Source organism: Nicotiana tabacum, chromosome 15 (assembly GCF_000715075.1).
Source record: "Nicotiana tabacum cultivar K326 chromosome 15, ASM71507v2, whole genome shotgun sequence".
Classification (NCBI taxonomy): Eukaryota; Viridiplantae; Streptophyta; class Magnoliopsida; order Solanales; family Solanaceae; genus Nicotiana; species Nicotiana tabacum.
Window position 1 is genome coordinate 1752089 of NC_134094.1, and position 72089 is coordinate 1824177.

Below are 72089 nucleotides of genomic sequence, written 5' to 3' on the forward strand. Positions count from 1 at the left end.
AAAAATCCAAAATAATAACTACTCTCTTTAAAAGGAAAATTTTGAACGTTATTTTGTCTACTACTATGAGATTCACTTTTATTCTCTCAATCCAATTTCTCCTCTACGTCTTTTTTTATTAATTTAAATTTTTTTTAATTTGGTTCCAATATTTTAGCTACATGAAAGTGTTAAAGTTGTCTCTTCATTCATATCGGAGTAAATGAGTTTATTCGATCAAGTATTTTCAATAGTTAAAATAGTGTTTTTGAGCATGTTTTCGATTTGTTATTTGTATTTTTGAAATAACAAATCGGTACAAGTACGAGCATTTATGTGACTGTTCCGCCATTTATTTATGAGCACTACTAAAATTAAGACGTAACCAGTACTTCAATTAAATTAAATATTTTCAAAGTTCAAAGAACCTTCACTTATTTGTTTAGTAAGTAAAAAAAAAAAAAATTATATCAACATGTATCGTGAATCTCGAGTTTTTTTCGAAGTCAAAAGAATCTTTCAATTATTTGCTTAATACCAAAAATGTATTATCAATATGTATCGTGAATCTCGAGTTTTGCTCTCCAAGTTGTTTTAAGTTATTTGCCCTTTTTCTTTTCTCTACAATTCAGAAGAAACAAGTTATAATTAGTAGTACTAGCTTCTACTATTATATTAATATTAATATAATTATCTTTTCCACCAAAAAACGTTAAATTTAGTTAATTTTAAAAAAAAATTACACAATCAAGTTACTTTTATCTGTTGTTTTCAAAATTATAAACCTCTTAAATCTTTTTTTCATATTATCGATGTGTATAAACTGGAATAGGCAGACCGGATCATTTCTCAAGAACAATAACTAAAGAGTTTGATACTGCCATTTGAATTTGGAACCCACATGTTGATACTCACAATTTCGATACCCATACCAGTTATTTAGAGGGGATATCTCAAAAAGTTTTAGTGCACATTTCGATCAACTCTCTATTATCTTTCTTTGGTTGAGCGCATGTATTTTTACGGTGCTTGTTTTTTTAGTTAGGAAGTATGGCTAAGTGATCCAACTCACATTGGTATATCTCTTTTACACTGTTAGTGATCTTTCACGCCTATACATATTCACGTTGTCAGTGTGTAACTTATTCAGAGGCGGACCCAAGAATTTTACGCGATATCTGCACAATATTCTACTCCCTTAAAAGACTTTTAGTGTTTAGGATATCAAGTGCTTTAAATTAATCATTTTCAAAATATATACATAATCATATACAAGATATTTGTCGAAACTTACGGGATCCGATGATCCTTCTAAAATAAGAGTTATATTTTTACGGTGCTTGTTTTTTTAGTTAGGAAGTATGGCTAAGTGATCCAACTCACATTGGTATATCTCTTTTACACTGTTAGTGATCTTTCACGCCTATACATATTCACGTTGTCAGTGTGTAACTTATTCAGAGGCGGACCCAAGAATTTTACGCGATATCTGCACAATATTCTACTCCCTTAAAAGACTTTTAGTGTTTAGGATATCAAGTGCTTTAAATTAATCATTTTCAAAATATATACATAATCATATACAAGATATTTGTCGAAACTTACGGGATCCGATGATCCTTCTAAAATAACACATGGTTACGCCTTTGCTTACACTGAAAATATATATAACTTGTTATAATATTTTAAGTTATACTTTAGTCTGTCAACCAACATTTATAATTTTTTTGACACCATTCACGCCTATTCAGACACATATTATGTCCAATCATTTTCTTACACATCAGCATCAACATTGACGTGGCACTTTTCTTCTCCCACTATATATAATATCAAATATATAGTGCTGTAAAGATAAGCTAAATTGTCCCATCTTGAATTACTATTTTTCCTACCAATAATACAGAGTATTAATAGTGAAAATAGACAGTACAGTGATAGATACATTTTTGTGATCAAGAATGGCTAATAGTTGTAAAGTTTTCAGTACCCTTTTAGCCATTTTTGCAGTACTAGCCACTGTTGCAGCTGTTTCTGCTGATTCAGCAGAAAATGAAGGACAAAAGGTAGTGGCAGAGGAGCAGGAGTTTGTTTGGACTTTGGACCATACAAATTATTCTGATATTATTTCTCGACACAAAATGATTGTTGTTGAGTTCTATGCCCCATGGTAATTTTTCTTTCTTTCTTTTGTTCTTTGACTTTGAACAGTGTTAGTTTCTTGATTTGTATAATCAGATATAAGAAAATTGATTATGGTCAGGTTGCCACAGGGGCGGAGCCAATGAAGAATCTACGGTTTGATCCGAACCCACTGTGTATGTATTAAAAATTCAACTAAATAGCAAAAAATAGAGTCTGAACCTAGTAAATTAGACTGCGGTTACGATTCTGAACGAAACACATAAAGTTCAAATCCTGCCTTCGCCTTGCCTCTGTAAGTTGGTCAAAGTTCATTAATAGACTGGGATAGTTATTGAAGTAGTTCACTCCCACAAACACACACACACACACACTTTTCACTCTGAGTCCACATACCACAGCCCCATTTGACTTTTGACTAATTTTGGAGTCAAAATCAATTTAGATTTACTCATCTGTTTTACCTATAAATATTTTAAATACTGTACAAGAATACTACTAGTACCACACCCAAGTGTGTGTTGACCTAGTGGTAAATAAAGTGAGAGGAGAACCGTGAGGTCTCATGTTCAAAGCTCAGGGAAGGCCAAAAATACTAGGTGTATTTTTCTCATTTGCCTAACTTTTGGTGGGAAGGGTTATCCGGTCTCATTTGCCTAACTTTTGGTGGGCAGGGTTATCCGGTCTCATTTGCCTAACTTTTGGTGGACAGAGTTATCCGGTACATGTACTACAAGGATCATTTTGTTTGACTATTTGGAAATCAAACAGGTAGATCATCTATAGGATATAGGTAGTATTAGGCATGTAGTTATATCAAATGGACATCCTAATAGCTGCATTAATGAAGATTTTGCAATCCTAAAAGTCTTTTATCTTAAAAACAGATGCTAAAAATGTTGTCCTTTAATTTTCAATTTGATCTCCTATAGATGGATCTTACATTCAAAGATTATGACTTTGAGTCAAACACTAGAAGAATGAATAAGGAAAGTTTAGATTTCAGTAGTTGAATAGCTATCTTGTGAATATACACTCTTATTAAAAATTTAGACCTAATTGTCTCTGTCTTCTCTGTAATAGGTGTGGATATTGCCAGCAACTTACCCCTAAGGTACTAATTTAATTTGATATTTTCCTTGCTATTTAGAATGACTTATTTGGCTTTATCAATATTTGCTACGTACTCTCTCCATCCCAATTTATGTGGCACTGTTTGGATTTTTAGAGTCAAACGAGTTTTTCCGTGAATTGTGATTTTTTCATGTCTTTTAAATATTTTGAATTGTTAATTACTATGATATGTCTTGCATTAGGGTAGGTTGTCTACATCACACCTCTTGGGGTGCGGCCCTTCCCCGGACCCTGTGTGAACGCGGGATGCCTTGTGCACTGAGCTGCCTCTTTTAATTACTATGACTTATACTATTATTTTTGTAGTTTCCAAATAAGTAAAATTTTATTTTTAAAAAACTTAAAAATTCTTTGTCTGAATACACGGTCAAATCTGAATACACGGTCAAATTAAGAAGTTTAACTGTCAAAATCCGACTAGTACCACATAAATTGAGACAGAAGGAGTAACATATTGTTTTTGTTATTTTGTAACTATTTTTTCTATCGTGGCAGTACGAAGAAGCAGCTTCAGTGTTGAGTAGTCATGATCCTCCAGTTATTCTTGCTAAAATGGACACAACAGTTCCAGAAAATGCAGAACTTGCAAGAAATTACACACATAATGGTGTTCCGAGCATTAAGATATTCCGGAATGGTGGCAAGACAGTTCATGATTATAAAGGTACTCGTGAGACAGACGGTATAATCTCATATTTGAAAAAACATGCCGGCCCTGCATCTCTTGAAATCAAATCAAAGGAAGATGCCGCAAGCCTTATTGATGAGAAAAAGATTGTTGTTGTAAGTATTGGCATTTTTTGACACAGGTTTTCAGGTCTCTTTATATAATGTATTTCAATTGCCTCATTACTAGCTTGTGGATAAAAAAATAGCATGTTGTTATTTTAGGTTGGCATATTTCCAGAACTCTGTTTAGAGAAGATAAAGAACTTCACAGCTTTAGCTGAAGATTTACGAGTAGATTACGACTTTGTTCACACACTGGATGCTAAATTCCTCCCTCACGGTGGACCGGTTGATAAGCCAACTATTCGTCTATTTAAGCCATTTGATGAACTCTATGCTGATTTCGAGGTATTGTGATTTCTTGTGTTTGATTGTATATATCAATTTGACAGAACTCTCTTCCTTTTTGGTTGTGTAGCTTTGAACGGTTTCACTAACAGTGTAGTTGTATATACACATAATATTATCCCAGGATTTTCAAGTTGAGGCGATGCAGAATTTCATTGAAGAAACTAGCGTTCCGATCATGGCTATTCTTGATGACAAGCCAGAAAACCAGGCATTTGTTAACCACTTTTTGCATAGTCCCGGGGATAAGGTACTCAGCTTCCTAAATATTATTCATTGAAAGACAAAAAAAAAGGGCAGCACAGTGCACTTAGCTCCCGCTATGCGAGAGATCCGAGGAAGGGCTGGACCATAAAGGTCTATTGTACGCAGCCTTACCCTGCATTTCTGCGAGAGGCTGTTTCCACGGCTCGAGCCCGTGATCTCCTGGTCACACGGCAATAACTTTACCAGTTACGCCAAGGCTCCCCTTCTATTCATTGAAAGACAGTAAAAAAAAAAGTGTGTATAAGAATATCCTCGGGAGATTTTCAATCAATGTTTGGAATTTGTAGGTATTTCTATTTTTGAACTTCACTACGGATCTTGATCTTTTCAAGTCCAAATACTATGATCTTGCCGCCAGTTACAAAGGAAAGGAAGCGAACTTCCTCTTAGGAGATGCTGAGACCGGTAAAAGAGCCCTTGAGGTCATTTTCCTCCTCCTTTCAATCCAATCTGCATAGAATACTTTATAATATTTCCTAATGGGAGAGAAAACTGAGATGCATATTTGTTGTTCGATTGCAGTATTTTGGATTGAACACTGATCAAGTGCCTTTGATTTTCGTACTTGCCATGGACGGCACAAAATACGTTGAGCGACACGTACAACCTGATAGCCTTGCAGCTTGGTTGAAGGATTTTAAGGTAATTACTTGGACCTGATTCTATGTTTTCCTTGTATTTCTGTTGCTAACGCGATCAAACTTCAAGTATCTTACTCGTTTCTACGCACGAATGTGAGGACTTATTTGTCTTTCAAATCTTTTTTTTTTCTTTCTCCAAGGTTGTTTCAATCCTTTCTTGTATGACTACAGGATGGCAAGTTGAAACCATACTTGAAGTCGCAGCCTATTCCGGAAGTCAATAACGAACCTGTCAAGGTGGTGGTTGCGGAGACTCTAGAGGATATGGTTTTCAACTCGGGGAAAGATGGTTCGTATCAACTAGTGCATCATTCTTTGAACAATAAATGCAAAAGTAGTTATATGTCGGACTCAGTTATAATTTCTATCTTGACTGGACACGACGTTTAAGGAAAAAAAGGAAGACTTTTGAAACTTGTAGTCCAAAATGAGCCATAGATATTTGCTATGTTGCATGACTCTCCAAAATGCTGTCACACTCGCGTCGGATCCTTCAAAAATACACTATTTTTGGAAGATCCGACACGCACCTGACTATATTTTCGAAGAGTCTGAGCAACATAGTATATTTGTGTGGGTATAAATAATTTTATTAAGGGTAAATTGAGAATTTTGAAATTAAATTGTTACTAAATATAAAAAAGTGTTATTCTTTTTTAGACTGGCTTAAAAGGAAAGACTGTCACATAAATTGGGTCGGAACGAGTATTATTTATTTTTTCGAGGGATCGAAGGGGAGCATTAGTGAGTGAGTGCAGGGATTTTACTGCAGCCTATCATTTTGTTCTTGTTTTCTTGCAGTACTGCTAGAGTTCTATCGACTTGGTTGTAAATACTGTGAGGAATTTGCTCCGGTCTTGGATGAAATCGCGCTCTCATTTGAAAACGACGCTCATGTCCTAATTGCTAAGATTGTAAGAATCTCTTGATCCCATGTCTGTCTTCTCTATTCGTTTCTTCTTCTTTTTTTCCACATTTTTTATTAGATTAATCTTCTTACTTCTTCTGTGATCTGCTTTAGGATGGAACGGAAAATGATATACCTCGTGAACGATTTGAAGTTCAAGGATTCCCAACATTATACATGATATCTACAGCTGGTAGTTTGTCGCGATTCGAGGGGAATAGAACAAAAGAGGCTGTTATTGAATTTATCCAGACTAATAGGGGTAGCCCTGCCCCCTCAAACTTTGCAAAATCTGATTTAACAGTATCAGAACATGCACAAACAGATTCAATGAAAGATGAGCTATAAGAAGGTAATGTTCTTTTACTTATTCTTTGTCTCTATTTGCATTTCTTGGACCATAAAATAGTGGATAATAGTAATTATAGTCGAACTTCTCTATAACAGTCATCCTCTATAACAACACTTTACTATAACGGCCAAGTTTTCTTTGGAACTAATTTTTCATGTTATGTTATATTATATGTTTTTTATAACAACATTTCACTATAGCAGCCAAAAATGTCAGGATAAACGACAGTTATAGAGAGGTACTATTTTCAAACTAAGGCACTTAAGTTTGCTTTCTATATTTGCAGGTTTATAGGACTCAACATGATCAAATTTCTGCTTCTTTTGTCTACAAATGCTATGTTTTCTTTCACACATCCAATTAGCTAGCCCTACATCTCCGATATGAAAGAAGTTAGGATTCATGTCGTCGATCCCAACTTTTTTGGGACTGAGATATAGTTGTTGTTGTTGTCGTTGTCTCCACTTTTTTCTTTTTCTTGATAGCAATAAGCGGGTTGTATTTGCCTCATCCTATGTATTCCACGCAGTTGTCTCAATTTAGTGGCAATTGTCAATATCAATAAACATTGCGCAGTTTCTAGTCTTTGCATATATCTTTTGACTTGTTAACATTTTGAACGAGAACTATATTAACAGAATAGAAAGACCAAAAAAAAAAAAAAATGTCGAAATGATTCCCAACTATAAAGAGAATACTGCCACACTAAAGTTGAACTTCGAAGCGTTTTCTAGATCCAAACCTTTTGTAAGAGCCTTTAAAATGAATAAGAAAACCATTATGTTATTTGCAGAACTAAATCTTTGATAATTTATCAGCTGCCTTTAGGGATGGCAAACATGCGGGCCGGGTCGGATATGAGACGGGTCGAAAATAAGGAATGAAAAATGGATAAATTATCCGACCCGACCCATATTTAGTACGGATAAAAAATGGGTTAACAGGTGGATAATATGGTTACCCATATTATCCATGACTTCATAAATATGATCACTTTTGGGAGAATTTTTAGTCTTCCAAACTTGTGGAACCCCCAATTTGAGGTTTTACAAATGGAAAAGTTAAACCCATTAGTTATCCATTTTCTAAATGGATAATATGGTTCTTATCAATATTTGACCCGTTTTTAAAAAAGTTCATTATCCAACCCACTTTTTAGTGGATAGTATGGGTGGTTAACTGTTTTTTTTAACCATTTTGCCATCCCTAGCTGCCTTATTCGAGGAATAATTTCAAAGAAATGAAGATAAATAGGAATAATGTTCTATTTTGTTTTGAAATTTAGTACCTTAAGGGGGTGTTTGGTTGAGGGTTTGAAATAATTAAATTTAGCATAAAATCAGTTAATATAGTATTTGGTTGACCGCATAAGGAAAGTAGTATAAAGTAGTCTCAATCTAGCGATGATATCTGGAACCGCTGCCCTTCAAGCACACCTCCTATACTTATCACTCACTTATGCTCTTACTGCATGCCCCCTCCGGATAATGCAATGTAATATGCGAACTAACTGAGTCATAGCTCTTTGATCGCTATATTCTTTCGAGAGCGATGCTTGGGCATGGATGTTTCTTATTTTGACATCTTGTTTGGGCTACAAAATTTGTGCTCTTTCATAACTAATCCAGTGTTTAATTGGCAGTATTACATATTTACATTACAGATATAATGAGGAATAAGAAAATGCGGAGCTGCAATGCGAAAATTTACTACTTTTTAAAGTTAATAATTCATGTACAATGATTTTCTCATTATTAATCACTACATAATAATTCCTTTATAACTAATTCCCGCATGAATAATTCAAGCATTATAATATATGTGTAATTCCCGATTGCTATTGGATACATTAAGATATATTCTTGGGAGAAATTTTTCATAGCTTGTCAGGATGGCCGAGTGGTCTAAGGCGCCAGACTCAAGTTCTGGTCCTCGTGAGAGGGCGTGGGTTCAAATCCCACTTCTGACAAATTGTATTTTAGTTTTTTTGGTAACATTTGATGATTAGTATTCCAAAATGGAACGATTTTTTTTACATGTTTACCTCAATGAAAGCATTTTTAAGTACTTGGTTACCTTAAAATTTCAAAAATATTTTCCACCTAAATGTGAAACATAATAATCAGTCGCTTATGAACGAAGATTTTCTTTACAAATATTACTATTCTTATTCACTTACTTATCTCTATTTTATTTCTTTCACTATATTGACCAATCAAACCACAAAGGCAACAAGATGAAACAAGTGTCCTTCTAATGGTAAAATGAGATTGTGGGACCAGAGCGAATGTACCACTGTAGATATGAATGAGTTCAATTGAACCCATAATTTTCGATGCAGAATATAAACCATCATACAGACAATTATGGAGGTCAGATTATGACAATAAGATTTGTGAAAAATTCATTCTACAGCCTCGAAATCAAAGAACACCAAAGCCACATCTAAATGAAGCGCTTGAGCAGTGAAGATTCATACAGCCAATCCCGACTTGTTTGGAATTAAAGCGCAGTTGCTGATATTGTATGACAACATCAACAAACAACTCACTCAAGTTTTCCGAATTCACACTAATTGTTATGATTTTAAGCTTGTGTAGCTTAAAGAGGGTGAATGAGAAATGGAGGAAAAATAAAATATTTGAGTTTCCCTCCTTGGCAAAGGGACATTGTCCCATATTGGAGGAAGAAAAGGCTTTTGATGGGTATATATATATTTGCTCTTCTTTTAGCTTTTAAAGAGTTAAGAAGAAGGCAAGCCTCGCGTCGTCGTCGTCGTCGCTCGCTCGGCTCGGCTTCGGCTTCGGATTGATTAATCTTTTTGGACAAAATTTCTTTCAATTATTTAATTAATTAAATAAATAATTAACGAAAAATTCAATCCGGAATAACCCGCGACCCGGTCCGGTCAGGCCTGTTTTCTTTTTGGATTATTTTAAATTTATTTTTTCGCAATATTTCAAACAACCCTGTTCCAACAGTTATGGTTGTTTCTGAAAGGTTGCAAACCTTTTCAGAAACAATGCCAGCAACTCTATAAATAGAGTTTGAATCCCAGAATCTTTCCTTACGAAATTTTCTGATCTTTTTCTTCTGCACAAAAATTCCAGTATGTTTTTACAGCCTTCGAGTGGCTCGTTGCTCACCGGCGTTTTGGTACCAACCCTTTGGTGGGTTAAATCGTTCTATCCTGAGAAGATATATTCCAGCACCTCGGGTACTTGAGGGGAATAATTTTCTTAAGGACACACTGTGTATTCAGTGGGCTCGATTTATTCCTATACTGTTTTTCCAGAATTTATTTCGTTAAACAAGTATTACTAACTTTCTGTTTTATTTATATATTTCAGAAAGTTTAATTATTTATTACAGCAATACAGATTTATAACATTCTTAAGAAAATTATTGTATTATATTCTGTATTTTATTTGTGGAGATTAAAACCTGTGTGATTTTCTACTCCTTCTGAATTTTATTATTCTGATTTGAAGATATAAAAAACTTCATCAGAGTATTGAAATTCATAAAACAATTTGAAGAACATAAAAACTTTATCGTTTTCTGTGAAACAGTATATAAAAAACTTCGATTTTATTTATTAGACATACTATTTTTTTTGTTAATAACAATATTGTTTAGTGTTCTGGTTTTGCCATTAATTGAATTATTCTATTGTTTACAGTGAGAAATGGAAATTGGTAACGAAAATTCTTCTGCGACTGTTGCGGCAACGACGATAGCCTCGTCAAGCCGGACTGTTGTTCCATCGGCAGAGAAACCGGAGAAATTTTTCGGAGCCAACTTTAAAGGATGGCAGCAAAGGGTGTTCTTCTGGCTTACCACACTTGGTATGCAGAAATTCACTAGTGAAGAACCTCCAGTGCCTTCTGCGGATATGCCGGACAACGAGAAATTCATGATTATTGAGGCATGGAAGCAGGCAAATTTTCTTTGCAAAGGCTATATCTTAAGCGCTTTAGAGGATGACTTGTACAATGTGTACAGTGCGATGAATACTTCGAAAAAATTATGTGACGCACTTGATAAGAAGTACAAGACTGAAGATGCATTCTTGAAGAAGTTCGTGGTTGCCAAGTTTCTAGATTATAAAATGATAGACAGCAAAACTGTTGGAACCCAAATTCAGGAGTTTCAACTTATTTCTCATGACCTTATTGCTGAAGGTATGGTCGTGAATGAAGTATTTCAAGTGGCTGCAATGATTGAAAAATTGCCTCCTTCGTGGAGAGATTTCAAGAACTATCTTAAGCACAAGCGCAAAGAAATGAAGTTGGAAGATCTTGTGATTCGTCTCAAGATTGAGGAAGACAACAAAACAGCCGAGAAGAAGTCTCGTGAAAATTCAACGATCATGGGAGCTAATATCATTGAGGAGACTGCTCCAAAAAGTAAGAAGAGAAAGAGGTCTTCTGGACAGACTAAGGAGCAGAACAAAAAGAAATTCAAGGGCAGCTGCTACAATTGTGAAAAAACCGGTCACAAAGCCCCTGATTGTCGTCTCTCGAAAAAGTATAAGAAGAAGGGACAAGCCAACATAGTGGAGAAGAATGATGATATTAATGATCTGTGTGCAATGCTTTCGGAATACAACCTAGTTGGAAATCCGAAGGAGTGGTGGATTGACTCTGGAGCCACTCGATATATTTGTGCTGTCAAGGAAGCATTTGCAACTTACTCTACTGCTGGTCCCAAAGAAGAGCTTTCCATGGGAAATACTGCAACAGCCAAGATTGAAGGTTATGGGAAGATATTCCTGAAGATGACTTCTGGCAAGGTGTTAACGCTTAATAACATTCTTCATGTTCCTACTATTAGGAAGAATTTAGTTTCTACTTCTTTGCTTGTTAAGAATGGATTTAAATGTGTATTTGTTTATGATAAAGTTGTTGTAAGCAAGAATGAAATGTATGTTGGAAAGAGCTACCTCACAGAGGGCCTCTTCAAACTAAATGTAATGGTTGTTGACAGTATGAATAAAATTTCAGCTTCTTCTTATTTATTGGAGTCAAATAATTTATGGCATATTCGTTTAGGACATGTCAATTACAAAACCTTGTGGAAGTTAATTAATTTAGAAGTATTGCCTAAATTCGAGTGTAATAAATCAAAATGTCAAATATGTGTTGAGTCTAAGTTTGTAAAACATCCTTATAAGTCTATTGAAAGGAATTCAAATCCTTTAGTCTTAATTCATACTGACATTTGTGATATGAAGTCGACACCATCACGAGGTGGGAAAAGTATTTTATTACTTTTATTGACGATTGCACTCGATATTATTATGTTTATTTGCTTAATAGTAAGGATGAAGCAATTGAAGCATTTAAGCAATACAAGAATGAAGTGGAGAATCAATTGAATAAAAAGATCAAAATGATTAGAAGTGATAGGGGTGGAGAATATGAATTTCCGTTTGCAGAAATATGTTCGGAATATGGAATTATCCATCAAACTACTGCACCTTACACACCTCAATCCAATGGAATTGCGAAAAGGAAAAATCGGACATTAAAGGAAATGATGAATTCTTTATTAATAAGTTCCGGATTACCGCAGAGTTTGTGGGGCGAAGCTATCCTTACAGCTAACCGAATACTCAACAGAGTACCCCATAGCAAAACGCAATCTATTCTATATGAAAAATGGAAAGAAAGAAAACCCAACTTGAAATATTTCAAAGTGTGGGGGTGTCTAGCAAAGGTACAAGTTCCTTTACCTAAAAGGGTTAAAATCGGACCAAAAACTGTTGATTGCGTTTTCATTGGATATGCTACAAACAGTAAAGCAAGTCGGTTTTTGGTTCATAAATTCGATAATCCCAAAATTCACATTAATACGGTAATGGAATCGGATAATGTTGAATTCTTTGAAAGCATCTATCCGTATAAAACTGAATGTGAGTCGTTAAGTGAAAGACCTAAACGATCTCGGGAAGAACCAAAGGAAAATACTCCAAGTATAGAAGATCTAAGGCGTAGCAAACGTCAAAGAACATCTACTTCCTTTGGACCAGATTTTGTGACATTCTTGCTTGAAAATGAGCCTCAAACTTTTAAAGAGGCTATGTCATCTTCTGATTCAGCATTTTGGAAAGAGGCAGTCAATAGTGAGATTCAATCAATTTTGGATAACCATACATAGGAATTGGTAGATCTTCCTCCAGGAAATAAGCCTTTAGGTTCGAAATGAATCTTTAAACGGAAAGTGAAAGCTGATGGAACCATTGACAAATATAAGTCAAGACTTGTTGTCAAAGGTTATAGACAAAAGGAAGGCCTTGATTACTTTGACACTTACTCGCCAGTAATGAGGATAACATCTATTAGGGTGTTAGTGGCACTAGCGGCCGTGTATGGTCTTGAAATCCATCAAATAGATGTTAAAACAGCTTTCTTAAATGGAGAATTAGAGGAAGAGATTTACATGGAACAACCTGAGGGTTTTGTAGTAACTGGTAAAGAAAAGAAAGTGTGCAAACTTGTTAAGTCGCTTTATGGACTTAAACAAGCACCCAAACAATGGCATGCCAAATTTGACCAAACAATGTTGGCCAGTAGGTTTAAAATCAACGAGTGCGACAAATGTGTTTACATTAAAAACACTCTAGGTCATGAAGTCATTGTTTGTTTATATGTTGATGACATGTTGATAATGAGCAAAAACATGGCAGATATAAATGCTACTAAGCGCATGTTGGCTAGCAAATTCGATATGAAAGACTTAGGAGTTGCTGATGTGATCTTAGGAATCAGAATTCACAAGACTCCACAAGGTCTAGCATTATCACAGTCTCACTACATTGAAAAGGTACTTGACAAGTTCAGGTATTTGGATTTCAAAATTGCCAAGACTCCAATTGACATGAGTTATGCACTTCAAAAGAATGAAGGTGAAAGTGACTCACAACTAGATTATGCGAGAGTATTGGGAAGTTTGATGTATATCATGAATTGTACGCGACCAGATATAGCATGTGCTATTAGTAAACCGAGTCGGTTTACAAGTAATCCAATCACATACATTGGATGGCAATAAAACGAGTTTTGGGGTATCTCAAACATACCCAAAATTACGCTTTGCATTATAACAAATATCCCTCCGTGATCGAGGGATATAGTGATGCAAATTGGATCACTGGATCATCTGAAGTTAAATCCACGAGTGGATATGTTTTCACAATTGGGGGTGGAGTAGTGTCTTAGAAATCATCCAAACAAACATGCATCGCCCGTTCTACAATGGAATCTGAATTCATAGCTTTAGATAAGGCCGGTGAAGAATCTGAATAGCTCCGAAATTTCTTGGAAGATATTTCATTTTGGCCCAAACCTTTGGCACCTATTTGTATACATTGTGATAGTCAAGCGGCAATAGGTAGGGCAGGGAGCGTTATGTATAACGGAAAATCTCGTCATATACGATAGAGATACAATACCGTTAGACAACTACTCTCTAATGGTGTTATCACAATTGACTACGTAAAGTCAAGAGATAACGTGTCGAATCCACTTACAAAAGGCTTATCTAGAGAGGCAGTTGAAAGATCATCAAAGGGAATGGGGTTAAGGTCTAGGATAAATCATCATGGCGGTAACTTTACCTAGCAGACTGGAGATCCCACGAGCTAGGTTCAAAGAGATCAAACAAAGTTATGAATGATGGTTCAACATTGTCAAATAACTCAACCCATTCTCGTGATGAAGACAATGTTCAGAAATCGAGTTAAAGCATTAAGGCTTTTTGATGAGTCAACAAAGCTTAAAGATTTTTTAATGATTTGCTAAGTCTGGCAGGATATGACCAGATAGTGTGTCTATAGGATTACACGTTTAAAAATCACCTATGTGACTGTGAAGTGTAAGCCGCTTCAAGGGGAATGAAAGTAAAGGCCCATTCTCTAAGCACTCATGAAACCAGGCGGTGTTCATGGCTGAAACGAACACAACCGTGAGAACCATAGATGGTTAAGGATCGATTGTGTGACTTATGTTGTCTAGGTATACAACAAAACTCGACGGTTCAAATATATCAAATCTACCGATTGACCGAGTATATCCGATATAAGTTTACTACGGAAAGTTTAAAGGGAAACATACTTATCCAGATGCAATTAATTCTTGCATGTAAAACACACACGCGTCCGTGCATTTCTTTATTTTATAGTCATTCCCCATTCATGTGGGGGATTGTTGGGATTTTAAGCTTGTGTAGCTTAAAGAGGGTGAATGAGAAATGAAGGAAAAATAAAATATTTGAGTTTCCCTCCTTGGCAAAGGGACATTGTCCCATATTGGAGGAAGAAAAGGCTTTTGATGGGTATATATATAATTGCTTTTCTTCTAGCTCTTGAAGAGTTAAGAAGAAGGCCAGCCTCGCGCTGTCGTCATCGTCGCTAGCTCGGCTTCGGCCCGCGACCCGGTCCGGTCAGGCCCGTTTTATTTTTCAAATTATTTTAAATCTATTTTCCCACAATATTTCAAACAACCCTATTCCAACAGCTATGGTTGTTTTTGAAAGGTCACAAACCTTTTCAGAAACAATGCCAGCAACTCTATAAAGAGAGTTTGAATCCCAGAATCTTTCCTTACGAAATTTTCTGATCTTCTTCTTCTTCTTCTGCACAAAAATTCCAGTGTGTTTTTACAGCCTTCGAGTGGCTCGTTATTCACCGGCGTTTTGGTACCAACCCTCCGGTGAGTTAAATCGTTCTATCCTGGGAGGATATATTCCAGCACCTCGGGTACTTGAGGGGAATAATTTTCTTAAGGACACACTGTGTATTCAGTGGGCTCGATTTATTCCTATACTATTTTTCCAGAGTTTATTTCGTTAAACAAGTATTACTAACTTTCTGTTTTGTTTATATATTTTCGAAAGTTTAATTGTTTATTACAACAATACAGATTTATAACACTAATAATCACCGCGTTCTGACGTATGTTATGATGCCCTTTAGCTGAACTAGTGGATTAAACATGTCATCTGTAATAAGGGATTCCAGAGAGAAAAATGACTATGCAGTGTCACTACTTTCTCTTTTTGTCATATTTGGGCAAGTTACATATTTGAACGATCGGCCAAAAATTACATTCGCTAGCCAAATATACAAAAAACATATATTGATTATGTGTTATACATGAAAAAACTAAAAAAGATTAAATAAATTTTTCCAAGAGTAATTAAAGCAATTCTCAATGACTCTTTAGTGCTTCACCTAAACTCATTTGTATACCCATTTAGTCATTTTAGAGTCACGGGTTTGACCCTTATTTTCTAGCGCACTGATCTAGCCTAGCGGCGGTGGTGGTGGTGGCTGAGATAATTTTCCGGTGAGTCTCGGGCAAAGCGGGCGAGAACTTCCAAAATATAGCTGTTGTGGACAACACCTTTCTCGGCACTCGTGGTGACTTCAGGTTCTATTGTTCTTGCTTTGAATTTTCTATTCTGCTCGCGGGAGTTGGTACCTCCCGTTTTCCAGTTTTTCTTTGTTGTGTGAGTTAAATTGCTGGCCTCTTACCTCGTACTAGTTTATTTACCGTATTAGTGTGCCTGTTGTTGCAACTTGTATTCTTCTGGTTTGGTCTGTTGTCTTGTGTGATAGTGATTCCCCTTACTCTGCCGTAGGTATAGTGGCTGTGGTCTGGGATGGTCGAGTGAGGTCATGTCCTCGGGGGATAGGGTGGGTGGGGCGGGAGGTAGGGCAGGGTTTAGGGGGTGGGGCAGGAGGCAAGGGAGGTAAAGGGAACAAGGGTGTCTGTAGGTTGAGAATTGGATCATGGAACGTAGGTACATTGACGGATAAATCTATAGAGTTGGTGAAGATCCTCCAGAAGAGGGGGGTCAATATAGCGTGTGTCCAGGAGACAAGGTGGGTAGGGTCGAGGGCGAGGGACGTGGACGGGTATAAACTTTGATACTCAGGAGTCCAGAAAGATAAGAATGGAGTAGGCATCTTGGTGGATAGGGAACTAAGAGAGTCTGTAGTTGAGGTTAGACCAGTGAATGATAGATTGATGATTATTAAGTTGGTGGTTGGAGAGTGCACCCTAAACATCGTTAGCGCCTGTGCGCCGCATGTGGCCTAGATGAGGAGGTTAAACGGCGCTTCTGGACGGGTTAGATGAGATAGTGTGCCAGGTTCCGCCTGCTGAGAAGCTATTCATATGAGGGGATTTCAATGGGCATATTGGGTCGACCGAAGGTGGTTATGGCGAGATGCATGGAGGCTTCGATTTTGGGGAGAGGAACGGAGGAGGTACATTGTTGTTGGACTTCGCTAAGGCTTTTGGGTTGGTGATTGCGAACTCTAGATTTCGGAAGAGGGAGGGGCATTTGGTTACTTTTCAAAATGCGGTGGCGAAGACCCAGATTGACTATCTCCTCCTCAGGAGGTGTGACAGAGGGTTATGCAAGGATTGCAAGGTGATTCCGGGTGAGATACTCGCGACGCAGTATAGGCTCTTGGTGATGGATGTTGGTATTATGTTAAAGAGGAGGAAAAGGTCTACTCGAGGAAGACCGAGAATCAGGTGGGGAGCCTTAACTAAGGATAAAGCCCAAGCGTTGGAGGGGCGATTGTCGGCTATGGGAGCTTGGAGAAGTAGTTGTGACGCGAGCACTATGTGGTCAGCGACAGCAGACTATATTAGGGAGGCTGCGAGAGAGGTGTTAGGGGTCTCGACGGGCATATCTGGCGGGCATAAAGGAGACTGGTGGTGGAATAAAGTGGTACAAGGTAAAGTGGAAGCAAAGAAGGCGGCGTACCTGAAGTTAGTGGAGAGCATAGGTGAGGAGGAGAGGCGAGTGTGCATGGAGAGGTATAAGGCACCTAAGAAGGAGGCTAAGTTGGCGGTCACAGAGGCTAAGACTGCGGCTTATGGTCGTATGTACGAGGAATTGGGGGAAAAAGGTGGGGAGAAGAAGTTATTCCGGCTGGCCAAGTTGAGAGAGAGGAAGGCTCGGGATTTGGATCGAGTGAGATGCATCAAGGATGAAGATGGTAGAGTATTGATGGAAGATGCCCAGATTAAGAGGAGATGGCAGACTTACTTTCATAAACTTCTGAATGAAGAAGGGGATCGAGATATTGTACTAGGCGAATTGGAGCATTCCGAGAGTCACCGTGACTTTGGCTACTGCAGGCGTATCGAGGTTGAGGAGGTCGTGGGAGCTATGCATAAGATGAGTAGGGGCAGAGCAACCGGGCCAGACGAGATTCCCGTGGAATTTTGGAAGTGTGTGGGGAGAGCAGGTTTGGAGTGGTTGACTAGGTTGTTTAATATTATTTTTAAGGGGAAGAGGATGTCGGATGAGTGGAGGTGGAGTACGGTGGTTCCATTATATAAGAACAAAAGTGATATCCAGAGTTGTAACAATTATAGGGGTATCAAATTACTGAGTCATACCATGAAAATGTGGGAAAGGGTGGTTGAAGCGAGAGTGAGGATGACTGTGTCTGTATCCGACCACTAGTTCGGGTTCATGCCGGGTCGTTCGACTACAGAAGCTATACACCTTGTTAGAAGGTTGGTGGAACTATACATAGAGAGGAAGAAGGATCTGCACATGGTGTTTATTGACCTAGAGAAAGCGTATGACAAGGTTCCTAGAGAAATTCTCTGGAGATGCCTGGAGGTAAAAGGTGTGTCAGTTCCCTACATTATGGCGATTAAGGATATGTATGATGAGGCTAAGACTCGGATTAGGACAGTAGGAGGCGACTCTGAGCATTTTTCGGTTGTAATGGGGTTACACCAAGGTTCTGCACTCAGTCCGTTCTTATTCTCCCTGGTGATGGACGCGTTAACACACCATATTTAAGGGGATGTGCCATGGTGCATGCTATTCGCCGATGACATAGTTCTGATTGATGAGTCGCGAGCCGGTGTTAACGAGAGGCTGGAGGTTTGGAGACAGGCTCTTGAGTCTAAGGGTTTCAAGCTGAGCAGGATGAAGACGGAATACCTGGAGTGTAAGTTCAGCGCTGAGCCAGGGGAAGAGGTAGTGGATGTGAGGCTTGATTCGCAGGTCATCCCGAGAAGAGACAGCTTCAAGTACCTTGGTTCAGTTATCCAGAGGGGAGGGGAGATCGACGAGGATGTCACACACCGTATTGGGGTAGGATGGATGAAGTGGAGGTTAGCATCTGGAGTCCTGTGTGACAAGAGAGTGCCACCGATACTCAAAGGTAAGTTTTATAAAGCGGTGGTTAGACCGGCCATGATGTATGGGGCTGAGTGTTGGCCCGTTAAGAACTCACATATCCAGAAGATGAAAGTAGCAGAAATGAGGATGTTGCGGTGGATGTGCGGGCACACTAGGATAGATAAGATTAGGAATGATGATATCCGGGAGAAGGTGCATGTGACTCCCATTGGTGACAAGATGCGGGAAGCGAGGCTTAGATGGTTCGGACATGTTCAGAAGAGAAGCCCAGATGCTCCGGTACGGAGGTGTCAGCAGTTGATTGAGGATGGCACGAGAAGAGGTAGAGGGCGACCTAAGAAGTATTGGGGAGAGGTGATCAGGCAGGATATGGCGAGGCTCCAGATTTCCGAGGACATGACACCTGATATGAAGATGTGGAGGTCGAGTATTAGGGTTGTAAGTTAGGAGGTAGTTGAGTCATGCCTTACTTCGTACCATTGTGGGACTAGCCTTGTAGGGTTTTTGTCTAAGATAGCTATTGGCAATGTTGTGGCTTACTATTTCGCTTTTCAGTGCATGTCCTATTTACTAGCTATCGCTTTTGCTTTGCATCTTTCTTCTAGATTTCATGGTGTTCCTATTTTCCTTATGATTGTTGTGGTGATACTAATATTTACTAATATTGTCTCCTTTTGCTTTGCATCTTTCTTCTGGATTCCATGGTGTTCATATTTATCTTATGATTGTTGTTGTGATACTAATATTGTTTCCTTTTTGTCATTTTGTCTTTTTATTTTTATTATTATTTTTTATTTTTTATTATTATTTTTTTATTTTTTATTTTTATTTTTTTTGAGCCGAGAGTCTTTCGGAAACAGTCTCTCTACTTCTTCGGGGTAGGGGTAAGGTCTGCGTACACACTACCCTCCCCAGACCCCATTAGTGGGATTTTACTGGGTTGTTGTTGTTGTTGTTGTAGAGTCACGGGTTTGACTTGCATCGGCGGAGCCACGCTCCTTCACCAGAAAATTTCACTGTATTGCTAGATATTTTTATTATTATTATTATGTATATTTATTGTACATTGATTCCCCTTGACTTTTCGATTAATTTAATTTTTTATATTTTGATATCCCTTGATAAAAATTCTGGCTTCGCCACTAGATTGGAGTCTTGGCCCAAAAAAATAGCAAAGCCTTCTTTTGCAGAAAGTTTTTTTTTGAGAAAATTTAACTATTAAAAAAAAGTGGGAAAGTTGCTCTTTTGGTGATATAAACATTAAATGCAAATTTGAATCAAAATATAAATCGGACCATTTTATTGGTAAAAATATATGCGTACACGGTGTTTATATCAAATTAATATTCCTTATCATAGTTAAGTAATAAATTAGTTAAAATATATTCTCTCTCTGTTCACTTTTACTTGTTCACCATACTAAAAGTACATTTACAATTTTACTTATCCACTATATTAAATTAAGCGAAAAACAATCTTTTTTTCCTGTTTTACTCTTATCATTAATTACTCATTCACCAAATTATTTTTTTAATATTTTTAGAAATGCTATCATTATTATGGATAAAATTATAAAGTACATAATTTATTTATTTTCTCTTAAATAAAGTGCAAAATCAAAAATGAACGGAGGGAGTATTAGTTAACCTTGAATAGGTGAATAAGAGTCTGTCATATTTTGCTGTAAACACTGGATAAGAATAAATTCTCTTTCACCTTAATAGTCTCTCGATCATCGAGGAATAATTTAGAGACTAAAATTAAGACCTTTTCTTATTTCTTTTGGGACTTTCTAAACTGAATTCTGAACTATAAAAAATTGCCAAAGCTAGTGAAATATTAGATAATTTGAAAAGAAAATGCAATAAAATATTAAATAAGGAAACTCAAACTTTGTCAAAATTGTTATGGTGTGGGTAAATAAAAGCTCAGTTAATAGAATGTCGCTAATGTGGAAAAAGATACTTGAACAAAATATATTTATAGAAAGAGTGAAATTAATGGAGGAAAAATATTATAAAGAAAAAGTTACATGTCATTAATTTTAAAGAGAGTAAATGTATGAATAAAATTATATTGGCAACATTAATTAATAAAATGTAATAATAATAATAATAACAATAATTTTCAATATATTTCTATTTAATGAAAAGTCTTGGCGCAGCAGCTATGTCAGTGTATTTCTATTGCTTCACCTAAAATCATTTGTATACTTCGGAAGGATAGGACCTGGATAGTTCAATTTGGATCAATATTTTCATTTTCAAATACAAACACTAAATTTATAAATCAAATCTCAGAGTTTTTGCTTAACTAAAAGGTCTCTTAAGATGCCTGAACTTCATGCATGAATATCTGAAATTCAGTCATGTATATGACCTTCTAACTTAGCTCCCGTTTGGTCATATATTTTGGCTATTATTTTTCAAAAACAAATATTAAAAATATTATTTATTTATGAAATATGATCAGTTTTTGAAAAAAAAAAATTCCAATGTTTCCAAAAACTGGTTTAGGGCAGATTTTGGGAGAAATGTTTTCTTCCACTCACAAAACTTTTACTTTTTTTCCAAATAAAATGCATGTCTAAACACAACTTCAACTTCCAAAAATTATTTTTCAACACAACTTCAAAAACTCTTTTCTCAAGTTTCAACCAAATCTATATTCAAACGCTAGCTTAGATTTGTCCTCTAATTTTCCTTGCCAAACTTAGTGATATATGTCAGAAGTTTGCTTGCACAATTAATTTGCCAAACTTCAAACAAAATCTGTAACTTCAAATGCAGATTTTTGCAAGTTTAATCCCATATGTCTGAAGTTATTTCCGAAGTTGTTTAGACTTACGAAAATTTATAAACTTAGGCCATGGATTAATATGGATCCCAAAATCGGCTATCTGTGCACTTGACAGGCTAAAGCTTGCCATGAGAAGAGGGGGCAAGTGCACAAATAGTCATTCTCAGGGATGCTATTTAAAAATTAGCCAGTACTTATTTTGTCCAAAAATTTAGAACTAAAAATCTTAACTTCAAGACGACGCATACTGATATTTAGGACACATTGACTAATGCAACTCCTTAGAGTGGCTACCTGATGTCATTTCTACCGCAATCCTGCCCCACCTTGCCCCGTTTACTCATAATTGGAGTGTTTACCCTAAAATTCGAGTAAAAGTTAAACTTATTTTAGTGGTTTCAAGGATACGTGATTTAATCCAATACTAATTGATAAACAAGGAATTAAATAGATAATCTGAATAGTAAAATAAATCAAACCAGTGTTCTGACATGCCTTCGACTTCGATTCGAGATGGTCTCGAGGTTGGGTAACAAGAACAATAAAGAACAGAAAATAAATAGTGATGAGCAGTAATAGATAGTAAGTGAAATAGAGAAAGCAGTGTATGTGTATATGTTTATCAGTGAATCAATGCCTCTTACAAATGAATGAGGCCCCTCTTTATATAGTAGAGGAATCCTAAATAAGGTACAATTCTAATAACGAAAACAAATCCCATGATTGGCATCAATAACCGCTTGATTCGATATGTTCCGGGATTTCCGCCGAGATCTTCGGTCGGTTGCTAACATCTCTCCATTCGATCTTCATGCTTCATACTCTGTCATTGAGCTCGAGCCTGGTCTATTACGAGCTTACTCTCGAGGCAGCTCCTCGTGCCTATGAAATCGGGCATGCCCGATTTCGACCGTATACATGGAGAGAAACTATTCTTACCAAATGTGGGACAACAAATACATTGCTATAAAAATATTGCTTCTTTCTAGGGGTGGCAAAATGGTTAAAAGAAAACAGTTAACCACCCATATTATCCACTAAAAAATGGGTTGGATAATGAACTTTTTAAAAACGGGTCAAATATGGATAAGAATTATATTATCCATTTAGAAAATGGATAACCAATGAGTTTAACTTTTAGATTTGTAAAACCTCAAATTAGGGGTTCCTCAAGTTAGGGAGACTAAGAATTTTCCCAAAAGTGATCATATGCAAGAAGTCATGGATAATATGGTTACCCATATTATCCGTCGATTAACCCATTTTTTATCTGTATTAAATATGGGTCGGGTTAGATAATTTATCCGTTTTTTCATTACCCGTTTTCGATCTGAACCATATCCAACCCGACCCACCCGTTTGCGCACTCCTACTTGTTTCCAAAACAAGTACACAAACTTATAATTCCTGTAAAGGCATATTCTGGTGACTGCTGAAAAACACACAAAGGAGGAGAAAGGGACTTCTCTTCATTCGTTTCAAGACGCTGAAGTATGAACCAAAGAAGGACATCAGCATTATCAATTGTATACTATATAGCAAGTATATTTTCAGATTCAGATTTTAATCGCTCTCATCTGTATTCAATAGAGCATCATACACCAAACCAGAAGCTCAACTCTCAACATGAACTTTACAGCAAACTGACCAAAAAACCAAGAGCCGCAGCTCTCACACTCCCAGATAGCTACGACAGGGAACCAATATGATCTTTAGAGGTTCATCTTGAAAACTTACTGGAGCAGCAGTGCTAATCAAATGGTGTGCTTTATAAGTTTCGTGGGTTTCATCTGCGACGTCTATTGTTGACAAAATCTGGATTACCTTTCCTCATCATGGCAGCAAACTCATCATAATTGATTCTTCCATCCTGCAATTTGATAGTAATATTTATCAATGTCAGTCCAAGAAACATCATTATACATAACCACAACTCACTCGAAAAATCCTCTTCTTCTTTTTTCCGTATGCAGCTTTCTTATTAAAAGAACAAATTCTATTTCTTATATTTAAGAAAACATCAAAAGACAGCGCATATTTTTTTATACGGATCAAAAGACATATATCTACATACCATGAACTATTGTAGATATATCAAAAGACATATATCTACATACCATGAACTATTGAAGTCGTATCAAGTTTATATTGGTTCAATTCAACTAAGTCACGATTGACAAAATCTGTAACAAAATGATAAAAAGCACTAGAAAGAATTACGTCCTGCCAACACTTTTTTTTGGCTAAAACCAATGTTTAATGAGTGCCTTCCAAAAAATTTACTTCATTGAGAGAGACCTACTTATAAAGAGATTTAAAAAAAATAAAGATTCAACTCCGTTCTCTAGAACTTTCAAGTTGCTGTCTAAGCCACAGAGATGTCGCATGCAGATTCCATACCATGTGATCAAACTACTCTAATAAAACTCTCCTAAGTGACCAAAAGAAACTCACATTGAAAATAAAATTATATGTTGAATAGGAATATCATATAAATATTCAGAAATGAAAGGAACCCGTACATTGTCTGTGTCAACTTCAGCAATGATCTCTTTTATAGTTTTTTCATCAGAAATGTTGTATTTCTTCAGGGCATGCTCCAATTCATCCATCGTAATATACCTAAAGGAACCGAGATTAGAAAGCAGTAAAATGTTTAAATTCAACGTAGACGAGCAGGTAGATAGCTTCTCACCCGCTCTTATCCTTGTCAAAATACTCAAACGCTTTGTACAAGTGATCTTCTCTTTCCATGCGATTCATGTGCATTGTAGCTGTTATGAACTCAAGGTAATCAATTGTTCCATTTCCATCAACATCAGCCTGGAAGAGAAGCTATCTGTATTATTGACTATGTATTAATCATGTTAGGCAAGTACATGCACCCACTCTTCGGAGTATTAGAAAGCCAATTATTCATCATGTCAAACTGTTTAAGGGAACTGAGAACAACCACTACATCGTTTCCTGGAGCATTTAATAACTAAAACACTATCCATAAAGAGTTGCAGAACTTGCTAATGGGTATAGAATACTGCGATGGAGCGAGATACACATTCACCAAAACTTCCATTGGACTATGTAAATCTCTTGTTCATGTGTTTCACCAAGAAGATTTTAGTTTCAAAAATTTACATCTAAGTAATTCACTGCTCGCCAAATTTGAAAAATGAACATGATCAAATACCAATAATTGCAAGATGGAGATATAAGCTAAAAGAACCATAAACAAAGGATTGGTCAGGAATATACCGCTTCCATCAACTGCCTGACTTCTGACTCAGAAAGCTTTGTGCCCATTTTTGTAAGACCAGCTTTCAATTCTTCATATGTAATTGTTCCACTGTCATCTGTGTCTATAGATTTGAACATTTCCTTCAAGCCAATGATTTCTTCTTCGGAGAGATTTTCGGCAATTACCTACAAATGCAGGGCAACAGAAGATAAGCACAGTTGTAAGGAACACATGAGATGGAGAGAGATGGCCTATCTCGTTAATAAGAACATTGAATACACAATCCTGACCTTCAGTGCTACTTTCTTCAGCTTGTTCATAGCACGGAATTGTTTCATTCTAGATAAGACAGCAATGTCAAGAGGCTTGTCAGATGCATCACCATCTTCTCTCATCCATGGATGATCTACATTTGCACAAATATTTACTCAGTTATAGCACAGTAAGTTTGTGGTATATTTGTTAATTATTATATTTTGCTAAATAATTTTTTTTAAGTGCATCAAGCTAGTGTCAAATTAAAATACTATAACAATATGAAAGTCCTAGTACCATATGTGGAAAAAACAAATCGATAATTTGTGGCTTATTTGTTAATACAATGCACAAAGGTATTGTTACATTATTTTATTAAATAAGTACAAGGTGCGGATATAGTTGCTTTTGTGTTAATATGAATATCATATACATGTGCGGATGGGTTAGTAGTTTCCTAATAAATCTTAAGGTTCAATATAAAGTTAGATAGCCATGTCATACCCTTACATGTTTGTCTTAAGAGGGAAGAAATTTGGTTTCAGATACAACCAATATGTTCATTTGGATCACATCTCATGCATCATTTCTTACACTTATTCATTAAGTTCAGTTGGGATTGTACTAATAAGAAAATGATAATAAAGTCAATTGGCATGAGCATGTACCTTATGGCATGTATGGAAGGAAAACAACCATAGATTGGATCTTTGTACTAACTGTATACTATAGCTGATTGCACCCAAGGGTGTGGCCTAGTGGTCAATGAAGTGGGTGAGAACCATGAGGTCTCAAGTTCAAATCCCAGCGGAGGCAAATACTAGGTGATTTCTTCCCATATATCCAAGCCTTGGTGGATAGAGTTACCTGATACCTGTTACTGGTAGGAGGTGACAGGTATCCCGTGGAATTAGTCGAGGTGCGCGCAAGCTGGCCCGGACACCACGGTTATCAAAAATAAAATAGCTGATTGGGATAATTTATTGGATTTTATAGACTAAGAACTTAGTTAAAGGAATTCTGATGCTATACAGATAAATCTACTCTCAAATATAAATAAATAAATAAACTATATCTAATTAGAGACAACGTAACTATGAAGTCATTTTGCAATGTATTACGATAGATCTTGATTAAAGTTGAATCTTACTTAGGACTTCAGCTGCAGAAAGCCTTTCTCTAGGATCAGATCGTAGCATTTTCTTAACAAGATCTTTGGCACTACTCGATACTGAAGGCCAAGGATCAGATGAAAAATCAAGATGACCTCGAAGAACGGAATCAAAGATACTCTGATCATTCTCTGCATAAAAGAAAGAGAAATATTTCCAAGTCAATGAAAAAGTAAATTGGAACAGTCATTTTCAAGGAGAATATTATCCACAAACTTTGCCCTGTATAGTTTACTTATGGTAGCTATTCAGCACTAGAAACAAAAGGCTCAGCAAAATTTGGCAAAACATCTTACAAGTTTATTCGCCTAAAAATAGGATATGCTTCCCCAAGTTTGACAGTGGCAAATGGTTTAAATAATTGGAGCAGATATCCCCTCGCTAATTTTATGGGAAGCCAGTTGTAAATATGGAGTCGAAAAACAACCATGCTCAGATACAAAAGAAAACTCTAACATCTAATGCAAGATACCATCTATTCGGAAAGATAAATTTGTCTATATTGTTACATTATGGCAATTACAAGAGGAACAAGAATAATGCTGTTAAAAAATAGCTGCAAGAGAAGTATGAAATTCTTCTACTTATTATGCCATTTCCTCGAGTTTCCTAAAAAAGTGTATTCTGCTACAATTCCTGAATGACTTGTTTCTTCAATTTCTTCGTCATATTTTAGCTTAAGAGCAACAAACGAGATATTATATGGTGCATGTGCGAATCCACCATTGTTCTACCTGTGCTGAAATGAAACGGAGAAACAATAATGATGAAGAAGTTTTAGGACATTCAGATGCTAAAATTCTAGAGGTAGCAAATGAAGCTACCTCCATAGAATGGTGGAACGCCACTGAGTAGAATGTACAGGATAACTCCAGCACTCCAAATATCAGCTTCAGGTCCATATTCTCGACGCAGAACTTCGGGAGCGACATAATATGCACTACCAACTAGGTCTTTGAACACATCACCTGCATCAACAAGTGGTTTTTGAATAGGTCACCCCTATATCCCAAAGAGTTGTAAACAAGTGGTTCAGCTAAAAATTTAATGGAACATAAGATAAAAGAGACATGATCCAGGTAACACAGGCTTGAGTTCTGTTACACGGATGGCTTCTTGATTTGCATGAACTAGATGAGATTAATCCTAATTATGAATTCAATGCTTTTCGCATACTTTATTGACCTTAACAAAATTTAGTAACTATATCATCAGAACCGGATACGGTTGAGATTTGGGGAGTCAAAAGTTAGTCTTGAAACTAATTTAGTGGGTGTTTGGACATAAGGATTGTAAAATTCCAAAATAGGGGGAAAACAATTTTCAAGTGAAAATGGTATTTGAAATTTAGAGTTGTGTTTGGACATGAATATAATTTTGGGTTGTTTTTGAAGTTTTGTGAGTGATTTGAGTGAAAATTTTGAAAAATAACTTTTTGGAGTTTTTCAAATTTTCGAAAATTTCCAAAATGCATCTTCAAGTGAAAATTAGAAATTTTATGAACAAACGCTGATTTCGAAAAAAAGTGAAATTTTTTTGAAAAAAAAGGGAAAAATTTCTTATGTCCAAACGGGCTCTTACTTACAGGAATATGGGATTCGTTAAGTTCGAGACTGACCCTTCTAATAGGTCAATCACTCAGGCTTGATTTCACAAACAGAACACACTGGTTAACTCAATCATCTTTTTCCTTATTGTCTTGTGTTTTACAATAAGCATTTGGAAAGCAAATAAATTTCTGCTTAAAGGCTCTATTATCAGTGTCTACCAGAAAATACCATTGTAACCTATGTTTGACCTACATGAATCACGATACTAGGTCCCCAATGAGATGGCTGGTTGTTGAGACATAAGAGTAACAACTAGGAGATCCCACTCTCCACTATAACACTCAATGTGAGCTCATTTGCTCCAGCCTCATGGGCAGGTTTAACTGGCACTTATGTTTGTAGGTTGCAGTAGATTACCAGTTTTCAGTCGAGGTGTGAATGCCTGACTGAAACAAGTTAAATTATAGTGATGGTGTAAAAGAACATTACACTGAGTGTATAATATTCATTATCAATGTATATAACATAAAATTATCCTTACATAGAGTTACCTGCAATTAGATTGTGTAATAGCAATATTTACAGTGTCAGTAAACAGAACTTGGTTTGAAGAAGACTGATAATACCTATCCAATAATACCTGGTTTGAAGAAGACTGATAATCCAAAATCAGTAGCTTTCAATGGTGAATTTTCATCGGAGCTCAAAAACAAGAAATTTTCTGGCTTTAAATCCCTATGCATAACGCCCATAGAATGACAATAATGAACCACCGTAACCATCTGCCGGCAAAGTCCGGCGGCAGCTCGTTCGGAATAGTGTCCTTTAGCAATTATCCGGTCAAAAAGCTCGCCGCCGGCACATAGTTCCATGACGAGGTGAACGTGATGCTTGTCCTCAAACGTTCCTTTAAGTTCCACGATGTTCCGGTGGCCGGTTAAGTGGTGCATGATCTGAACCTCGCGGCGGACATCGTCCACGTCGTCAGCCGCTATGAGCTTTCGCGTGGCGATTGACTTACACGCGAATTGCTGGCGCGTTTGCTTGTGAGTTACTAAATAGGTTACTCCGAATTGTCCGCGGCCGAGTTCGCCGCCGAAAATGTAGGTGGAACGAACTTCTTCCATTGGTTTGCCGAGGACACGGCCGATGCCAGAGAGTGGTCGTGGAGGTGGCGGTTGAGATGAAGGGATGATTCGGATACCGGTGGTTTCAGACGGCGGTGGACCGGTGGCGCCGCCTAAGCATGTGGTGGTAGTTTGGTCGGAAGATGAGCTGTTACAGTTGCCCATTTTTGGGGGGATTGTGTACTGTTCAGTCAAACAATTTTTTGGAGTTATATTTCCTGACTTGTCTGAAATTCATTGAGTGAAGTAACAGAATTGACCTTAGCAAAATTTGGATATTGTATCCTTTAATTAGAAATTTTTTAATTTAACTTCTGAAAATGAAGAACATATAAGTCGACACAAAAATTAAGCAAAGATGAGATAAGAAATTCAATCTTTCATTAAGATTTTAAGTGCTGGTCTCGAATTTATGCTGATTTTCTTCGACTTTTCTTTAGAAAAAAAATCTTAAAACATAATAATACAAGACAATTCACTAAATGATTATTAGTTCTATCGGAGGAATCTAATATCAACGTGTAATTGCTTGGATATTAAATATTCGATTACTTGAAGAAGTATATGAGAAAGTGTTTTACTCCCTTAGTATTTTCTCCTGAAACAATCTGAATTATATGAGTCAGTAATTATGTATATATATCACGTCGAGTAGATGTAATATATGCGAGAATACTTTATTTGAATTTTTCAAAATACTAAATTTAGGGAAAGATTGTAGGTGTCGATATTGTATACTAGTATCTAGAATCGATGAGATAGAACATATATGGATTTTTTTTTTGTTGCTAGAACGACTAAATTATATTAATAATTAAGGAGTAGCATTACATAGAGGTGATGCCCTGTTGGGGACATCTAAATCACCTGAGCCAGAAGGGCTGCTAGTCATATGGTTACAAAAACTATTAAAATTTTCAAGTTCGGCTAGTTTGTTTAGTACATTGTTAGATACTAATCTAATAGTGAGTGCTGATCCTTCTGTTGCCAAACTATGTGCAAGTACGTTCCCTTCCAAAGTTATGTCGGATCAGTGAATTCTCCGGTTCCTTCAGTAATAACCTGCACTCATTAACAAGGTTAGAGTAGAGAGAATAGTTGTTATGGGAAAGCAGTTGAGATATTTCAGTAGCATCAGTTTCAATTTCTAAACTATGGAAATTATAGTTTTTTGCTATTTGAAGGTCATTTTTTTAGCGCGAGGAGTTCCATGTAGGTGGGGGTGTAGCAATAAGCGGACATTCTGTAGCCCAGAATCCAGTTCCCAAATTTATCCCGGATTATTCCACCAATCCTGCCTTTTTATAGTTGTCTTTAATCACCCGTAAATATTGAATTTTAGCTCAGTTGACATTGAATTCTTAGACGGTCAAATTTATCATATTTGGTGCTTAAGTGATATGCACTTTAACTTTTATTAGTTGTTAAGATTAAATTGCTTGATAAGCTAAATATCGAATGCGAATATGTATTTATCGTAAAAGATTATGACAAATATATCCTTAACTAATATACACGACAATTCACTTCACAGGCTCAAAAAGAAAAAGAAGAGAGAAAGGACGACTTCATGTCAACTTCTTCTGTTTCAAGTTTCAACGCTAAGTTTTTTTTTATGAAATTAGCTAAAATTAAAATAGCCTTGTAATATTTTTTTATTACTTCCTTTAATCTTTCTCTTTTTCTTTTGTATTTTTTCTATACAACCTTTAATATTTGTGATAGACACTTATTTGTCTTGCTAGATAGAATAGTACTACCACTAAATGTTACGATTGAGTAATAATACTTTTTCATCCTTAATAACAAGTCCACAATTTAAACATAGAATATAAAATCGTTTTTGGTAGGAAATATTTTAGTCTGAAAGTGGAATTTTTCGGTATAAATTCGGACTAATCGGATCAAAACGGATACCAGATACTGCTTTGGAAACCAAAAAGAAAGGAATAGTAAAAAATAGCCCTCCAATTTTTATATTAGCACCTTTTAATCTAATTTTTCGTCTGCAAATTTTTTCCTTAAAACCTTTAATATTTTGAGATATGGGTGTGTTTGGTACGAAGGAAAATATTTTCCGAAAAATATTTTTCAATTTTTCCATGTTTGGTTGGTTTAAATGTTTTAGAAAATATTTTCCTTATGAACCCATTTTCCTTATCAAGATAAGCGAAAATATTTTCCAAAACTCCTTCTCAACTTTCCTCGCTCTGTTCCCACCCTCACTAACCCACCCTACACCCCATACCCACCCACCTAACCCACTCCCTGCCTACCCACCCCACCCCCTCTCTCCAAAATCACTCACCACCCACCCCATCCCGCCAAACCCACTCACCCATTGCCCCCACCCCGCACAAAAAAAGTTATTTTTTTTACTTTTGTTTTTTGTAATTTTTAAATTTCTGTTTTTTCTTTTTTTTTTTCTGCACCCCCGCCCCACTGCCCCCACCCCGCACAAAAAAAAAGTTTTTTTTTGTAATTTTAAATTTCTGTTTTTTCGTTTTTCTGCACACTCCGGCCCCGCCCCTGCCCCCCTTCCCCGGGAAAAAATATTTTTTATATATATTTTCATTTTTAGTTTTTTCATCTTTCAGTTTACAGGTTCGAAATTTTACAAGTTCCAAAGTTATAAGTTCGGAGGTTTATGTGTTAGGAAGTTTACAGTTTTAGAAATTATAAAGTTTTCGGGTTCGAAATTTCGCGGTTCGGAAGTTTATGAAATTTGTGAGTTCGGAAGGTTGTTGGTTCGAAAGTTTATGACTTCATATTTATTGTATCTAAATTATTTATGAATACTCTTAAAAAGTTATTTTCCTTAATTTGCGTACCAAACACCGTAAAATGAATAAAATTACTACTTGTTTTCCAAGAAAATATTTTCTTGAAAACATTTTCCACAGAAAACATTTTTTGTTATACCAAACACACCCATAGACTTCTTTAGCTTGCCAGTTGCCACTTGCCTGTTAGGAATAACATAATCCAATTATGTCATCCAACAGCGCCCCACAAATTATGCTGTAGTAAATAATTATTTAGGACAAAGATAGTTTATTGTTAAGATCATATAATAAAGCATTGACTCACTGAATACTGAATAATGGCAAAGTTTGATTACTTAAAATCGGGGGTGGGGGTGGGGTGGGGGGATGCTATAGAAATAAAATTATAATGAGTTCTCATACTACCACAAAATATTTACACCAAAACTACAAGAAAACAGCTATGTACAAATGTACATTAAGCCAATACTGGATACCAAACTCTTAAACTAACTTTCAGCCTAGTATCTCCCCTTATTACTACTATGTACTATAACGCCTCTCTACATGCACAAGGTAGGGGTAAGGCCAGTCTGCGTACACACTATCCTCTCCAGACCCCATTTATAGGAATATACTGGATATGTTGTTGTACTATAAGAATAGTAGGTTCAAGTCGAAATCCGACTTCACAAATGAAAGATAACAGCTTCTCAATCACCATAATGGAGAATAAGGTTGATAGGAAAAATTGACACAAATATCCGGAATTCTCAAGGCTTACAACGAAATGCAAGGATGAAGCGGCTAGTGTGTCTCGCGTGTAGTTTTTAGGCGTTACCAAAAGGTTTCCCTGGCTCGGATGTAGTCACTGTGCCCCTGCTGCTGTTTAAGGTGTGGCTAGAGCCACCGGCCAGCATTGCCATCAAACTTCCTCCGTGCACTCTTCCCTCGGAAACTGATGATGAGCTTCCACCAACTGGCGTATTCCCTTCCTTAAACTCAAAATATTTCCAACCTGTAGATGTCAAAATGTTACTTCCCATCTTCATGATATCAATATACATATCCTCTACGTTGACAATCTCCTTCATCTTACCGGGATTTTTGGGTGTTGAATCCAAGACGACAGCCCCTAGAGTGGCACCACCGTGAACACGTTTGTCTTGCACCAGGGCACCATGAGATTCACAAAGTCCAGACTTTGCTCTGGCAAATGAGTTAAAAGGACTCTCATTTTGGCCAAATTCAGAACCAGGTTGACCCCATGAACATCTCTTTCCACCACCGTGGGCCTTGCAGAAATCGGTGCTTCCCTGAGCGCTTTTTCCACAGCTGTCGAATTTGCATCTTTTACCACCACCATGGCGCACACAGAAATCTGTCCGGCCCCTAGCACTCCTGGAGCATTCTGGCATAGCACATCTCTTACCACCGCCATGTGCCACACAGAAGAGAGTCCCTCCGTGCACACTCTTTGGGCAAACGCCACCTCCTTGGTATGTACATCTTTTCCCTCCCCCGTGACCTTTACAGAAAGGTGTGCTACCCTCTGCGCCCTTATTGCACCCTTCAAATGTGCAACGTTTCCCACCACCGTGGGCCTTACAAAACAAGGTGCTTCCTTGGGCCCCTTTAGTGCACTGGGGGTACTGACACCGCCGGCCACCTCCATGTGAAATGCAGAGGCCAGAGAGTCCTTCCGCACTTTTCGTGCAGTTCTCCATCTGGCATCTCTTGCCCCCACCATGTCTAATGCATAATCCAGACTTCCCTCTGGCAGCGCGGGTGCAGCCTTCGTGACTGCAACGGCGTCCACCCCCATGCGTGATGCAGAAATCAGTGCGTCCTTCTGCACTTTTGGTACACCCTAGGAATTCACACCGCCTACCACCGCCATGGGCCTTGCAGAATGCGGTTCGACCCTCGGCTCCCTTATGGCAACCCGGTTTCTGACACCTACGGCCTCCGCCATGGGCAATGCAAAGGCCAGAAGCACCTCTTGCTCCTTTAATACATCCCTTGAACTGACACTGTTTGATACCACTGTTGCGCTGCTGCTTTGTTGACCCGGAAGTACAGGTTACTGAGCTTTTTGGATGTGTTATTACACTTGAGGAGGGATCAGGAAAGACTGGAGATGGCTCAACTTCTTTTATCGCCTGTTTCGAGAAGTAATTAGACTCTTTGTCGTGTGGCGCATGTAACGGATGAAAAAAGCTACCAGTATTTTGATGAGAACCTGTTGATACTTCATCAGTATGAAAAGCTCCAGAAAAACTGTGTGGCACAGTCGTAACATCAGATTCAGCAGCACTATTGGAAAGACTCAGTTCCAGATCAATTGCAGTCCCTGCGTCAGGTACTTTTGGAATGGAGATAGCTGAACTTTTCGGCCTTGGTGTCATCTCATTGGCAAGATAAAGACCGAAGTCCACTTCCAGGTCCATCGAGGACTCGTGAGTTTCTTTCGCTGGAGATATTGAGGTGCATAGAATGCCTGAACTCCACATACTTTCCGTGGAAGTTGATGAATGGCCTAAGCTTAGACATAAATATGAATCAATTTGCTGATCAATAGATCCATGAGTTGAGCTGCAATTGCATTTGATTTCCTTTGGGGCAGGGAATGAAGGTATTAAGGACCCAACAGAATCAAGTCGCAGTGTGGTATCAGCACAATCACCACCTTCAGATGCAGCTCCGCCAATTGGGATGGAATTGCCCAGATTCTTGGATGCATGTAACGACGGGTTTGCAGCAAACCCCAAATAGTGCAATCTGGGATCCATCACTAGGATGCAACACTACTATTGAACCAAATCTCAATTGCAAAAGAACAGTTGGCCTGACTTCCAGGCTAAGAATTAGTTAAGAGGCTAAACTTCCGGGCTAAAGAATTAGTTAGTGCTAAACTAGGGTTAGATGCGTCAAAAAGAGCACATCCCACCTCCGCTTACGAATCCTGACGTATCCTTTCTATCCATTATTAGATATCAAACTTTACTCCAAGTTCTTGTAATCAGCACCTAAGGAGTAAAACTTTGTGCAACGTTAGACCCTCCAGCGTCAAGTCATGACAAATAATCATCCTGCACAACACATTGAATTACATTACTGAGCAGATCTAAGATCACACATCCACCGTATATAAGACACAAGGTCGAGACAATATGAAAGGGAAAGGATTTTGCAGACGCAAACCAGAAAGATGAAGATCATTCTTTAACTGAATCAACGCGCCAAGCAAATAAAAAAAATTACCAATCACACTACATATTGATCCAAGCTAAAAAACCACTTTGATTTTGCCATAAAACCACAAGGAACAGATTCATTAGCATTAAAAATTTAAATCATTTTAAAGCTTGATAACTTTGCTGTCGGAGATAACATAAGACTACAAGGATATCGACTAAGGCAAACTTAGCAAAGCAGGACATGAAGAAGAAACATGAATTTGTCTACTTACGCAAATAGGGGATCACCTTAATTCATGGTCTACCTTACTAATGAATCATATTGCTTAACATACACTTTCCTACTTGCTTGTTTAAATCGAAAATTTCAGCCGAACTATTTGAAATCCAAGCAGAGCACTCGAGATTCAGTTTCCTTTTTTGCTCCCTCCACGCTATCCAGCTTCAAGAGTGCATCAACAGGAGACAAATGAGGAAAATGATAAGGATTTTAAGGCCATCTCCAACCCTTGCCTCCATTTTCTCCTCCAAAATAGAGTAAAGTTACTCCAACCATTACTCCATTTTTTACTCCAAAAAGAATATTCCATTTTATATTCTTCTCTCTCTTCAATATTATATTATTATCTTTTATTTAAATTTTATTTTCTTATTTCTATTAAAGAAATTCTATCTTTTTTTTCTTTTTTACATATTCATCAGATTGTCCAATCAGAAAATAATCGGATTGTTGCAACGATGAATAATGCAACTGAGACAAAAAATGAAGTTTTGACTGTTCAAAAAGAAAAACTTAAGACTAAAAAAATTGAAAGAAGAACATAAAATTTTAATGATCGATGTGGATTCTATTGTCGATCCGACTCGTCGTGAATTTTTGTGACAAGAACAACAACGATTAATGTATAAAAGAAGTCAACAATTTCCACAGTCACAAACACAACAATCCTCGACCCCATTTACTCAATACTATGATGATTTTGGTGTATCTGGAAACGACATAGGTCCCTACCAAGTTATTATGTTATTTACCGTAGTTTCAATTTTTATGTATTTTAATTTAATGTATTTCCAATTTTAATGTATTTTCATTTAATGTATTTTCAATTTTCACTTTTCAATTTTAGCAACATCTAATATTTTATATTCGCACCTTTCAATTTTAGCAACATCTAATATTTTATATTTGCACCATTCATTTTTTGAGATGATTATATATTTTTTGTACAATTATAACTTCTAATAAAATTAACTTACAATTTTATATAAAAATAATAAATGCAACAACAACAACAATAACGACTCAGTGAAATCCCACTAGTGGGGTCTGGGGAGGGTAGTGTGTACGCAGACCTTACCCCTACCCCGAGGGAGTAGAGAGGCTGTTTCCGAAAGACCCTCGGCTCAAGAAGACAAAAAGAGACAATATCAGTATCACCAATAGAAACCATAAGAAAAATAACAACATGTAAATGAGAAAGTAGATGCAAAGCAAACGTGATAGAAAGTAAATAGACGCAACACTATTGAAAACAAAAGAGTAATAAGACACAACATTGCCACTAGCTGACATCGGCAAAACCCCTACCATACTAGCCTCACAAAGGTACGAAGTAAGGTAAACTCAATTACATCCTAACCTACAACCCTAATACTCGACCTCCACACGCACGAAAATTAATTTATCAAAATTATACGTCAAAGTTAAGATGTAAAATTAATATTATAAAGATATTACATAAACATAATTAGGTATATATAAAGAGATAAATTAAAAGAGTCAAATAATAAAAATAATAATAAAGTAAGGATGAATAGTAATGGAGGAGATGAATCATCCCCCATTTGCAGCCAAAAATGGGGGAGCATTGGAGCCACATTTTTGGCAAAAACTGACTGCATTTTGGAGAAATGCAGCAGCATTGGAGATGCTCTAAATACCCCAAATACAAACAATATAATCTAAACCAGACATAACCAAGATACAACTAAACAATTATCTTTTTTTCTTGATAAGTACAACTATAACAATATATCAACAACAACAACAAACTCAGTGATTCCCCACTGGGGTAGTATGTGCGCATGACTTACCCCTACCCTGAGAGCGAGAGAGGTTGTTTCCAGTAGAAAACTATAGCAATATATCAGAAGAAAATATTGCAACATAAGCATAAAAAATCGAAGAACAAACTTATTACAGATGTTCAGATCTAGCTAAAGGATAAAGATTTGAAGACACATGTCCAAGAAAATGTTCAAATCCAAGTTAAAATAGCAAATCAAGGAGTAATTGTAAAACAAACTAGCTTCTAATCAGAGTTCAAGATTACAGATTCAATCACAATTCCCACCTTTTACTTTCCGGGGGAAAAAAACAGATTTGAGGTACAGGACTCAATGAAGAAAAAAAGGGCAACCCGGTGCACTAAGTTCCCGCTATGCGCGGTGTCCGGAGAAGGACCGGACCACAAGGGTTGAGTTTATTGTACGCAGCCTTACCATGTATTTCTGCAAGAGATTGTTTCTACGGCTCGAACCCGTGACCTCCTAGTCACATGGCAGTAACTTTAGCAGTTACGCCAAGGCTCCCCTTCAACTCAAGGGAGAAAGTACTGAATAAATAAAGCAATTAAGATAATACAATAGAAACAGGATATCGTATCGGAGACAAAAAGTTGCAAATTTTTAAAAAAGACAGAACAAAACTTGAAAATTAAAAATTGCAATACAAGGATAAATATTTGAAGGCACAACTTCTAAAAAAGGTCAAAACTTAAAACAGCAAAACATTGAAAAATTGCGGAAGTATATTACACTAGCTAGTAACCATATTCTCAAAGTTCAAGATTACAGATTGCAGCTAAAAATCCCACCTTTTTCATTCTTGAACAAAAAAAATTGAAAATGAAGCTAAGTAGATCAATTGGCATGTCTCAATAAAAAGTTACTGATTGAATAAGTAAACCAATCAAGAGAAACAACAAAAGAAAATTCAAAATCTGGGACAAAATGTTGCAAATATTTCCAAAAGGGAACAAATGTTGAAAATTTAAAATTTTTGCAATATGAGGATAAATATTGGAAAACCCAACTTCTAAAAACTGTCCAAATCAAAATAAAAACAGCAAAACAATGGAAATTGCTAAAATTATACGAGCTTCTAACTGTATTCTTAAAGTTCAAGATTACATATTTCAGCTAAAAATCCCACCTTTTTCATTCTTGAACCATAAAAAAACTTGAAATTGAAGCTAAGTAGACTAACTGGCATGGCTCAAATGAAAAAGTTATTGAATAAGTAAACCAATCAATTAAGAGAATACATATCAACAGAACAAAAGCTTGAAAATGAGATTAGAGATTCAAGAAAAGTACCTTTTCCAGGAGGGGATTTTCTTCTTATTTTTTTGAGAAGTTTTTACAGGTGGGGATTATGTTAAAACCCAAGAAAGTATATATGTACAGTGAAATTAAGAGAGAAGGAAGTAAGGCTTATTGGGATTGCTGAGCACAGGGCAGCTAACGAGGGAGAGACAAGAAAATGAGCACACTATGAGGACAGTAGGTATATATATGTGTAACTTGCTTCCACTTTTATTTTATCTTTTACTTAACCTTTATTTTTAATTAAATAAATATTTATAATTTGAGCCTTGAAAATAAAAGAAATTATTTCTTAAATGAACTTTAGTCATGCAAATTCGAATTAGTCAACTGATACTGAAATCATCCATTGAATATCAAATGATTAAAAAAACAATGTACTTATAAGTACCTAGTCATTAGGATCCAAACAGTGACCTATTGATTACTCTTTCTAGTCCTATCATTTAAGATTTTGATAAATTATTAAGAAAATTATTCCTTGGGTTTTATTTATATGATACTCTCTTTTTTTAAATGTTCAAAATAATATCTCATTTTTATATTAAATTTTTTATAAACTTCAAGTTCCTTATTTTACCTTTGATAACATACTTTTATAGTTACAGTAATATCGTAACTATAATGTCACGACATTTAAAAAAGATATAATAATATTATCGAGGTTTTTGGTTAAATTACTCTTATCTCATCTCTAAATGAGTAAAGAACAATCCGGTGCACTAAGTTCTCACTATATACGGAATTCAGAAAAATGCCGAATAATAAGCGTCTAGATATTGTACACAATCTTACCCTGCATTTATGCCAGAGGCGAATTCCGCGTCTCTAAATAACTAACCAAATGATATACATACCTTCTTGAAATAGTAGGAGTGAAGTTGATTAGTTAATTTTTCTTTTAATGTTTCCTGACTTCTTATAGTGAAAAAAATGAGTGGCAATTTCTTTTTCGCAAAAGCACACATACAATGGACCGAAGAGAGTGGAAAAACACAAGTTTATCTACATTCGTATCAAATTATTAGTCTGTTTGACCAAGCTTTTTTTTTTGTCTAAAAGTATTTTTGGCTAAAAATTAAATTATTTGGCCAAATTTTTAAACGGAAAAAAGTAATTTCTCTTAAAAGTAAAGGGATAGAAGTTTGGTCAAACATAAACATGTTATATATTAAATTATTAAAGTCATGGGATAGATTATATTGGGAGTAATTAATTATGATTAAATGGTGTAGTAAATTTTGTGATACAGTGCATGTACAATAGTTCAATCAAGAAAATAGTTGGCGTGGCTGCTGACTAGTGACTTATCCCTTTGATGAGTGGAAAGGTCAGGTTGGGACTTTTGCTGTGCGGACAAAGACACCTGACACTTTGTCTTTTTGACATCAAACTTCACTCACGCATTTCCACAAACACAACGTGTCCTCCTCCTTTTGTCAATCAACAATTTTCTTTTCTATCATCAAATCATCCTATCATATTCACTTAATATTAATATTCATATTCGCTTAATAATAAAGTTGGCAGCGGCTCGACACCGATCGTTGTGCCTCTACTGTTGTAGCCGCCTCCTTTTGTTGTTTCTTGGTTGGAGAGTTCTTAATAATACTTTTTCTGTCTCTGTGTGATATTTTCCGTTTTCCAAAATTCAATTTTTTACTTTGATCGTGTATTTGGATATACTCGATATATGACCTACAAGTCACATGTTTTAGCAGTAAAAATAATAATTAATAATTGCATTATGATAGACTATTTATATAATACTCTTAGTTGTGCGGTTTCTCACGGATCCTGCATGAATGTAAGATATTTTGTGTATCAGACTGTCCTTTTTAATCGTGTATCTGGACATAGAATATTTAAGTATTTCGAAGTAAATTTTACATATTTAAAAACTACGTAAAGTATTATAAGCACGTACATTAATAATTCATTATAGTTAAAAAAATATAGGAAAAAATTATAGTCAAAAGAGAATTCGTTTGACTTTCGAAATTTAAATACGCCATCACATTGAGTGTATTTTATTGTGAGAAACCCTTCACTACGCCACTTCAATCACCAAGTGGCGTGATACACTACGATTCTCTAATATAGGACTATATGTCACGGAACCATTTTTTTGAGGGTTCGGTGAGGACAGTGAAGTTAGCATGACTGCTACTTAGCTTCAGCCCTTAGACAATAAACAGCACAATCGTGCTAAGGAATGGCAATCACACGAAATAAGCAAGAAAACTATGAAAGAAAGAGACTCAGATTTGGGAGGCAAGTGCCAATTTTCTATTGTATTATGCAATATCTGATGCTTACAAAGAATGAGTATAAAGCCTATTTATAGAAACTAAAATGGCTATACAAAGGGGGTGGTTGGAAGGGCTGGTAAGGTTGTCCAGCAGCCTGGTGCATTCCAGCATGAAAAGCTAGAAAGGCAGACTTAGAGGGATCCTGCTGTCAACCATGGCCCAGAAGGTCAAAGATGTCTTCCCACTTTCGGTTGCTTGTCCCTTGGTCTGCTACCTTTCTGTCAAAGGTGCCTTCTGATGGCATCTCATGATTTCTGTGTGGCCCCAAGTGTTTTCCCACTGATGTCTGTCCGAGATTTGGGCTCGGACAAGCCATGCCGTCGCTGGAATTGCGAAAAATTAATAGGTGTGACGGCGGGGCGGTGCACTCTCCCCTACTTGAAATGGCGACGACCCCGGCGCCGCACAACTGAAGATAATTGTGGACTTGTTCCCTAAACTTCCATAAATCTTCGTACTTCTCCCACGATGCCTCCTCTGGCGAAGTTCCTTTCCAATGAACAAGGAACTGTGCGCTCGAATTACCCCATCCTTTTCCACGGACCAACTGATGGTCTATGATGGCTTCCACTTGCTTGTCTTTTGCTGGTGGAGTAGTAAAAATTTGGCTTCGGCTGGGCTGCGCCCGATCCTTGTCTTCCATGTCTTCGAAATATGGTTTCAATTGGCTAGCATGGAAGACATGATAGATTTTCAGATGGCGCGGCATGTCCAGTCGGTAAGATATTATACCCACTTTGGCAACAATTTCGAATGGGCCCTCATATCGGCGAATCAGACTATGATGTACGCCTCACAGTGATTTGAACTGTCGTGGATTCAATTTTACCATGACCTTATCTCCAATCCTATAGTTGACTGGACGACGCTTCCGGTCCGCAAATTTCTTCATTTTACGGGCAGCTTGTCAAGATATGACCTGGCTAGATCGACTTGTTCCTCCCAAAACTTGGCCATGTGATAAGTGCCTGGATTTTTCAATCTGACATTGGCGGGCAATGATTGAGGAGTGTTGGGTTGTTGCCCAGTTGCAAGCTCAAAGGGTCTCTTCCCGGTCGCCTTGCTGCGTTGCAAATTGTAAGAGAATTGGGCTATATCCAGTATCTTAGCCCAGTCTCTTTGATTGGCGCTGACATAATACCTCAGATAGCATTCGAGTAAGGCATTAATCCTTTCCATTTGTCCATCTGTTTGCGGATGAAAACTTATTGAGAAGTGCAGTTGAGTTCCCAACAAGCTGAATAATTCTTTCCAGAATGCGTCGGTAAATCGAGGGTCTCGATCGCTTATGATGTGCTTAGGCACACCCCAATATTTTACGATGTCCCTCAAGAATATACGTGCTGTCTCTTTAGCTTTGCAACCGGCAGTGGTGACCGAAAAGGTTGCATACTTGGTGAATCTATCGACAACCACCATAATGGTGCCGAATCCTTCTGAATTTGGCAAACACGGAATGAAGTCCATGGTGATACTATCCCATGGCTTCTCCACAACTGGCAGCAGCTCAAGTAAACCCCCAGGAAGTTTAGATTCTACCTTGTCTTATTGACAAACTAGACAAGTGCGCACGTATACCTCGATGTCGTCCCGCATCCGAAGCCAGTAATAAGAAGACTCAATTAGGGCCAATGTGCGTTTTTGCCCTGGATGACCTGCCCAGGCAGAGTCATGACCTTCTTTCAGCAGAGTACGCCTGAGATTTGCCCATTTGGGCACGTATACTCTTTTGCCAGTGGTGTACAAGAGACCATCTTCTTCCCAAAATCTCTGAGTTTTTCCTTGACTGGTCAAGGCAAGAAGTTGTTTCGACACGGGGTCATGTTGCATGACCTCTTTGATGGTCTTGATGATGCCACTACTTGCTGAGCTAACAATGGTTGCTAGTACTGTCTTGCGACTCAAAGCATCGGCAAATACATTAGCTTTCCCTGGTTTGTATTCCAGGGTGTAGTCGAATTCGGCTAGGAAATCTTGCCAACGGGCCTGTTTGGCAGATAGCTTCTTCTGTGTCTGGAAGTAGCTTGTTGCAACGTTGTCAGTCTTGACAACAAAATGTGCCCCCAACAAGTAATGACGCCAAGTCCTTAGGCAGTGGACTATGGCCGTCATCTCCTTATCCTGAACAGTGTAACGCCTCTCGGCGTCATTCAGCTTTCGACTCTCAAAGGCTATAGGATAGCCCTCTTGCATCAGTACGCCTCCTATAGCAAAGTCAGACGCATCAGTTTGGACTTCAATAACTTTCGAAAAATCAGGCAGGGGCAATACGGGTTCCTTGGTGATTGCTGCCTTGAGTTTCTCAAATGCCTCCTGGCAGATGTCGCTCCATTCCCACTCTGTCTTTCTTCAGCAAGTTAGTGAGGGGGGATGCAGTAGCCGAGTAACCAAAGATGAATCTCCGATAATAGTTGGCTAAGCCGAGAAAGGACCGAAGTTCCGGTACCTTTGTTGGAGCTTCCCAGTCCTGGATAGCTTCCACCTTGTCCCTATCCATCCGGATTTCCCCATGGCTGATTGTATGCCCGAGGAACTGTACTATGGGCTGTGAGAAGCTGTATTTTTCACGTTTTATGTACAAATCATTTTCCCTTAGTACCTTGAATACCTTGCGAAGGTGTTTCGCATGGTCTTCCATATTGTTGATGTAAACCACAATATCATCTAAATAGATGACAACGAACTGATCCAAGAAAGGATGGAATAATTTATTCATCAGAGTGCAGAATGTTGCAGGAGCGTTGGTCAATCCAAATGGCATAACCAACCATTCAAAAGCCCCATAGCGTGTAACACAAGTTGTCTTGGGCTCGTCTCCGTCGGTAATTCGCACTTGATAGTAACCTTTCCTCAAATCCATCTTGGTGAACACCTTGGCCTATCCCAAGTGGTCAAATAAATCAGCAATGAGAGGGATAGGGAACTTGTTCTTCACAGTGACCTTGTTAAGGTCCCGATAATCAATACATAAGCGCATGGTACCCTCCTTCTTCTTCTGAAATAAGATAGGAGCTCCGTAAGGTGCCTTGGATGGTTGTATGTGGCCAACCTCTAGTAACTCCTTGAGTTGCTTCCTCAATTCCTCTAATTCTGGGGGCGCCATGCAATAAGGCGACATAGCAGGTGGATTTGTCCCTGGAACAAGCTCGATCTGATGATCAACTTCCCTTCGTGGTGGAAATTATTTGGAAAGTTCTTCTGGCATCACATCATTATTATCATCAAGGACTTGCTCAATGCAGGGAGGCAAGGCTACTGCCTAAAGGGAATTCTCAACGATTCCCGTCAAGGTTGTAAGAAATATTGGTTCCCCTTTCTTGAAACCTTTCACAAGTTGCATCGCTAACAGATGCATTCCATTTTGTGGTACCCGAACAAGGGGCACAATACACGAGCCTCCGGTATCGCTTATGTGAAACTGGTTGATACGTGGCACAATAAGTGTGTTGATCTCGTACCAAAAATCCAATCCAATTATGATGTCAAAGACATCCATGGGAGAAACGGTGAAGTCCGTCAATCCCTGCCAGCCTCCTAAAGCAATATGTACGTTAGGAGCAAAGCCATGAACGGTAGTAGGAAAGGCATTGACGGTCTTCATCAGCATGTCGCTGGATATAAAGACAAGTCCAAGCTCCCTAGCTCGTTCCTCTGTCACAAAATTATGTGCTGCACCCGTGTCCACCATGATACATACGTCTTTGCTGTTTAACTTGGCATCGACAAATAATGATTCACGGGGCCTCACACGAGGCGGTTGGGCAGTAACAACAGCAAGGGTCATGTGGTTTATCAAGGTCATATGATTGAACACGCCTATGGCCTTGTTCTTCCCTTGTCCTGCACTATCAGCTGGTGCTCTACGCTCTTCGGGTTGCTTGTCAGTAGGCGCAACAGTTTGTCCTTGCTGCTGGTGGGCTGCAACAATTGCTCCTAGTTTGTTCAGTGTAGGGCAATTTCGAGCAGCATGAGAAGGGTCTCCGCAAAGATAGCAAATATCTCGTTGAGCAGCCTTTTGTGCGCCTCCTTTCCTCTTCTCATCATAATTCATGAAGTAATTAGAAGAGTGGTTGATGTTGCCTCTGTTATCGTTGTTCCGATTGGGAACAAATTTGCCTTTGCCTCGGTTGGTGTCCGTCTTTGTAGCAGCAGCAGCTTGGCTCCGGTTGTTATTTCCCTTAGACGCTCCGGTCCGGAAATCTGATAATGATTCGTCTATTACAATAGCATTATCGACGTTGTCGATCTGTCGCCTTTGCAATTCTTGTTTGGCCCAATACTGCAAGCCATCCAAGAAATGGAACAATAGATCCTCACTGGTCAAGTTGGGGATCTGAAGGGTGAGTTTTGTGAAATCCTTCACGTATTCACGAATGGAAGATGTTTGCCTAAGCTCCCTCAACTGTCGGCGAGCCTCGTGCACAATGTTTTGAGGGTAAAACTGCCGTTTTTGCTCCTCTTTGAACTGCTTCAATGTGTCAATGGAGCACGTTCCTTTCTCCATATCTACCTTTTTCCTGCGCCACCAAAGTATGGCGGTTTCTGCTATGTACATGGCTGCCGTTCGGATTTTGGCAGCATCACTGGTTATGCTCACATGTTCGAAATAAGCATCCAGCTGCCACAAGAAGTTTTCCACGTGTTGATCGCTTCTTTCACCCCGAAACTCTTTGGGTTTAGGAGCCTCAATACGTGTTTCTCGGACAGTGATGGGACCTCGCCCACTGGTTCCTGCTGTCTCTTCTAGAAGCAGTTTTAAAATTTCAACTTCTGCCTGTAAGGCAGACAAAGCCTCAGTAAGCTTGAGTTCAAGGTTGGTTAGCCCTTCGTCTTGCTCCTGAACGTTCCCTTTGACTTCGCCAAGTCCATCAAGGGAAACTGACTCAAGTGAACAGATATTATTTTCGGTAGCAAAAATACGACGGTGAATGGCCGTCAGACCCTTTTCTACCATGTCAACTCTCTCATCGAGAGTTGTAGCTTCGGAAGTTTTGGATTCCACGTAGGGTAGTAACTCGCTATCAGGTGGAGATGCGTCTCTGGCCCTATTTTTGTCGCGTTTTCGCCCCATACCTCTCTGTGGTTCTGGGTTCTCTTCAATGTGGGTTTCTTCTATGTTGCGATGTGAGTTCTTAGCCATGCAAGAACCTAGGATCTGGTACCAATTGTCACGGAACCGTTTTTCTGAGAGTTCGGTGAGGGCGGCGAAGTTAGCCTGACTGCTACTTAGCTTCAGCCCTTAGACAATAAACAGTACAATCGTGCTAAGCAATGTCAATCACACGAAATAAGCAAGAAAGCTATGAAAGAAAGAGACTCAGATTTGGGAGGCAAGTGCCAATTTTCTGTTGTATTATGCAATATCTGATGTTTACAAAGAATGAGTATAAAGCCTATTTATAGAAACTAAAATGGCTATACAAAGGGGGTGGTTGGCAGGGCTGGTAAGGCTGTCCAGCAGCCTGGTGCATTCCAGCATGGAAAGCTGGAAAAGCAGACTTAGAGGGATCCTGCTGTCAACCATGGCCCAGAAGGTCAAAGATGTCTTCCCACTTTCGGTTGCTTGTCCCTTGGTCTGCTGACTTTCTGCCAAAAGTGCCTTCTGATGGCATCTCATGATTTCTGTGTGGCTCCAAGTGTTTTCTCACTGATGACTGTCCGAGATTTGGGCTCGGACAAGCCACGTCGTCGCTGGAATTGCGAAAAATTAATAAGTGTGACGGCGGGGCGGTGCACTATAGGTTCATATAATAATTCGTCTAACATGACTCGAGCGTTTTTTTAATTTTATTCTTTGAAAAGAAAATATGAAAAGAGTTGTATTTTCTTCCAAATATATAATTCAATCTCCGAATTTGATCTTATATTTTTGAGTTTGTGTTATATTAGTTGGTTGCTAATGTAATCTTATTCTTCAATGATAATATGTGTTTGTGAACAATACATGTAACAACATTTGACCAACCATTGGATCGATAATAATTTAGGATTGAATAATTGATATGAAGAACCACGGTAATATCGTTTTTTCTTAATCTTCCAATTGACATGTGTACATTTATAAGATCAATTCATCAGTAGTGAAAAATTTAAGTGGCGTCTGACTCCTTTTTAATCTTATCGAAATGATGACTTTTCTTTTTAATATTATCACACGTACGAGGACATAAAAAAGTAAACAACAAATAAAACTATTATCAAGATGTGTGATAGAATAATTCATTTTTTTCTATTTTATTTTAAGAAGGCTCGAATTACAATTCTAAAAATATTTTTTTTTGGAGAGAACATTTTACCTCCTGAATGGACTTACCTAATATAAATCAGATTAGTCGGGGACTCAAGCAAGGGGCTTTGGATATGAATGGTTAAAAAAGAAAAATTAATAAATCTTTAGAAAGAAAAGGAAGAAAGAATATGCCAGGAAAATATTCAAAGAACTATCCATTTCCTAATCTTTATATAGGAAATTTTAAAAAATGAGCATCTTTTTAGACCAAAAAGGATGTAGGAGAACATGAAAAAAAGAGATATTTTAGAAAAAGAGTGATGCTTAATTGGTCTGTCAAAATCTGGATTAAAAAAATCTGTTGCGCACCAAAGATTATATTGTGCTTTTATTCTTTTTTCTTTTTTGTATTCAGACAAAAAAAAAAAAAAAAAAAGACGAACGCTTGAGTTTATGACTTTATTCTTTTGTTCCTTCAACTATAAACCACCCAATGTTGGCATATTTATAGCATTTTTTACGAGTAAATTTTATGGATGGTCATTCAACTTTGTGTTCATTATGCAAAAGTCATTTTTCTTCTTTTTGTTACGTAAAAATCATTCAACTTTGTATTCATTACCTAAAAAATACTTTTCTTTCCTTTGTTACAGAAAAATCATTTTACTTTTCTATGTTTATCACAAAAGTCACATTGACAAGATTTTATAATACTTTTACTTGAATATCTATTATGCCTTTGACACTATATATCCTCTCATTTATGTAATATCTTTATATTATATAATATATAATATATTTTTAACTAGGTATTTTACTTATAATTAAAATAACTTTAAATTATTTTATTTATTATTTTAATAATATATTCATACATTTAATTTTTTCACGACACTCAATTTGTTTAATCATATTTAAGCATGAACATATTTTAAATATAAAAATCATAAAAAATATTTCATTAAACTTGGTTAAGAACGTGGATTTGAGATTTGTTAATGGTAATATTTACGGACAAATTTAATAATGCTACTTATATACCTTGAAAATTACTATTAAGAAAATATTAAATGTACGAATATATTATAAAAAAGATAAGTAAAATACCTGGGTAAAAGTATATTATATAGCATACAATATAGAAGGTATTACATAAATCGAATGATTAATAATATCAAGGGCGTAATAGATTTTTCGGGTGAAAGATTTGTAAAATCTGGTCAAAGTGATTATTACGATAACTAGAACATAGTCATATGATTTTTGTGTAACAAAAGAAAGAAAAGTGATTTTTAGGTAATGAACATAAATTTGAATGACTTTTACGTAACAAAATAAAAAAAAATGACTTTTGGGTAATGAACACAAAGTTGAGTGATCACCCATAAAATTTATTCCATTTTTTACCATGCCTATATTTTCTTTATTGATAATGGTGGCGTTTGGATTAATTTATGCCCATATCGATTGTTTCATATGATATATGTTATTTTCCGTCGCATACATATACTAGGTGCATGGACATTATCCAAATTAACACATGATCGAAACACAGTAATCAAATAGTTTAGGCAAAAGAACCAACCGATAGCTCTTTATTTTGAAATTTACAGAGATTATTTATGTTTTTTTTTAATTTCGATCTTAGGTGCATTTTACTGGAAAAAGGAGAATTTATGAGCATGATGCAAGGTAAAACATATAATCAGTGGTGGATCCAGAATTTTAAGGTCGTGAGTGCTCACTTCCTTTAACATAAAGTTGCTACCAATCATATATTATAGGTGTACAACTATGCAAACGCAACAGAGGAAAAAATTAATAAGAAAACGATGGTTAATATTATCATTATAAAAAAAGACTTCTAGTCACAAGTCAAGTAGGAATCGAACCCGTACCTCTAGCTTCAGACACACCTTTACTTCAAGCTCAACACCGCAGTACCCATTAGTCTTTTTTGTTCCTGGGTGCTTGCTAGTATATTATATCCGGTTCTTATATTTTTGATATAATTATACACAGTTTATGTTAAGGTCAATGGGCGCTAAAACACCTTAAATTAGTACATAGATCCGCCACTGCATATAGCTACAAGCTATTAATACCCATCCTGATATCGTACGTAACAAGAAAATGTACTGTAAATAACATGTTATGACTCATAAAATCACATTGATAGTATAAAATTATTATTTTACGTTATTGTACTAGATATTATCTTAGTCTTTTATTTTTGAATATTTGATTTTGTCTAGTCTATTTTTATGTATAATTTTATCTAGCTTTTGTTATAATTCTGTATTGCTGTAATAAACAATTAAACTTTCTGAAAAAATAAAACAGAAAGTTAGTAATACTTGTTTAACGAAATAGATTCTGAAAAACAAAAACAGTATAGGAATAAATCGAGCCCACTGAATACACAGTGTGTCCTTAAGGAAATTATTCCCCTCAAGTACCCGAGGTGCTGGAATATATCCTCCCAGGATAGAACGATTTAACTCACCGGAGTGTTGGTACCAAAATGCCGGTGAACAGCGAGCAACTCGAAAGCTGTAAAACACACTGGAATTTATTGTGTAGAAGAAGAAGAAGAAGCTCAGAAAATTTCGTAAGGAAAGATTCTGGGATTCAAACTCTATTTATATAGTTGCTGACATTGTTTCTGAAAAGGTTTGCAACCTTTCAGAAACAGCTATGGCTGTTGGAACAGGATTGTTTGAAATATTGCGGAAAAATATATTTAAAATAATCCGGAAAAGAAAACGGGCCTGACCGAACCGGGTCGCGGGTCATGGATTATTCCGGATTGAATTTTTTGTTAATTATTTAATTAATTAAATAAATAATTGAAAGGAATTTTGTCCAAAAAGATTAATCAATCAATCTTTGACCAAATCCGAATCTGAATCTGAATCCGAATCCGAAGCCGAAGCCGAAGCCGAAGCCGAGCTGAGCGAACGAGCGACGATGACGGCACGAGGCTTGCCTTCTTCTTAACTCTTTAAGAGCTAGAAGAAGAGCAATTATATATATACCCATCAAAAGCCTTTTATTCGTCCGATATGGGACAATGTCCCTTTGCCAAGGAAAACTCAAATATTTTATTTTTCCTCCATTTCTTATTCACCCTCTTTAAGCTACACAAGTTTAAAATCCCAACAAATACCCCACATGAATGGGGAATGGCTATAAAATAAAGGAATGCACGGACGCGTGTGTGTTTTACATGCAAGAATTAATTGCATCTGGATAAGTAAGTTTCCCTTTGAACTTTCCGTAGTGAACTTATATCGGATATACTCGGTCAATCGATAGATTTGATATCTTTGAACCGTCGAGCTTTGTTGTATACCTAGACAACATAAGTCACACAATCAATCCTTAACCATCTATGGTTCTCACGGTTGTGTTCGTTTCAGCCATGAACACCGCCTGGTTTCATGAGTGCTTAGAGAATGGTCCTTTACTTTCATTCCCCTTGAAGCGGCTTACACTTTACACTCACATAGGTAATTTCTAAACGTGTAATCCTATAGACACACTATCTGGTCATATCCTGCCAGACTTAGTAAATCATTAAAAAACCTTTAAGCTTTGTTGACTCATCAAAAAGCCTTAATGCTTTACCTCGATTTCTGAATATTGTCTTCATCACGAGAATGGGTTGAGTTATTTGACAATATTGAACCGTTATTCATAACTTTGTTTGATCTCTTTGAACCTAGCTCGTGGGATCTCCAGTCTGCTAGGTAGAGTTACCGTCATGATGACTTGTCCTAGACCTTAACCCCATTTTCTTTGATGATCTTTCAACTGCCTCTCTAGATAGGCCTTTTGTAAGTGGATCCGACACGTTATCTCTTGACTTTATGTAGTCAATTGTGATAACACCACTAGAGAGTAGTTGTCTAACGGTATTGTGTCTCCGTCGTATATGACGAGATTTTCTGTTATACATAACGTTCCCTGCCCTGCCTATTGTCGCTTGACTATCACAATGTATACAAATAGGTGCCAAAGGTTTGGGCCAAAATGGAATATCTTCCAAGAAATTCCGGAGCCATTCAGCTTCTTCACCGGCCTTATCTAAAGTTATGAATTCAGATTCCATTGTAGAACGGGCGATGTACGTTTGTTTGGATGATTTTCAAGACACTGCTCTACCCTCAATTGTGAAAACATATTCACTCATGGATTTAACTTCAGATGATCCAGTGATCCAATTTGCATCACTATATCCCTCGATCACCGGGGGATATTTGTTATAATGCAAAGCATAATTTTGGGTATATTTGAGGTACCCCAAAACTCGTTTCATTGCCATCCAATGTATGTGATTGGGATTACTTGTAAACCGACTCAGTTTACTAATAGCACATGCTATATCTGGTCGTGTACAATTCATGATATACATCAAACTTTCCAATACTCTTGCATAATCCAGTTGTGAGTCACTTTCACCTTCATTCTTTTGAAGTGCATAACTCACGTCAATTGGAGTCTTGGCAATTTTGAAATCCAAATACTTGAACTTGTCAAGTACCTTTTCAATGTAGTGAGACTGTGATAATGCTAGACCTTGTGGAGTCTTGTGAATTCTGATTCCTAAGATCACATCAGCAACTCCTAAGTCTTTCATATCGAATTTGCTAGTCAACATGTGCTTAGTAGCATTTATATCTACCATATTTTTGCTCATTATCAACATGTCATCAACATATAAACAAACAATGACTTCATGACCTGGAGTATTTTTAATGTAAACACATTTGTCGCACTCGTTGATTTTAAACCCACTTGCCAGCATTGTTTGGTCAAATTTGGCATGATATTGTTTGGGTGCTTGTTTAAGTCCATAAAGCGACTTAACAAGTTTGCACACTTTCTTTTCTTTACCAATTACCACAAAACCCTCAGGTTGTTCCATGTAAATCTCTTCCTCTAATTCTCCATTTAAGAAAGTTGTTTTAACATCTATTTAATGAATTTCAAGACCATATACGACCGCTAGTGCCACTAACACCCTAATAGATGTTATCCTCGTTACTGGCGAGTAAGTGTCAAAGTAATCAAGGCCTTTCTTTTGTCTATAACCTTTGACAACAAGTCTTGTCTTATATTTGTCAATAGTGCCATCAGCTTTCACTTTCTGTTTAAAGATCCATTTCGAACCTAAAGGCTTATTTTCCGGAGGAAGATCTACTAATTCCCATGTATGGTTATCCAAAATTGATTGAATCTCACTATTGACTGCCTCTTTCCAAAACGCTGAATCAGAAGATGACATAACTGCTTTAAAAGTTTGAGGCTCATTTTCAAGCAAGAATGTCACAAAATCTGGTCCAAAGGAAGTAGATGTTCTTTGACGTTTGCTACGCCTTGGATCTTCTATACTTGGAGTATTTTCCTTTGGTTCTTCCCGAGGTCGTTTAGGTCTTTCACTTAACGACTCACATTCAGTTTTATACGGATAGATACTTTCAAAGAATTCAGCATTATCTGATTCTATTACCGTATTAACGTAAATTTCGGGATTATCGGATTTATGAACCAAAAACCGACATGCTTTACTGTTTGTAGCATATCCAATGAAAACGCAATCAATAGTTTTTGGTCCGATTTTAACCTTTTTAGATAAAGGAACTTGTACCTTTGCTAGACACCCCCACACTTTGAAATATTTCAAGTTGGGTTTTCTTCCTTTCCATTTTTCATATGGAATAGATTGCGTTTTGCTGTGGGGTACTCTGTTGAGTATTCGGTTAGCTGTAAGGATAGCTTCGCCCCACAAACTCTGTGGTAATACGGAACTTATTAATAAAGAATTCATCATTTCCTTTAATATCCGATTTTTTTTTTCCGCAATTCCATTGGATTGAGGTGTGTAAGGTGCAGTAGTCTGATGGATAATTCCATATATTTCTGCAAATGAAAATTCATATTCTCCACCCCTATCACTTCTAATCATTTTGATCTTTTTATTCAATTGATTCTCCACTTCATTCTTGTATTGCTTAAATGCTTCAATTGCTTCATCGTTACTATTAAGCAAATAAACATAACAATATCGAGTGCAGTCGTCAATAAAAGTAATAAAATACTTTTTTCCACCTCGAGATGGTGTCGACTTCATATCACAAATGTCAGTATGAATTAAGTCTAAAGGATTTGAATTCCTTTCAATAGACTTATAAGGATGTTTTACAAACTTAGACTCAACACATATTTGATATTTTAATTTATTACACTCGAATTTAGGCAACACTTCTAAATTAATTAACTTCCGCAAGGTTTTGTAATTGACATGTCCTAAACGAATATGCCATAAATCATTTGACTCTAATAAATAAGAAGAAGCTGCAATTTTATTCATATTGTCAACAACCATTACATTTAGTTTGAAGAGGCCCTCTGTGAGGTAGCCCTTTCTAACATACATTTCATTCTTGCTTACAACAACTTTATCAGAAATAAATACATATTTGAATCCATTCTTAATAAGCAAAGAAGTAGAAACTAAATTCTTCCTAATAGTAAGAACATGAAGAACGTTGTTTAGCATTAACACCTTGCCGGAAGTCATCTTCAGGAATATCGTCCCATAACCTTCAATCTTGACTGTTGCATTATTTTTCATGGAAAGCTCTTCTTCGGGACCAGCAGTAGAGTAAGTCGCAAATGCTTCCTTGACAACACAAACATGTCGAGTGGCTCCAGAGTCAATCCACCACTCCTTCGGATTTCCAACTAGGTTGCATTCCGAAAGCATTGCACACAGATCATCAATGTCATCATTCTTTTCCACTATGTTGGCATGTCCCTTCTTCTTATACTTTTTCGGGAGACGACAATCAGGGGCTTTGTGTCCGATTTTTTCACAATTGTAGTAGCTGCCCTTGAATTTCTTTTTGTTCTGCTCCTTAGTCTATCCAGAAGACCTCTTTCTCTTCTTACTTTTTGGAGCAGTCTCCTCAACGATATTAGCTCCCATGATCGTTGAATTTCCACGAGACTTTTTCTCGGCTGTTTTGTTGTCTTCCTCAATCTTGAGACGAATCACAAGATCTTCCAACTTCATTTCTCTGCGCTTGTGCTTAAGATAGTTCTTGAAATCTCTCCACGAAAGAGGCAATTTTTCAATCATTGCAGCCACTTGAAATGCTTCATTCACGACCATACCTTCAGCAATAAGGTCATGAAAAATAAGTTGAAGCTCCTGAACTTGGGTTCTAACAGTTTTACTGTCTATCATTTTATAGTCTAGAAACTTGGCAACCACGAACTTCTTCAAGCATGCATCTTCAGTCTTGTACTTCTTCTCAAGTGCGTCCCATAATTCTTTCGAAATATTCATCGCACTGTACACATTGTACAAGTCATCCTCTAAAGCGCTTAAGATATAGCCTTTGCAAAGAAAATCTGCCTGCTTCCACGCCTCAACAATCATGAATTTTTCGTTGTCCGGCATGTCCGCAACAGGCACTGGAGGTTCTTCACTAGTGAATTTCTGCATACCAAGTGTGGTAAGCCAGAAGAACACCCTTTGCTGCCATCCTTTGAAGTTGGCTCCAGAAAATTTCCCCGATTTCTCTGCCGGTGGAACAACAGTCCGGCTTGACGAGACTATCGTCGTTGCCGCAATAGTCGCAGAAGAATTTCCGTTATCAATTGCCATTTCTCACTGTAAACAACAGAAGAGTTCAATTAATGGCAAAATCAGAATAGTAAACAATACTATTATTAACAAAAAACAGTATGTATAATAAATAAAATCGAAGTTTTTATATACTGTTTCACAGAAAAACGATGAAGTATTTATGTTCTTCAAATCGTTTTATGAATTTCAATACTCTGATGAAGTTTTTTATATCTTCAAATTAGAATAGTAAAATTCAGAAGGAGTAGAAAATCACACATGTTTTAATCTCCACAAATAAAATACAGAATATAATAAAATAATTTCCTTAAGAATGTTATAATTCTGTATTGCTGTAATAAATAATTAAACTTTTTGAAAAAATAAAACAGAAAGTTAGTAAATATTGCGGGAAAATATATTTAAAATAATCCGGGAAAGAAAACAGATTGAATTATTAATTAAATAATTGAAAGAAATTTTGTCCAAAGAGATTAATCAATCAATTGTTGACCAAATCCGAAGCCGAAGCCGAAGCCGAGCGAGCGACGACGACGACGGCGCGAGGCTTGCCTTCTTCTTTAACTCTTTAAGAGCTAGAAGAAGAGCAATTATATATATACCTATCAAAAGCCTTTTCTTTCTCCGATATGGGACAATGTCCCTTTGCCAAAGGAAACTCAAATATTTCATTTTTCCTCTATTTCTCATTCACCCTCGTTAAGCTACACAAGCTTAAAATCCCAACAGCTTTTTCCAATTCTATGATGATAATTATAAGTTTTATGTGCGTCTTTATTTATGTATTCATTTTTCTTTGTGTTTCCACACTTGTGAATAGAATAATGGATTTTCAAGAATATTCCATCAAATTATTCCTTTGCTATGACGCACGTTTCCAATCTTAAACTCCCAAGTTTCAACATTTCATTATTATTCTTTATTAGTATTATTCGAACACTTTATTCCTTTTATTTCTTATTAATATATTATTATATTTCTAGACGTTGTTCAATGGATTGCATTACTGTTTGTCGCGTACAATGAAAATGACCTCCTTTCTATCTTTGTTTTTGGTTTCACGATCCGTGTTCGATATTCGCATTGAATCTCGACTATATTTGAATTTATGTATGTATTTGTATTGGAGCCCAAATAAATCTGAATTCGTGTCGCTTAAGGTTCATTTAAGGGAGAAGCTCTCCGTAATAAATTTTTTTGTATATTTCTAATATGATCTTTTTCATACCCAGTACTCGAATCTGAAACCTCTAATTAAAGGTGAAGAATTCATATCCATTCAAACACTAACCCATGTGGCTACCTCCTTACTATCGTTTATTAGTATGTGGAGGGCCACAAGTAAAGAATATGTTTTACATATAGTGATTATTGTCTGTTGATACAATGTAACTAAATAAGATAAGGATTAACTTAATTATAAACACCCAATGAGAAGAAAACAACACATCTCACGCGGCAAACTGATTCTGCCTTATTTGAGTATTAGGTAAGCTCATACGTCACATTTGCTAACTTCCATCCTAGTATGTTAGGTGGAAACGATCATAAATCGCATTCGACAAATGTAATTTTTATATCGCGTTCCATAAATGTAATTTATAAATTGCAGTCAATACTTGACGTTGTAAGATCCGGGAGGTCACGGGTTTAAGCTACGGACAACTTCTAGCAGAAATGTAAAGGTAAAACTGTGCACATAATATCCAATCCGGTCCGACTCTTTTCCGACCCGTACATAACGGGAACGTAGTACACCAGACTTTTCTTTTTAGTGGGGGTTTGGACATAAGAATTATAAAATTTCGAAAAAGTAATTTTTTTTCAAGTGAAAATGGTATTTGAAAATTAAAGTTGTGTTTGAACATAAATATAATTTGGGGTTGTTTTTGAATCTTTATGAGTGATCTGAAGTGAAAATTTTGAAAAATAATTTTTTGGAGATTTTCAATTTTTCGAAAAATTTCGAAATTCATCTTCAAGTGAAAATCGAAAATTTCATGTTCATGCATTTACATTGCATGATCACACATAATATGATGTCATGCATGAAATTATTAAGGCAATTTCCCTTCTATAAATAACAAGATTTTTGTTCATTTGTAAAATATCACTCACTTGCCTTCTTATTTCCTAAGCCATTTGAATCTTCTTTCTCTCTTGTAGTATTTCATTTGTATTTTTGGAGTTAAATAAAGTTTGAGTTGATTGTGTCCTAGAACTAGGCAAAAATTAAATTTTGTCGAACCTCATTAATTTCTGTTGTTCTTTTTATTATTGTCTCATTTACTATTTATTAGCTACCTTTAGATATAGTAGTTGTGATTTAATCACTCTCTATATATTTGACTTCCGCAAAAATTAGTATCAGAGCCAAAGTTCTATCTTAGTATGCTCTGTAGTTGCAGCATAGTCTGAACTTCCACATCAGAAAAAAATTACTTTGGTGTTCTGTACTGTCAGCAAATAAATAGTATCTGTAGCAAAAATGGGAGATAATAAAAATGAAGAGTCCACATCGGGTGCCAGTAATACGTCGTTGGCATCTTCGCTTATGACAAGAATTATGTCAAATGCGAAATTTGCAGTTAAAATTTTTGACGGGTCAGGTCATTTTGGGATGTGGCAAGCTGAGGTTCTTGAGGTCCTTTTTCAACAAGGGCTAGATATTGCCATAGAAGAAAAGAAACCAGACAATATCGGAGAAAGAGATTGGAAGATTATCAACCGCATTGCTTGTGGTACCATTCGATCTTACCTCGCAAGAGAACAGAAGTATTCATACACAAAAGAGAAACTTCTGCAAGTAAATCGTGGAATGCATTGGAAGATAAATTCTTGAAGAAAAAACAATCAAAATAAACTTTACATGAAAAAAAGACTGTTACGCTTCACATATGTTCCTGGTACTACAATGAATGATCATATCACGAGCTTTAATAAGTTGGCGACAGATTTGTATAATATGGACGTGACCTTTAGTGATGGAGATATTGCTTTAATGTTATTAAGTTCACTTCCCGATGAGTACGAGCACCTCGAAACTACTCTACTTCATGGGAATGATGAAGTGTCTCTCAAAGAAGTTTGTTCAACCTTGTACAACTATGAACAAAGAAAGAGAGAAAAACAAAAGAGTGGAGAAGGAGAAGCACTAGTCGTGAGAGGCCGTTCTCAAACTCATATGAGAACGAATCAAGATCCAGACCGAGCAAAGATGAATGCGCCTTTTGCCGAGAAAAGGGGCACTGGAAGAAAGACTGTCCAAAGTTGAAAAACAAGGCCAAACCTAACAATGGGAAGACTGTCATGGATTCAAAATTTCAAATGTAGCTGATTGTGACGACTCTGATTTCTCACTAGTTATAACTTAGCCATTCAAACCATCTAACATATGGCTGATGGATTCAGCTTGTAGCTATCATATGTGTCCCAACAGGAACTGGTTCGTTGATTTTCAAGAAGGAGAATGTGGAGTTACTCACACCGCAAATAACAATCCTCTTACCGGTTATGGTATTGGTTCAATCCGATTAAGGAACCATGATGGATTGATCAGAACACTAATACATCTTCGATACGTACCGGAATTGAAAAAAAATCTAATTTTTGTAGGAGCCCTAGAGTCAAAGGGGATCAAAGTCGTTGCAGAAAATAGGGCAATGAGAATATGCTGTGGTGCACTAGTGGTAATGAAGGGAATTTGGCAAAATAATAACATGTACCACTATCACGGTAGTACAATTATTGGGACAACAACAGTGACATCCAGTGATGACAAAGAGGCAGAAGCAACCAAGCTATGGCATATGCGCTTGAGACATGCTGGAGGAAAATCTTTGAAAATTTTATCAGATCAAAGATTGTTAAAAGGAGTAAAGACTTGCAATTTAGAGTTTTGTGAGCATTGTGTCAAGGGAAAACAGACAAGAGTTAAATTTGGAATAGTTATCCATAATACTAAAGGTATTTTGGATTATGTTCACTCTGATGTTTGGGGTTCTTCTAAAACACCTTCATTAGGTGGGAAACACTATTTTGTAACCTTTATTGATGACTTTTTCTGAAGAGTGTGGGTGTATACTATGAAAATCAAAGATGAGGTACTGGGAGTTTTCTCAAATGGAAGGCGATGATAGAGACTCAAACAGACAGAAAGATAAAGTATTTTCGCATAGATAACGGTGGAGAATACAAAAATGATCTTTACAATAAGATTTGTGAAGATGATGGCATTTTGAGACATTTCACCATCAGAAATACACCACAACAGAATGGAGTGGCAGAACGCATGAACCAAACTTTTCTGGAGAAGGTTCAGTGTATGTTGTCCAATGGTGTCTTGGGAAAAGAATTTTGGGCTGAGGCAATAACATATGCATGCCACCTCATTAATCGTTTACCATCTGCCGCTATTGGAGGCAAGACACACTTTGAAAAATGGTATGAAAAAGTTGTTGAAGATTTAATGTTTTGCATGTATTTAGCTCAATTGCATACTATAATGTGAAAGAGTCAAAATTGGACCCGAGAGCAAAGAAAGCTATATTTATGGGGATTACTTCTGAAGTCGAAAGATACCGCTTATGGTGTCCAGAGACAAGAAAAATTATATTAAGCAGAGATGTTACCTTTGATGAATCTGCCATAACATATAAGGTGACAGTTGAAAATGCCAAACAAACTGATGGTGCTTCAAAGCAGGTGAAGTTTGAGAGAAATTTAATTTTTCCAACACAGGGAGAAAACGAGGAAACAATAGAAGATTTTTCCCTTGAAGAAGTGTCACGATCCGATATTCCCACCATCGGAACTGTGATGGCGCCTAACATTTCACTTGCTAGGCAAGCCAATGTTAGAATAATTTAAACTATTTTTAACAATTTATTTTAATTAAATAAAAAAAAACCAACAACCTGAATAATATATGAATTTAAATATGCAAACCAAAAATAATGCGATGTCTAAATACCATTCCAGAACTAGAGTCACAAGTGTATGAGCTTCTAGAATAATACAAACAAGGGTCTGAATAAAATAAAGTTGTCTGAAAGAAAGCACACAGCTAAGATAAAGTAGAAGGGGACTTCAGAGGTGCGAACGCCGTGCAACTATACTTCAAGTCTCCTCTGATAGCTGAATCAGAGCAATTCTATAGTACGCCGATGAGACCAACTCCGGAATTTGTACAAGAAGTGCAGAGTATAGTATGAATACAACTGATCTCATGTACTCTGTAAGTGTCGAGCCTAACCTCGACGAAGTGGTGATGAGGCTAAGGCAAGTCGCTTACATTAACTTGTACGCAATAATAATAATAATAATAATAATAATAATAATAATAATAATAATAATAATAATAATAATAATAATAATAATAATAATAATAATAATAATAATAATAACAATAACTCGAATAGAAGTAAGACGGGTAAATCATATCAATAATTGAAGTCAATTCAGCAGTCATAATCCTTCAATTAATTTTCGTTGCGGCGTGCAACCCGCTCCAATAATATAAACTTAACATTAAATCCGTTGCGGCGTGCAACCCGATCCAACAATATAATCTTTCAATTAAATTTCGTTATGGCGTGCAACCCGCTCCAACAATATAATCTTAAAATAAATCCGTTGCGGCGTGCAACCCGCTGCAATAATATAATTTAACAATTTTTAAATGTAAAAATATTCCAATAAATATCACATTAAATAAGAAATTATTAGGCAACAAGACATACAATAATTATAATTTATTTGTTTAATGTGCTAAATGTCAAGTAACAATTAAGACACATAATTCAAATAAACATGTAGCAATTATAGCATGAATTCAAGACATAATATTGGACAAGGAATATGAGATAAATAATTAATATAATAATTAATTCATGATTTAAAATAATTTATGATTATTAGATAAATATGTAAGAAATCAATTTGACGACGTATAGGCACTCGTCACCTCGCCTATACATCATTACACATGAAATTCACCTAACAAATAATTCAAGGGTTCTATTCCCTCAAGTCAAGGTTAACCACGACACTTACCTTGCTTCACAACCAAATTCAAAATTTCAATAAACCTTTGCCTCGCGAATTGGTGTCTGGAAGCTTCAAATCTAGTCATAAACAATTCAATACACTCAACACGAATCGTAAGAATTAATTCCATATGCAATTATAGATTTTCCGGATTAAAATTCGAAATTCATCTCAAAAATCAACAGTAGGACCCGCGTCTCGAATCTCGAAAAAACTCACGAAATCCGAACACCCATTTCGAGATGAGTCCAACCATATGAAAATTATCGAATTCCGACATCGGATTTTCTTTCGAATCCTAATTTTTTGTTTTTGAAAAGTTTTACAAAAATCTCAATTTCTTCCATCTAAATTCGAAATAAATGATGAATATTGACATGGATTAATGAAATACAATCATTTGCGGATAGAGAACACTTACCCAAGTCGAATTCGTGAAAACCCCCTTTGGAATCGCCCAAATATAAGACTCAAAACTCAAAAATGAGTAAAAATAGAAAACTTTCGATTTTAAGTATTATGCCTAGGCAAGTCGCATGTGTGAAATGCGACTTTGTCTCATATTTCCAGGCAAACCAAAACTGCTACCGGCCTTCAGTAAATCGATCATAACTTTCTGTACAAATGTCCAAAGATGAATGGTTTACCTTTCTAAAAATTAGAATCAAAGGGATACAACGTTCATGTTTTGAAAATCTCCAGATTCCTTATAGATTGCGAGATAGAAGCTTCCAAAGTCTGCTCTGTGCATCAGAAATTCGCATATTGTTGTAGTCGAAAACTGCAGTACTAGCCTTCAGTAAATCAATCATAACTTTCTGTACAAATGTCCAAATGATGAATGGTTTATCTTTCTGGAAACTAGAATCGAAGGGCTACAACTTTCATGTTTTGATAAGCTCCCGAATCCTTATAGATTACGAGATATATGCTTCCAAAATCAGCTCCATGCATCAGAAATTCGCACACTGTTGTAGCAAAAAACTAGCAGTTAAAAATGGCCTAAAAATGGTCCGAAACCACTCTGAAACTCACCCGAGCCCCTCGGGACCTCGTCTGAATACTCCAACAAGCCCCGGAAAATAATACGAACTTACTCGCAGTTTCAAATCACGTCAAACAACGTCGAATTACAATTCACACCTCGATTCGGACTTATGAGTTTATAACTTTCAATTTACAAAATTGGTGCCGAAACGTGTTAAATGAATCCGGAATGATTTCAAATTTGGCGTACAAGTCATAAATGACATAACGGAGCTATTCTAAATTTCAGAATCAAATTTCGACCCCGATATCAATAAAGTCAATTCCCGATCAAACTTTCAAAATATCTTCTATTTTTCAACTTTCGCCAAAATGCGCTGAATTGTCCTACGGACATCCAAATCCAAATCCGGATACGCGCCAAAGTTCGAAATCACCATACGAAACTATTGAAATCATCAAAATTTGATTCCAGAGTCGTTTGCTCAAACTTTAGAAATTCAAGCTTTATAAAATCAAACCTTTTATTTATTGTTTTCAAAAACTAACGGAAAACGTGCCTACACACCTCGGAAATAACTTCAACTTTAGTACACAAGTCACAAATATTGTTACGAAGCTGATCAAACTCTCAAAATCCAAATCAGAACCTGGTATTATCAAAAATCCAATTATGACCAATTTAGGAATTATTTTAACCTTTAAATTTCTACTTTTCGTCAAATGGCAATAATTCGAGCTATGGACTTCTGAATTTAATTCCGGGCATACGTCCAAGTTCCAAATCACAGTTCAAACCCATCGGGACTGTCAAAATATTTATCCGGGTCCGTTTGCTTAAAATATTGACCGAAGTCAACTTAAGTGAGTTTTAAAGCACTATTTCGAGAAAAATATATGGCCTACGCACGCAAGTCGAGGAATACTGAATGGTACTATTCAAGATCTCAGAGCATAAAATTGAATGTTAAATTTAAAGATGACCTATCGGGTCATCACATTCTCCACCTCTAAAACAAGCGTTCGTCTTCGAACGAAATTAGAAAAATTACCTGGGCTGGTGAAAAGGTGTGTATATCTACTCCGCATGTCCGACTCGGACTCCCAGGTAGATGCTTCAACTGGTTGACCTTTCCATTGTACTCGAACTAATGGATAACTCTTAGACCTCAACTGTGGGACCTGCAGAGCTAGAATAGCTACTGGCTCTTCTTTATAAGTCAAATCTTTGTCCTGTTGAACTGAGATGAAATCTAACACATAGGGACGGATCACCGTGATATTTCCGGATCATAGACACATGGAACACCTGATGAACTGCTGATAACCTAGGTAGTAGTGAAAGCCTGTAGGCTACTTCACCCACCCTTTCAAGAATTTCAAAGGGTCCGATATATCTAGGGTTCAACTTGCCCTTCTTTCCGAACCTCATTACACCCTTCATAGGTGAAACCCGGAGCAATACTCTTTCTCTAACCATGAATGCAACATCACGAACCCTACGGTCGTCATAACTCTTTTGCCTAGACTGAGCTGTGTGAAGTCGATCCTGAATAATCTTGACCTTATCCAAGGCATCCTATACCAAATCGGTACCCAACAACCGAGCCTCTCCCCGTTCAAACCAGCCAACTGGTGAACGACATCGCCTTTCGTATAATGCTTCATATGGAGCCATCTGAATGCTCGACTGGTACCTGTTATTATAGGAAAACTCCGCAAGTGGCAAGAACTGATCCCAAGAACATCTGAAATCCATAACACAAGCACGAAGCATATCTTCTAATATTTGAATAGTGCGCTCGGACTCTCCGCCCGTCTGAGGATGGAATGTTATAATCAATTAAACCCGTGTGCCTAACCCCTGATGTACATCCCTCCATAAATGTGAGGTAAACTGTGTACCTCGATCAGAAATGATAGACACGGGCACACCGTGAAGGCGGACAATCTCGCGGATGTAAATCTCCACTAACCTCTCTAAAGAATAGGTAACTGCTACTGGGATGAAATGTGCTGACTTGATCAACCTGTTCACAATGACCCATACTGCTTTGAACTTTCTCTGAGTCCGTGGGAGCCCAACAACAAAATCCATAGTGATACGCTCCCACTTCCACTCAGGATTTTCTAACTTCTTAAGCAAACCACTAGGTCTCTAATGATCGTACTTGACTTGCTGGCAATTTAGACTCCGAGATACATATATAACTATATCCTTTTTCATTATCCTCCACCAATAATGTTGTCGAAAATCTTAATACATTTTGGCAGCACCCGGATGAATAGAATATCGGGAACTGTGAGCCTCTTCAAGAATTAATTCACGAATCCCATCCACATTAGGCACACAAATACGACCTTGCATTCACACAACTCCATCTTCCCCCACAACAACGTGCTTGGCACCCACGTGCCGCACCGTATCCTTAAGGATAAGCAAATAAGGATTATCATACTGCCACTCTCTAATGCACTCATATAAAGAAGACCGAGTGACTGTACAAGCCAGAACCCGACTGGGCTCTGAAACATCTAATCTCACGAATTGATTGGCCAAAGTATGAATATCTGCAGCTAACAGCCTCTCACCAACCGGAATATACAGCAAGGCTGCCCATACTCACAATCTTTCTACTCAAAGCATCGGCCACTACATTGGCCTTTCCGGGGTGATACAAAATGATAATATCATAGTCTTTCAACAGCTCCAATCATATTCTCTGCCTCAAATTGAGATCTTTTTGTTTGAACAGATACTGTAGAGTACGATGATCAGTGAATACCTCGCACGAAACACTGTAAAGGTAGTGCCTCCAAATCTTCAGTACATGAGCAATGACTATCAATTCGAAGTCATGATCAAGGTAATTCTTCTCATGGACTTTCAACTGCCGCGACGAATAAGCAATCACCCAGCAATATTGCATTAATAATGCACCAAGACAAATACGAGATGCATCACAATACACCATATAAGATCTTGAACCTGTGGGCAATACCAACACTAGCGTCGTAGTCAAAGCAGTCTTAATCTTTTGAAAGCTCAACTCACACTTGTCCGACCATCTGAGTGGGACACCCTTCTGGGTCAATTTGGTCAATGGAGATGCTATGGATGAAAATCCCTCCACAAACCGGCAATAATAACCTGCCAAGCTCAGGAAACTCCGGATCTCTGTAGCTGAAGTAGGTCTAGGCCAATTATGAACTGCCTCAATCTTCTTAGGATCCACTTTCATGGCTTGAGCTAATACTACATGCCCAAAAACGCAATTGAGTCTAACCAAAATTCACTTTTTGAAAATTTGGCATATAACTGATTATTTTCTAAGTCTGAAGCACAATCCGAAGATGTTGCTAATGCTCCTCTCGACTGCTGGAGTAAATCAAGATATCATCAATGAATACAACCACAAAAGAATCCAAATAGGGCTTGAATACCCGTTCATCAAATCCATAAATGTTGTTGGGGGAATTTGTCAGCCCAAATGACATCACTAGGAATTCGTAATGCCCATACCGAGTCCGAAAAGCTGTCTTAAGGACATCAGATGCCCTAATCTTCAACTGATGGTAACCAGACCTCAAATCGATCTTTGAAAACACCTTGGCACCCTGAAGCTGATTGAATAAGTCATCAATTCTTGGCAACAGATACTTGTTCTTGATTATAGCCTTGTTCAACTGCCGAAAATCTATACACATCTGCATTGAACTATCTTTCTTCTTTACAAATAACATGATGCACCCCAAGGCGAGACGCTAGGTCTAATGAATCCCTGGTCAAGCAAGTCTTGTAACTGTTCCTTCAATTCCTTTATTTCCGGCGGGGCCACACGGTATGGTGGAATAGAAATAGGCTGCCAAATCAATACATAAGTCAATATCTCTGTCGGGTGCCATCCCCAGCCAATCTGCAGGAAATACATCTGGAAACTCACGGACAATTGGGACTGAATCCATAGAAGGAACATCCGCACTAGGATTGCGAATATAAGCTAGACACCCCTTATCGACCATACGACGAGCTTTCACGTAAGAGATAACCTTGCCGGTGGAATGGGAAAGAGTCTCTTTCCACTATATTTGAGGTAACCCTAGCATGGCTAAGGTCACCGTTTTGGCATGGTAGTCCAATACAACATAATAAGGTGGCAGCCAATCCATTCCCAGGATAATATCAAAATCTACCATATCAAGAAGTAGAAGATCCAGGTTAGTCTCATGACTACCAATAGCAACCACACACGAACGATAAACATGATCTACCACAACAGAATCTCCCACCGGTATGGACACACACACAAAAGCACTCAGAGAATCATGAGGCACAACCAACTATGAAGAAAAATAGGAAGACACATAGAAATAAGTAGATCCCGAATCAAATAGAACTGAAGCATCTCTATGGAAAACTGGAACAATACTTGTGATCACGACATTGGATGATTCGGCCTCAGGCCTAGCTGGAAAAACATAAAATCGGGGTTGGGTTCTGCCTTTGCCTCGGCCTCTGGCGCGACCTTGGCCTCTGCCCTAGTCGCAACTGCCACTGGGGGCTCTGGTCCATGTCCGTAGGTATATGTATTACGTAGTCTCGCCATATGCGAGAGAATAAGAATAGAATGGTTCAATCGTTAATGATAGAATGAAATCGCACGACAAAGAAGAATAGAAGTGAAATTATTTCTAAACTCCAAAGCCTCTAAGAGATAAGTGCAGACGTCTCCATACCGATCCTTCAGACTCTACTAAGCTTGCTCGTGACTCGTGAGACCTAAGTAACCTAGCGCTCTGATACCAACTTGTCACGACTCGAAATTCCCACCTTCGGGACCGTGATGACGCCTAACATTTCACTTGTTAGGAAAGCCAACGTTAGAATAATTTAAACCATTTTTAATAATTTATTTTAATTAAATAATAAAGAAACTAACAACCAGAATAATATATGAATTTAAAGGTGCAAACCAAAAATAATATGATGTCTAAATACCATCCCAGAACTGGGGTCACAAGTGCATGAGCTTTTAGAATAATACAAACAATGGTCTGAATAAAATAAAGTTGTCTGAAAGAAAGCACACACCTAAGATAAAGTATAAGGGGACTTCAGAGCTGCGAACGTCGTGCAACTATACCTCAAGTCTCCTCTATTAGCTGAATCCGAGCAACTCTACAGTACGTCACTTGGACCAACTCTGGAATCTGCACAAGAAGTGCAGAGTATGGTATGAGTACAATTGACCACATGTACTTTATAAGTGTCGAGCCTAACCTCGACGAAGTAGTGACGAGGCTAAGGCAAGTCTCTTACGTTAACCTATACGCAATAATAATAATAACAATAACAGGAATAGAGGTAAGACGGGTAAATTATATCAATAATTGAAGTCAATTCAGCAGTCATAATCCTTCAATTAATTTTTGTTGCGGCGTGCAACCCGCTCCAATAATAAAAACTTTCAATAAATCTGTTGCGGCATACAACCCGCTCCAACAATACAAACTTAAAATAAATCTGTTGCGGCGTGCAACCGCTCTAACAATATAATTTAACAATTCTTAAATGTAAAAATATTTTAATAAATATCACATTAAATTATAAATTATTAGGCAACAAGGCATACAATTATTATAATTTATTTGGAAAATAAGTAATGACAAGTAGTAATTAATTATGAAAATCAGGGAGAAAATAGGCAATTTAATATTTAATGTACTAAATGTCAAGTAGCAATTAAGACACATAATTCAAATAAACATGTAACAATTATAGCATGAATTTAAGACATAATATTGGACAAGGAATATGAGATAAATAATTAATATAATAATTAATTTATGATTTAAAATAATTTATGATTATTAGATAAATATGCAAATAATAAATTTGACGACGTATAGGCACTCGTCACCTCGCCTATACGTCATTACACATAAAATTCACTTAAAAAATAATTCAAGGATTCTATTCCCTCAAGTCAAGGTTAATCACGACACTTACCTCACTTCGCAACCAAATTCAAGATTCCAATAAACCTTTGCCTCGCGAATTGGTGTCTGAAAGCTTCAAATCTAGTCATAAACAATTCAATACACTCAACACGAATCGTAGGAATTAATTCCATATGAAATTACAGTTTTTCCTAATTAAAATTCGAAATTCATCTAAAAACTCAATAGTGAGACCCATGTATCGAATCTCGAAAAAAATTCACGAAATCCAAACACCCGTTCTAAGACGAGTCCAACCATACAAAAATTATCGAATTCTGACATCGGATTGTCTTTCAAATCCTAAATTTTAGTTTTAAAAAAGTTTTACAAATATCTCAATTTCTTCCATCTAAATCCGAAATAAATGATGAATATTGACATGGATTTATGAAATACAATCACTTGCGAATAAAGAACACTTACCCAAGTCGAATTCGTGAAAACCCATTTGGAATCGTCCAAATCCGAGACTCAAAACTAAAAAATGAGTAAAAATGGAAAACTTTCGATTTTAAGCATTCTTCCTAGGCAAGTCGCATGTGTGAAATGTGACTCTCATATTTCCAGGCAAACGAAAACTGCTACGAACCTTCAGTAAAGCGATCATAACGTTCTGTACGAATGTCCAAATGATGAATAGTTTACCTTCCTGGAAACTAGAATCAAAGAGCTACAACTTTCATGTTTTAAAAATCTCCAGATTCCTCATAGATTGCGAGATATGAGCTTCCAAAGTGAGCTCTCTACATCAGAAATTCGCACACTGTTGTAGCGGAAAACTGCAGTACTAGCCTTCAGTAAATCAATGATAACTTTCTGTACAAATGTTCACATGATGAATAATTTATCTTTCTGGAAACTAGAATCAAAGGGCTACAACTTTTATGTTTTGATAATCTCTAGATTCCTTATAGATTAGGAGATATAAGCTTCAGCTTTGTGCATTAGAAATTCGCACACTGCTGTAGCAAAAAACCAGCAGTTAAAAATGGTTCGAAACTACTCTGTAATTCACCCGAGCCCCTCTGGACCTTGTCCGAATATTCGAACAAGTCCCGAAACATAATACGAACTTACTCAGGGTTTTAAATCACGTCAAACAACGTCGAAATTACAATTCACACCTCGATTCGGACTTGTGAGTTTCAAACATTTCAATTTACAAAACTCATGTTGAAACGTGTTAAATGAATCCGGAATGACTTCAAATTTGGCGTACAAGTCATAAATAACATAACGGAGCTATTCCAATTTTTAGAATCGAATTCCGACCCCGATATCAATAAAGTCAACTCCCGATCAAACTTTCCAAAAATCTTTTATTTTCCAACTTTCGTCAAAATGCGCCGAATTGTCCTACGGACATCCAAATCCAAATCCGGACATGCGCCTATGTCCGAGATCACCATATCAAACTATTTGAATCATCAAAATTCCATTCTGGAGTCGTTTGCTCAAACTTTAGAAATTCAAGCTTTATAAAATCAAACCTTTTATTTATTTATTTTTCAAAAACTAACCGAAAACATGCCTACACACCTCGAAATAACTTCAACTTTAATACACAAGTCACAAATATTGTTACGAAATTGATCGTACTCTCGGAATCCAAATCGGGACCTAGTATCTACAAAAATCCAATTATGGCCAATTTAGAAATTATTTAAACCTTTAAATTTTTAGTTTTCATCAAATAGCGATAATTCGAGCTATGGACTTCCGAATTTGATTTCGGGCATACCTAAATCACGATACGAACCCATCGGGACTTTCAAAATACTGATTTGGGTTCGTTTGCTCAAAATATTAAACGAAGTCAACTTAAGTGAGTTTTAAAGTACTATTTCACATTTTTATCAATGTTTTTCTCATAAAGGCTTTCCAGAAAAATAGACGGACTGGGCACGCAAGTCGAGAAATATTAAATGGTACTACTTGAGATCTCGGAGCACAAAATTGAATGTTAAATTTAAAGATGACCTATCGGGTCATCACAAGAAGAGTCAGCAGAGAGGGAGATTCCAATTCAGGAACCTCAACAACAACTTGAATCAATACCAACCAGCAAGCCAAAAAGAACAATTAAGAAACATGTTCGTCTCATAGAGAGGGTGGCTTGTGCAACCTCAATTATAGCTGATAGTGTTCCTACCGCTTATAAAGACGCAGTCCAAAGTTTAGAAGAAGATAAGTGGAGGATTGCCATTAATGAAGAAATACAGTCCCTTCATTAGAATCGTATATGGAAATTGGCCAATCTCCCGAAGGGCAAAAAAGTAATTGGGTGCAAATGGGTATATGCAAAGAAAGAAGGATTTCCTAACCAAGAAGATGTTCACTAAAAAGCAAGATTGGTGGCCAAAGGGTATGCTCAAAAGGAGAGAATTGATTACAATGAGGTATTTTCTCCAGTCGTGAAACACCCCTCCATTAGAGTTTTGTTGGCTTTGGTAGCACATTTGAATTTAGAACTAGTTCAGTTAGATGTAAAAACTGCATTTTTACATGGAGACTTGGAAGAGGAAATCTATATGACTCAGTCAGAAGGATTCAAAGTTGCTGGAAAAGAAAATATAGTGTGCAAACTTGAAAAATAGTTATACGGATTGAAACAATCTTCTAGACAATGGTACAAACGATTTGACAAGTTTTTGTTACGGCAGAAGTACAAAAGAAACAAATATGATCATTGTGTGTATTTGCGCAAGCTTGAAGACAGATCCTTCATATATCTTCTCTTATATGTTGATGATATGTTGATAGCTTCCAAAAGTCAAGATTAAATTGAGAAGTTAAAGATTCAACTAAGAAAGGAGTTTGAGATGAAGGATTTGGGTGAGGCGAAGAAAATTCTTGGCATGGAGATAAAATGAGATAGACATTCAAAGAAACTCTATCTATCTCAGAGAGAATACTTGAAGAGAGTAATCGATCGATTTGGCATGAATGACAACACGAAGTCGGTTAGCACTCAGCTTGCTCCTCACTTTAAGCTTAGTGCTGCTATGTCGATGAAGAATGAAGTTGAACGAGAGTATATGTCAAGAGTGCCATATGCGAATGTCGTTGGTAGCTTGATGTATGCAATGGCTTGCACAAGACCTGATATTTCACATGATATCGGAGTTATAAGTAGGTATATGCATGATCCATGAAAGGAGCATTTACAAGCTGTGAAATGGATTCTACTGTATATTCATAATATTGTAGATGTTGGATTGACTTTTGAGCAGGAATATAGTCAGTATTTGATTGGATATTGTGACTCGGATTATGCGGGTGATTTGGACAAGCGTAGATCAACTACTGGTTATGTTTTCACTTTTGCAAATACACCAGTTAGTTGGAAGTCTACTTTGCAGTCAACGGTTGCTTTGTCTACTACTGAGGTAGAGTACATGGCAATTACAGAGGCTGTAAAGGAGGCAATTTGGCTTTAAGGGTTACTTAGAGAGCTTGGTATTGGTCAAGAAAGTATCACACCATTTTGTGATAGTCAGAGTGCTATCCAATTAGCAAAGAACCAAGTTTATCATGCAAGGACGAAACACATTGATGTTCGATATCACTTTGTACGAGATATTATAGAAGAAGGTGGAGTCATGGTGCAGAAAATTCAGACTACAGACAACATTGCCGATATGCTAACAAAAGTAGTGACTACGATCAAGTTTTAACATTGTTTGAACTTGATCAGCATTGTTGAACTTTGAATATTGAACTTGAAGACACAATCAAAATTTATGAGTGAGAGAAAATTGAAAAAGTGGAATCTTGCCAAGGTGGAGATTTGTTGAATTTGACAAGATTAATGTGAACTAGTGTGAACATTTGAAGCCTCCTTTTTGGAAGAAATTGGTAGATGCATTTTTCATGCATTTACATTGCATGATCACACTTAATATGATGTCATGCATAATATTATTAAGGCTATTTCTCTTTCTATAAATAGCAAGGGTTTTGTTCATTTGTAAAGCATCTCTCGCTTGCCTTCTTATTTCCTAAGACATTTGAATCTTCTTTCTCTCTTGTAGTGTTTCACTTGTATTTTTGAAGTGAAATAAAGTTCGAGTTGATTGTGTCCGAGGACTAGGCGAAAAATAAATTTTGCTGAACCTCATTAATTTCTGGTGTTCTTTTTATTATTGTCTCATTTACTATTTATTAGCTACCTTTAGATATAGCAGTTGTGATTTAATCACTCTCTATATATTCGGCTTCTGCAATAAAATATAGAAAACTCTTCTATTAATTTTAAGGTTGAGAGATAAGATGTTATTTTTATTTTATGTGAATTTTCAAACTACATGATAATTTAGTATTTGTGTATTCATGAAATTTTTTCGTCAATCAATTAACTATGCCTCAATTCCAAAATAATTAGACTCATTATATGAATCGTCTATATATCTATCCCGTTTATTGATAACAAGTAACAATCTAATTAAAAAAAAGAATATTTATTTAATCGGTTGATACCATAGTAGTTGGCTATAAGAGATGATATATTTGATCAATTTATTCTTGGATGAATTGTATCATGCTATCAAAGGCTCTATTATTAATCTATGTTGCGCATACTCTTCAAAAATTATTGTCGTACTTTTGTTGGATCCTCAATAAAGGTACTACTTTTCGAGGATCCAACAAGCATCCTTTGATATTTTTGCCAAGT

General features: G+C 36.8%; 3 protein-coding genes and 1 non-coding gene across 9 annotated transcripts; 2 read left to right on the forward strand and 2 right to left on the reverse strand.

Annotated features, from left to right (window-relative positions):
• Positions 1 to 1841: 1841 nt before the first annotated feature.
• LOC107801043 (protein disulfide-isomerase) lies at positions 1842 to 7090 on the forward strand. Of its 4 annotated transcripts, none has more exons than XM_016624315.2 (13): positions 1970 to 2149; positions 2243 to 2297; positions 2796 to 2892; positions 3205 to 3235; positions 3751 to 4038; positions 4147 to 4332; positions 4457 to 4582; positions 4887 to 5021; positions 5122 to 5241; positions 5412 to 5529; positions 6042 to 6154; positions 6262 to 6499; positions 6786 to 7090. In XM_016624315.2, exons 1-12 carry the CDS (start codon positions 2147 to 2149, stop codon positions 6493 to 6495), a joined length of 1506 nt encoding a protein of 501 aa, XP_016479801.2. In that variant the 5' UTR covers positions 1970 to 2146; the 3' UTR covers positions 6496 to 6499; positions 6786 to 7090. The 4 variants fall into 4 exon arrangements, with proteins under 4 accessions (XP_016479793.2, XP_016479801.2, XP_016479813.2 ...); XM_016624322.2 differs by having other exon boundaries at positions 2006 to 2149; positions 2253 to 2297; XM_016624327.2 differs by lacking the exon at positions 2796 to 2892.
• A 1294-nt stretch (positions 7091 to 8384) lies between these two features.
• Positions 8385 to 8468, forward strand: TRNAL-CAA (transfer RNA leucine (anticodon CAA)). The gene has a single exon. It is a non-coding gene; the product is annotated as a tRNA-Leu (tRNA).
• Positions 8469 to 22978: 14510 nt separating this feature from the next.
• On the reverse strand, positions 22979 to 29090 carry LOC107790512 (calcium-dependent protein kinase 1). The gene is made up of 8 exons (XM_016612440.2): positions 28337 to 29090; positions 26971 to 27114; positions 26125 to 26277; positions 25010 to 25125; positions 24737 to 24904; positions 24180 to 24307; positions 24007 to 24106; positions 22979 to 23354 (listed from the first exon to the last, which is right to left on the reverse strand). Exons 1-8 carry the CDS (start codon positions 28986 to 28988, stop codon positions 23271 to 23273), a joined length of 1545 nt encoding a protein of 514 aa, XP_016467926.1. The 5' UTR covers positions 28989 to 29090; the 3' UTR covers positions 22979 to 23270.
• Positions 29091 to 31987: 2897 nt separating this feature from the next.
• On the reverse strand, positions 31988 to 38360 carry LOC107790513 (uncharacterized). Of its 3 annotated transcripts, none has more exons than XM_016612443.2 (3): positions 38167 to 38358; positions 32688 to 34680; positions 31988 to 32606 (listed from the first exon to the last, which is right to left on the reverse strand). In XM_016612443.2, exons 2-3 carry the CDS (start codon positions 34378 to 34380, stop codon positions 32419 to 32421), a joined length of 1881 nt encoding a protein of 626 aa, XP_016467929.1. In that variant the 5' UTR covers positions 34381 to 34680; positions 38167 to 38358; the 3' UTR covers positions 31988 to 32418. The 3 variants fall into 3 exon arrangements, with proteins under 3 accessions (XP_016467929.1, XP_075088015.1, XP_016467927.1); XM_075231914.1 differs by adding an exon at positions 37291 to 37403 and having other exon boundaries at positions 31988 to 34680; positions 38167 to 38306; XM_016612441.2 differs by having other exon boundaries at positions 31988 to 34680; positions 38167 to 38360.
• Between the last annotated feature and the right edge of the window lie 33729 nt (positions 38361 to 72089).

Bases quoted from the DNA above. Each gene is read 5' to 3' on its own strand.
- LOC107790512 (XM_016612440.2), bottom strand. From the start codon at position 28,988: ATGGGCAACTGTAACAGCTCATCTTCCGACCAAACTACCACCACATGC. The intron at 24,905-25,009 runs GTCAGGATTGTG...CTGCATTTGTAG, and splicing joins TGAAGAAAGTAGCACTGAAG to GTAATTGCCGAAAATCTCTC. The intron at 24,107-24,179 runs GTGAGAAGCTAT...CGGTTCCTTTAG, and splicing joins TTTGACAAGGATAAGAGCGG to GTATATTACGATGGATGAAT.
- LOC107801043 (XM_016624307.2), top strand. From the start codon at position 1,941: ATGGCTAATAGTTGTAAAGTTTTCAGTACCCTTTTAGCCATTTTTGCA. The intron at 4,583-4,886 runs GTACTCAGCTTC...TGGAATTTGTAG, and splicing joins TGCATAGTCCCGGGGATAAG to GTATTTCTATTTTTGAACTT. The intron at 5,530-6,041 runs GTTCGTATCAAC...GTTTTCTTGCAG, and splicing joins TTTCAACTCGGGGAAAGATG to TACTGCTAGAGTTCTATCGA.
- LOC107790513 (XM_016612441.2), bottom strand. From the start codon at position 34,380: ATGGATCCCAGATTGCACTATTTGGGGTTTGCTGCAAACCCGTCGTTA.